Here is a 71,254-nt window from a genome sequence, read left to right as displayed (position 1 = left end):
AGGATGAAGGGTTTTGATCCAGAATGGGGAAGATTAGTGCAACAGTTTGTGCAGGGGGGTAGTGTTGGTGTCAAGGTAAATGATGATATTGGTCATTATTTTCAGACAAAGAAAGGTCTAAGGCAAGGGGACCCTTTATCCCCAATGCTTTTTAATATTGTAGTGGATATGCTTGTCATCTTAAATGAAAGAGCAAAAGAGGATGGTCAAGTTGGGGGGTTAATTCCACATTTAGTTGAGGGAGGACTCTCTATATTACAATATGCTGATGACACTATCCTTTTCCTGGAACATGATCTTGATAAAGCGGTTAATATGAAATTAATTTTATGTCTCTTCGAAGAGTTATCGGGGCTTAAGATTAATTTTCACAAGAGTGAGATTTTTTGTTTTGGAAAGGCAAAGGAGGAAGAGGCTCAGTATAGGCATACCTTTGGATGTGATGCTGGACAACTCTCCTTTAGATACTTAGGTATTCCAATCCACTACAAAAAACTCAAGAACTCGGATTGGTATCCGGTTGAAACACGGTTTGAGAGTAAATTAGGATGCTGGAAAGGGAAGTTACTATCCTATGGTGATAGGTTAGTTCTTATTAATTCAGTATTAACTAGCTTACCGATGTTTATGTTGTCTTTCCTACGAATACCTGTTGGGGTGAGGAAACGTTTGGACTTCTATAGATCCAGATTCTTTTGGCAGTCCAACGAAAACAAAAAAAAGTACCGCCTTACAAAATGGAATATTGTGTGCCGACCAAAAGACCAGGGGGGTTTAGGTATCGAGGTACTCGAAATCAAGAACAGATGCTTATTGAGCAAATGGCTCTTTAAACTTCTTAACGAAGACGGGGTGTGGCAAGAATTGCTTCATAATAAATACCTAGCACATAAGACGTTATCACAGGTAGAAGCCAAGCCTACTGATTCTGCTTTTTGGAAAGGATTGATGGAGGTAAAACATGAGTTTTTTCAAGGGGTTCTTTCAAAGTGGGTAATGGTATGGCCATCCGCTTCTGGGAAGATACTTGGTTGGGAACTACTCCTTTGGCTCAACAATATCCTACATTGTATAACATTGTCCATCATAAAAATATTACTGTTGCACAAGTGCTGGCTCAACCACCGTTGAATATTACGTTTCAAAGAGTATTGAATGGTAGTAAATGGAATTCATGGTTACAATTATGTCGGAAACTCATGATGGTTACTTTGAATAACGAGGATGATCGTTTTACTTGGACTTGGGCTTCTAACAAAGTGTTTACTGTCAAGTCCATGTACGAGGATCTCATGTGTGACCATACACCTTTTTTGCGAAAATATTTATGGAAGGTTAAAATACCACTTAAGATTAAGATTTTCATGTGGTTCATGAGTAATAAAGTTATGTTAACTAAAGATAATTTATCTAAATGTCATTGGAATGGGTGTACAAAAAGTGTTTTCTGCGGGGAACAGGAGACCATTCAACATCTTTTTATTGAATGTCCGTTAGCTAAACTCTTATGGCGCACAGTTAATTTCACTTATGATCTTCCACCTCCCACCAATATTACCAATATGTTTGGTAATTGAATAAATGGAGTAGATAGACAATCTAAGGCTTTTATCCGGATTGGGGTTTCTGCTTTATGTTGGTCTATTTGGAGGGTTAGAAATGATATAATTTTTAACAAAAAAGCCTCTTTTCACTTTTTGCAGGTTATTCACATGGTCTCTCATTGGGTCCAGCTTTGGGCTCTACTGTCCCCGGAAGGATTGCGGGATACCATGGCTTCTGGATGCACACGGCTCCTGATGGTCGCTCAGAATATCTTGTGTCAGGCTGGTTGGCGGCATACTAGAAGGCTATGTTGAGTTGTAGTCGTAGTATGTCCTTTTTTTGATGGTTGATTCTTGTATCAATTGTCGGTCATGCGTGAGTTGTAAACAATACTTTTTAGAACCTTTTCTTAATAAATGGCCGTGTGCATCGTCATGATGCAGAAGCCGGGGTATACCCCCATTTCGAAAAAAAATACCACAATCCCCTTCCTCATCAATACTCTCCATTATTTTTCTATTTGGAAGACAGGGATTATTCTGCGCCTACAAATTTAACTTTCACAGCAATGGTAAGGATGATCACAGTAGTTCAAATAAAAATACATTTTTTATGGCGACATTGAGGTTGTTGATGGGAAGTAGCAGCCAGACTCAGGCGGTGGCCTTCCAGGTAGCAAGCGGGACGGCGCATATTACATGTATATGGACTGGTTAGAAACTTGTCAAAACACATCACAAATCGTCCAAATTGTTGCTGCTGCCAAAAGAAGAATAAAATGATAAACACTTTTCACCCTGAAATCTAAGGGTGTGTTTGGTAGCCTGTGTGGGCTATCTGACCACATACAAGCTGAGTCTAGCTAAGCTGACTACATACCACTCTCTTTTAATGCGTTGTGTTTGGTAGGTCGTATCACTTGAGCTGTGCTGGGTTGAGAATCTGTTTGTTGTCTTGTATGATTTGAGCTAGGCCAATAAAAATGAAAAGCAATCAGGTCCCTGAAGACAAAACGGAAAAAAGCAATCAGGTCCCTGGAAGTTGGGCTCGGGTTCTGCCGCCGCCGCCGCCAGCAAGAGGAGCACAGAGAGGAGAGCCACCCGCCGTCGTCGGGTGTCGCCGCCGTCGGGTGTCGCCGCCACGCATCGCCACCATGCTCCGCCGCCACGCGCCGCCTCCAGGAGATCCACACGCCGCTGCCAGGAGTGCCACGCACCACCGCCGGCAAGAGGAGAACACGGAGGAGAACCACCTACCGTCGTCGGGCGCCACGCGCCGCCGCTAGATCCACGGGCGCGGAGGACGAGCCGGGAGAGGTGGTGGACGCGGTGGAGAGCTAAGGGAGGTGGTGCTGCGTGCACAAGGCTGGTGGTGAGCTCGGGGAAGGTGCGGCCACAGTGAACAGCTTGGAAGAGACATGACTGCGGGGGGAAATGAGGTCGCTCGAGGGGTGCGGGTTCGCGACCCCTAGCGGGCTGACTCGCACGCGCGGGATGGACTCAGCTAGGCTCAGTTGCGAAGCTCGATTTCAGCTTCTCAACTGGGCATGGCTGAGAGCCTCTTTTCGCACGAGGTGAGCATAGCTGAAGACAGCCGACCCGACCAAACAAACAACAAATTGTTGGGTGAGGTGGGAATCTCTGGGCTGAGCCGACCTACCAAACACGCCCTAAGTGAATAACATTAGTTGGGCAGTACCATAAACGACCAAAATACTCTGCATCTTCCCAACATTCCAGTTCGAAACTATTGTTTAAAAAAATGAGGAATCAGAGTGCTATGCCCCTCAAATCTCACAGGAGGGATCCACCAAAAAAGATACTGCATAGTCTAGATCCAAGCACCAACAGTTCAGAAAACTAACATCGCTTCCTACAGCAGTACATCATCCCACAAGAAAAGATAAGACAAGATCCAAAGAACTGGCGGCAATCAATGACCGGATCTCACTGGAGTCATCAAAAACCGCTAGGGTCAGTCATCTAGTAGTCAGCATCTAGCACTGGACAGAGAATGGAGAAGCTGAGAGCATCTTCACTCGTTGGCGCTCCCCACACCCAAATCCGGCGAAAGTTTCGTCTGGATTGGAGGAAAATTAGGCCTGAGGAGCGCCGAAGTTCCAGCCGTCTGATACGCGTAAAGCACACGTCCGTTGGGAACCCCAAGTGGAAGGTATGATGCGTATAGAAGCAAGTTTCCCTCAGTAAGAAACCAAGGTTTATCGAACCAGTAGGAGCCAAGAAGCACGTTGAAGGTTGATGGCGGCGAAGTGTAGTGCGGCGCAACACTAGGGATTCCGGCGCCAACGTGGAACCTGCACAACACAATCAAAGTACTTTGCCCCAACGTAACAGTGAGGTTGTCAATCTCACCGGCTTGCTGTAAACAAATGATTAACCGTATAGTGTGGAAGATGATGTTTGTTTACGAAGAACAATTGCGGTAGATTGTATTTCAGATGTAAAGAATGGACCGGGGTCCACAGTTCACTAGTGGTGTCTCTCCCATAAGATAAATAGCATGTTGGGTGAACAAATTACAGTTGGACAATTGACAAATAAAGAAGGCATAACAATGCACATACATATATCATGATGAGTACTATGAGATTTAATCAGGACATTACGACAAAGTACATAGACCGCTATCCAGCATGCATCTATGCCTAAAAAGTCCACTTTCAGGTTATCATCCGAACCCCTTCCGGTATTAAGTTGTAAACAACAGATAATTGCATTAAATATGGTGTGTAATGTAATCAACACAAATATCCTTAGACAAAGCATCGATGTTTTATCCCTAGTGGCAACAGCACATCCACAACCTTAGAACTTTCTGTCACTGTCCCAGATTCAATGGAGGCATGAACCCATTATCGAGCATAAATACTCCCTCTTGGAGTTACAAGTATCAACGCCTCTACTAGCAACGGAGAGCATGCAAGAACATAAACAACATATATGATAGATTGATAATCAACTTGACATAGTATTCAATATTCATCGGATCCCAACAAACACAACATGTAGCATTACAAATAGATGATCTTGATCATGATAGGCAGCTCACAAGATCTAACATGATAGCACAATGAGGAGAAGACGACCATCTAGCTACTGCTATGGACCCATAGTCCAGGGGTGAACTACTCACACATCGATCCGGAGGCGATCATGGCGATGAAGAGCCCTCCGGGAGATGATTCCCCTCTCCGGCAGGGTGCCGGAGGCGATCTCCTGAATCCCCCGAGATGGGATTGGCGGCGGCTGCGTCTCTGGAAGGTTTTCCGTATCGTGGCTCTCGGTACTGGGGGTTTCGCGACGAAGGCTTTAAGTAGGCGAAGAGGTAGGTCAGGGGGCGTCACGAGGGACCCACACAACAGGGCCGCGCGGCCAGGACCTGGGCCGCGCCGCCCTAGTGTGGCGTCGCCTCGCGGCCCCTCTTCGTATCTCCCTCGGTCTTCTGGAAGCTTCGTGGAAAATAAGCCCCTGGGCGTTGATTTCGTCCAATTCCGAGAATATTTCCTTACTAGGATTTCTGAAACCAAAAACAGCAGAAAACAGCAACTGGCTCTTCGGCATCTCGTCAATAGGTTAGTGCCGGAAAATGCATAAATATGACATATAATGTGTATAAAACATGTGAGTATCATCATAAAAGTAGCATGGAACATAAGAAATTATAGATACGTTTGAGACGTATCACCGTCCCCCCGGCAGGACACCCCCAACTTGGGGCATTTGACATATTTCAAACAAATTCGACATAAAATTTAACAAGTTCGGCGAACAAGATTCAGAAAATTGCTGAAACAAATTCGGCGAAAATCAGTACAATGTTTAACAAGTGCTGAAACAAATGAAGCACACAATTTCACAAGTTTTGAAACAAATAAATAAAGACAGACTAGTTGGCGTCGGCGTTGGCGTTGCCTCGGAGCGTCCATATGTGCTCCACCAGATCATCTTGCAGCTGTTGATGCATTGTAGAGTCTCGGATCTCCTGGCGCATAGCAATGAAGGCGGCCCATGATGTCGGCACCTGGTGATTAGGCTGTGCAAGAGGTCCCTCTCTCTCATATGGTGCTTGTTGCTCAGCCAGAGGAACCGGATGTTTTCGCTCATTTTCAATAATCATATTGTGTAGGCACACACATTAGTTCATCACCTCCCACATCTGATCTTTGGACCAAGTCATAGCGGGGAACCGGACGACAGCAAATCTCTGCTGGAGGACACCAAATGCACGCTCGACGTCTTTTCGACAAGCTTCTTGTTTCTTCACAAACTCGCAAAGTTTGGGGGGTGCTAGGTTTCGAGATAGTCTTCACAAATGTTGCCCACTTTGGATAGATACCGTCTGCAAGGTAGTATCCTTTGTTGTAGTGCCGACCATTGATCACATAGTTCACCGGGGGAGCATGACCCTCAACATGCTTGGAAAAGATCGGGGAGCAGTTTAGGACGTTGATGTCATTGTTGAATCCAGACATACCAAAGAAAGAGTGCCAAATCCAGAGATCATGGGTAGCCACCGCTTCAAGTATCACAGTGCAGCAGTTTTTGTGACCCTTGTACATTCCCTGCCACGCAAACGGACAGTTCTTTCATTTTCAATGCATGCAGTCAATGCTTCCAAGCATCCCTGGAAAACCCCTAGCTTCATTTGTTGCAGGGATCCTCTGAGTGTCTTCGACAGTGGGTGATCTCAAGTAAAAGTCCCCGAACACTGCTATGACGGCCCTGCAGAACCGGTAGAAACAATCAAGGGCGGTGGACTCCGCCATCCGAAGATAGTCATCTGCACCATCACTGGGAGCTCCATACGCCAGCATCCTCATAGCCACTGTGCACTTCTGCAGTGACGAAAATCCAACCAAACCAGTGCAATCCGCATTGCATCTGAAGTAGGGGTCAAAGTCTCGGATGGCATACACAATTTGCAGAAATAGCTTTCTGCTCATCCTGAAACGACGCCGGAAAACACTCTCACCGTGCAATGGATTGTCGGCGAAGTTGTCGGCGTACAACATGCAGTAGCCCTCCTTTCGTTGTCTCGGCTTGCACTTCCGGCGACCTGGTGCCGACCCACCACGTCGACCAGTTGCCAGTCCGGCGTACATGCTTGACAAGCAACCGAGGATCATCATGAGCTCCTGGTCTTGGGCGGCGGCTGCCATCTCTTCTCGCATAAGCTCGAAGAACATCTGCTCCTCCTCTTCGTCCGAGTCCATGGCCGGCGAGGCAAATGGACGAACACCTGACGGGCGTGGTCGAGGCAACCCGAGCCGCGAGCGACGAGGAGTAGGCCAAAGTCGGAAAACAGTCCGGCGGAGGAGCAACCAGATAGGCCTTCGTCGAAAGACGGCGGAATATAGGCAGGTGGAGAAGGAGGGACGGCGGAATCTGGGCAACAAGCCGGCGGGGTGGTGCCGGCGGCGAGAGAGATACGAGGGCTGGGGGAGATTTTGAGCGAGGTGGCGGTGGGGTTCGTGTGTCGAGTCACCGACAGATCGGGCCCTTCCCCGCTTTTCACTCGTCCGGAGTCCCCGATAGATCCCCGGGGGACCGGGGATGGCGTGGGCTCGCCGGATGGATGAAGGGCCAAATCCGGACGAAAACGAGGAACCGGGGGCGGGACTGGGCCGAATTTCGCCGTCCGGATGGAAAAAACGTCGTTCGGGGGCCTCGTCGGGGAGACGAGTGGAGATGCTCTGAGGCAGACTTGCGGGAGAACACAAGCGGTGTCAGGTGCCTCGGCGGCGTGGGGTGTGGATGAGTGGCCTCGCCTAGAATATGAGAAGGAACCACTGGCTTCGTCGCCGCGAGGAGAGATCGGGGCGTCGCTGGGGGTCGCTGCGAGGGCCTGCACCGCCAGCGCCCAAAACGCGAGGGGGGAGGAGTGTTTTGATTACACCTCAACCCGACGGGTATCGCCGGGTTTTCCGCGGGCGAGCCCGGCCAAAACCGGCCTGCCAAACGGCCCACACGAGTTTTCTGGTGTTTTTAGATTGGACCGGGATTATACTCAGAAAAACACTTCAAACCCCTCCTGCCAAGGCCTCACTGGTTTCAACTGGTTTCGACCCAGCCAAACCCGCACCGCACCGTATTCCGCATCGCACCGAACAGAGGCGCCACGCTGCCGCATCTGCATCTCACAAATCCGGCGCGACGGCCGACGGAGGCGACGGCACTGCGTTCGGTGGAGGCTCAGGGCGCCGGGGCTGCGACGGAAGCAGGAGCCACCGGCAGAGCGGCCTCGACGCCGGCGACGGAGCGGAGGTGAGCGGCCTCGGCGCCGGAAGAGGCGAGGCGGCGATCGCATCTGACACGACGGAGGCGAAAAGCGCCAGAACCGAGGCTACGGCGAAGATGGAGGAGGCTGCCGCAGGGTTTGATCGAGGCTGGCAGCGACGATACCTTCTCCTTCCGCCGGGTGTTGCTTCTCCGATGTCAGCTAGTGGCCGTGGGTGGGAGCGGCGGTGTGAGGAAGATGCAAGGTTTCTGTGGCCGGTATGGCGGCTGTCGAGCGCCTGAGCGGATGGTAAGCACTTGCTGCACGGACGCGACAGAGAAGTCCACCGGCTTCTCAGTTCTCATCATTGCACAGCGATGTTCCTGGCGCAGCTCGCCATTGGTGCCGGCGTGGGGCTGCCATGAAGGTGCACGGATTGGGAGATCGGACGCGTATAGCTGGCCACGTGACGCCGCAGAGCGGCTTGCTCCGCCAGCGGCGGCTCGCGCAGCACGCAAACGATGTCGCGGGTGGCATCGTAGCTGACGACAACTCTTCGCGAGAAAGGCGCTGCGCATAAACTGGTGCCAAACGGTGTACACCGTATAACCAGCCCGCACCAACCCGTGGTATCACGTCGTCTTTAAACGGTGTAAACCGAACCAACCCAAATAAAACTGGCAGAGACGGTGCGGGCAGCCGAAACTGTTTTAAACCGGGATTGCCCAGGCTGATTGAGCCCCTGATCGCTGCTCTTCCCTTGAATTATGTTGATCTAGCAAGCTATGTACTGTTGGATCATCCTATGTACATTTGTTTTGTTTTCTGAATTTATGTTGTTGGTGTGATTTGCTCTAGTTTCGCTGCTCTAGATTTGCTATTAGATTGGGCAAAAACAAGAGCCAAAAGGAACGAGTGAGTGAGTAAACAAAGATACAATGAGAAGGTGATCTAGATTTGCTACTAATTTGGATTAAAAAAAGAATGAAAGTTGTTTGCGAGAGAGAGAAGGCGCTCTAAAAACAGCTAATTTAGACGAGATAGACAGAACCCACTTATGCGCTACCAAACACGGTCCTATCCTACCGGCCCCACATGGCTCCACACGACAAAGCCCCACACATAAGCAAATGGTCAACCTGACGCCAACTACCGTTCGAGCATTTTATGAAAGCTTCAGACGAGCGCGAGGGCAAAAGTAAAAAAAAAAAAAAAATAGAGCCTCGAGAAAACTGAGCGGATCAAGGGCTGAAAAATAGAAATCTCTATCTTCAATACCTAGACCGCCTACGGTGCCACAAAACCCCCCCATTTGACAAGTCTATATTTGCACTTATGATTAACACTTTGCATGATTTATAATCAGAACACTTAGAGCATCTCCACCGGCGGCCCCTAAATAGGCGCCGGCAGAGCATCTCTATTTGGGGATGCTGCTCCCACATCGGCGCCTCCAGACCGGCAGCCCCGATAGATTTAGAAAGTTAAATTCAAATTTTGAAAATGAAATTCATACGAAGTTCGAACGAAATTTGTACAAATTGAATTCAAACTAAAAAAACATCTAGCGGCGCTGGGAGTCGAAGACGCTGAAGTCCGGCGGGGGCAGCGGCCCGACCCCGTCGTCTGACGGGCCGGAGCAGAGGATGCGCGCCTCGCCTCGTCGCGGATGACGACACCTCCGGAAGGAGGCGCGGGTGCGGCCGAGCGCGCGATGGCAGACGACGATCTGGTGCGCGAGCTTCCGGACGTTGTGATCCTTTCCGGCGCCCTCTGCAGTTTCGGCACCGGCGCCATGCACACCGCCTGCGGGAAGTACACCGGGTCCCGTTGGCTGTTGCCACGGACGCGCTGGCGGAAGCCGTACTGGCGAAGCACGTTGTCGACGTCGCAACCGTACCACCAGGCACGGCGGCCGACGGTGTTGAAGCGTCCGCTCGAGCGGTTGGCCGTCCGCGCGAGCTCGACGGCACGCTCGTCTTCGAAACGCAGTGCCCAGGACGGGCTGTCGAGAGCATTGTCCGGCAAGCTCCTCTCCTCCGGCATCAACAGGCTCCGCCGTTCCCTGGCGAGGGCCCACGTCTGTGTTCCTGGCGGTGGCGGTGGCGGCACGGCGAAGCCGCCGTTGGAGACGTGCCAGCCGTGCGGCAATTTGTACTATACTGGCACGGGGATGCGGTGCTAGTACAGTACGCCGGCCTCGTCGAGGGTAAGCTGCAACGAGCGCAGCATGCCGCCGCTACCGCCGGCCTGGTCGTTGTGCACCATCGTCGCCGGGGTGCCTAGGAGGTCTGCGCGGTGGTTGGACGGCAGTGGCTAGGGTTGGATGGCGGGAAACAGAGAGAAGTGTGCACCGCTGGAGTTTTTAAGGGAGGCGGTGGACGCGCATTCAAGGCGCGTGGGTAAGGTAGGTGGACGCCGCGTGGCCAGTCGCCGCCCTCGCCATTTAGGTTTTCGCGCGGGAGGCCATTAACGTCGATGACCAACCTGCTCGCGTCGTTTCCGATACGAACCGCCGCGTCCTCTCGCTGATAAGGCGCCCCCACCCGCGAAAACCGTCGTTCCGCGAGGCGCCGGCGCGCCCGATTCACACCCTTGGCCCAGGGGCCGACACGAGGTTGCCGGCGCTTCTATTAGGCTCAGAAAGCGCCGACGCTGTTTGGGACGCGCCGGTGTGAGCCCATTTTCGTTCCCGGCCCCCAAATCGCCTATCGGGACCGCTATGAGGAGCGCTGGTGGAGATGCTCTTACCCACCCACCTTGGAATCACCGATAGGGAATGAAGCATATCATCACCATAGGCTTACTTATGAGCATCAAATGGACTAATTATCAGTGGTTGAATAGACAATACAATATTGAATCCATCCTTTCCAATAACAACTTAGCATCTTTTTAAATGTTTTTCACGTAATGCAAAGTAAGGGACTAATTTATTAAGAAGAGTATCATGTTAACAACGGAAGGAGCACTATTTTCAGTGCTGAATTAGGTCAAGAAAAGGTACTAGCAATTGTGCATGCAATTTTTTTTCTTTAGAAATGCGCACAATTGTGTGCAGGGTCTAATTGTGTTGTTGGTACACTAGCTTTTGTTTTGAGATAATTGGTACACTAGCTAGCGCGCTATAGTGGCGCACCAGTGGCAATGGATATCCGTATCCCAATGCTAGCAAGCAAGCTGAACTGGTTATAAATACCGGTATCGTCTATGCATCAATACATCCAGCCAACGTTCTTCCTTTTACTAGTATCAAATCAAGATTCGCTAGGTGCTTAGTCAGCCGAACTTCATACGTACGGAAGTAGTAAAGCATGGGTATCTGCAGCAAGAAGTTCCTCCGGCCTGCTCCTCCTCGTGGTTGCCGCCGCCATGACCATTGCAGCTTCTGCTCGAGCTGCTTCTACTCAGGGCATCGGCAGTGGACTGGCGAAAGGCGCGGAGGGCGCCGGAAGCGGAGCTGCGACAGCCGCGGAGGGCGCCGGTAGCGGCGCTTCGAAAGCCGCGGAGGGCATGGGTAGCGGCGCTTCGGAAACCGCCGAGGGCGTGGGTAACGGAGCTTCGAGTGCCGCGGAGGGCGCCGGCAGCGGAGCTGGAAAAGCTGCCGATGGCCTTGGTAGCGGAGCTGGAAAAGCTGCGGAGGGCGTGGGTAGCGGCGCCGCAAAAGCTGCGGAGGGCGCGGGCAGCAGCGCTTCGAGTGCCGCGGAGGGCGCGGGTAATGGAGCTGCATCAGCCAGCGAGGGCGCCGGCAGCGGAGCTGGAGAAGCCTCGGAGGCATTTCACAATTAGCGCTCATGTGTTGGAGCCTTGGAGAGGACAAACATTTCGCCATCTTCTTTAATCATCCACATAAGTAACAGTCCACGTATCATATGTGTACGATCAATAAACCAGCGAGTACGCCGTATCGTGTGTGCATGCACCAATAATACCAATAAATAAATAAAGCTTGTATGTTTGTACCAAATAATACTTCCTTCATTCAACAAAAGATGTCTTATTTTTTAAAAAAAATTAAATGCATATATATTAAATCACTTCTTGATGCATCCAAAATTTGATAAAGTTGAGATATATTCTTTATGAGATAGAGGGAGTAAAGGATTTGTGTTAGTGTTGGCGTTTGGCATGTTATATGGTTCCTGGACACTATGAGAGATTCGTGTGTATTTTGTGTGGAAAATGCACGTGTCAAAGCAAGTGACGAATCCGTTTGTTTGTGCTGTAAATTTTAAGAAGCAGTTGTAGCTGTGGGCAGCCAAAAAGGATATGTGAAGCAGTTGTTGGAATCCGAGATTTAGTGTTTGGTAGGAGTGCTTTTATGGCATGTTGTTGGTTATAGAACTAAAATGTCTAGAATACCCTTGAGTACCGAAGATGTTTCTCATTGTTTTAATTAAGTTATTTAAAACAAATTAGTTGTTTTCTTACATAATTATCATGTCTAATAACCAACTTACCTCAATTTACCCGTTTTTTGCTAAAATAATTTAAAACATGCTTTGCATTGGGTTTTTTTGAGTGTTTAGTTAGAATTTATTTATGCAAAGAAAATTAAAATATCACGTCTGTCCATGTTCATCAACTCACATCACTTAAATAAGATTATTAACATTTTACGATTTCAGCAAACCAAAATAATACTATATTTCCATGTATTTTACTATGCAAATAAATAAACCAGCGAGTACGACGTATCATGTGTGCATGCACCAATAATACCAATAAATAAATACAGCTTTTATTTTTGTAGCAAACAATACTCCCTTCGTTCAACAAAAGATGTCTCAATTTTTTCTAAATTTAAATGAATCTATATTAAATCGCTTCTTGATGCATCGAGAATTAGATAAAGTTGAGATATATTCTTTATGAGATAGAGGGAGTAACGGATTTGTGTTAGTGTTGGCGTTTGGCATGTTATATGGTTCCTGGGCACTAGGAGAGATTCGTGTGTATTTTGTGTGGAAAATGCACATATCAAAGCAAGCGATGAATACGTTTGTTTGTGCTGCAGATTTTAAGAAGCAGTTGTAACCGGTGGGCTCTAAAAAAGAAGATCTGAGAAGCAGTTGTTGGAATGACAGATTTCGTGTTTGGCATGAGTGTTTTTTATGGCATGTTGTTGGTTATAGAACTAAAATGTCTAGAATACCCTTGAGTACCACCGAAGATGTTTCTCATTGTTTTATTTAAGTGATTTGAAAAAAAATTAGTTGTTTTATTACATAATTATCATGTCTAACAACCAACTTACCTCAATTTACCCGTTTTTTGCTAAAATAATTTAAAACATGCTTTGCATTGGATTTTTTTGGAGTGTTTAGTTAGAATTTATTTATGCAAAGAAAATTAACATATCACGTATGTCCATGTTCATCAACTCACATCACTTAAATAAGCTTACTCACATCACTTAAATAATACTAGATGTCCATGTATTTTACTATGCAAATAAATAAACCAGCGAGTATGCCGTATCGTGTGTGCATGCACCAATAATACCAATAAATAAATAAAGCTTGTATGTTTGTAGAAAATAATACTTCCTTCGTTCAACAAAAAGATGTCTCAATTTTTTCTAAATTTAAATGCATCTATATTATATCACTTCTTGATGATTGAAATTTAGATAAAGTTGAGATATATTCTATATGAGATAGAGGGGGTAACGGATTTGTGTTAGTGTTTACGTTTGTCATGTTATATTGTTATTGAACACCATAGGAGATTCGTGTGTATTTTGTGTGGAAAATGCACATGTAAAAGCAAGCGACGAATCCGTTTGTTTGGGTTGCAGATTTTAAGAAGCAGTTGTAGCTGGTGGGTTGCAAGAAGGGAGATATGATAATTATGTACATTTATAGATGAAGTTTTACATGTTTTTACACACCAAATGATTTGCACAATTAAGAAAGTGAGCTTTAAAATGTGTCTAATAACTAAAATATGATATATCTGAATAAACAAATAGTAGCATGCGAACTGCCACCGAAGTAGAATAGCATACATGAAACCGATAAAAAAAATCATCCGACAACTAAATAGCCAATAATTTGGAAACCATGTGACAACAAACAGGGAGAGACTTGTATATGATCTCTCCATTACCTAGAATCATAGGATCAACCCAGGAAAAACATACTTTGAACATGCGAAAAAAATCTGAAAATAATAATAAAAAATATATGCATATAGGTTGTATATCTACAACTTCAAGATAATCTGCACTTGGAGAAACAAAAAAAGACAAATTCTATCGTGAATAGTGTCAAATCTGGTTGAATAGTATTTCACACTATTCACACTCAGATTTATCTTTTTTTTATCTCTCTAAATGTATGTCGAATCCGAAGTTGCAAATTTTTGGCGTTGCATATATAACATAGATGTGTGCTGTGAATTTTTTTTCAGAATTTTTGAAGATGTTTTGTCTTTGCAAAAAAGTTGTTCTCATAGATCCTATCTACCGATCCTACCTAAGTCTTCCCCAAACAAACAAGTTGTTTTGATTCGACAATTAAGTAGTGCATAATGGCAAATATCTGGCAAATAACGACAAGGAAAAAGGTTGTCAAAACATACTGATATGAGATTTAGTTTCGAAGATATTGCTGCCGGAAGTTAATGGTGAAAGCATATTTTCAATCGAATTAACGATTTAAGAGATAAATTTTAAAAAAAATTCGAAATCAAGGAAATCCGTTGATCACCTAACGTCTACTATGATGCATGCAAATGAGAGTTGGCCGCCGCCGCACGGTTTTGCGTACATGGGGCGCCGCTGCCTAGCACAGTGCTAGTTTCTTTTTTCGCGCGTAGTGCAACACCTGAAAATTCGAAACATTGAGAAAGAAGACGAATGAAAGGCCGGCCCAAAAAGCTCTGGCTTTGCTGCTTCCCGACGCGGCACTGGCGACTTACCCTATCCAAAATTACCCCTGCAAACTTCAATCTCCTCCAGTCCAAATTCCTCACGAGCAGAGCCGCCGCACAGAGCAGCCATGGCGGCGGGACGAACCACTCCACGCCCGCGCCTCCCTGCCACTCCCCTCTCCCTCTAGCTTTCCTCCGCCCGACCCCCTCCACCACCGCGCGCCGCCCCTCCGCCCTCCGCCCGTCGTGCGCGGCCCTCCGCTGGACGCCCGTCGCGCGCCGCCCTCTGCCCGCCGTGAGCCGTGGCCGTGTGGCAAAGCTCCGGCACACCTCCACAAGAACCCTCCCTTGGTGAGCCGGCCCTTGCCCCCCTGTTTGTTCATAGTACATTCACTACAACCAGTGGCATCAAATTTAGAATTTGCTTTGTTTATGTGTTTCAGAGTCGATCCGATGGACGATTTCAAAGTAGAAATAGACGTTCAATGTTTATTTGAAAAACTTGTGTTGAAATGCTGTTAAAGTGAGCTGAGATAGTGTTGTACGGAGTATTGTTTTCTGTTCATCTGTTGTTGACTGACGTTGTGAAGAGATAAGGGCATATATGTCTTTCTTCAATGATGTTAGTCTCAGTTAGCCACTAGTGGTATTTTGGCTACAAAAAACTGAAGTGAGAGTTATTTTGGCATGTATGGTTTTCACTAGTGGTATTTTGGCTATTCTCTCGTTGTTCAACTTCTCAGTTTTTTTATTTTCCCCCAATTTGAGAATAGATGATCCTTCATTCGTGCCTACTGATTAATTTCAACATAGCATTCAATCCGTATTTAAGCAACAATTTATCGATGTGCATTGTTGATTTCTAGGTGTGAAACTAAATCTGAAATCTTAAGAGTTAAATTTTAGGTTTCTCCATGTTCTTGCAATTATTGGACATGTTGTCTCTGCTATATGAACAATTTGTAGTTTTGTTATTGTGAACTTTCGTATTTTATATTGTTGTGCTGCAAAAAGAAAGTGTGATTTAGAATACCCATCATGAAATTTCTGGCTCCGCCACTGGCTTTTGCGTAATCAGCGTTCCATTTCCCACTCCAGGTTTACTCACGTGCATCTGTGACTGAGATGGCTGTGGTAGCGACAGCAGCACCAGAGTGGGCCACCAAAGAGCCTTGCCTCATGGGCATCGACGAGGCTGGACGAGGCCCTGTGCTTGGTAACCGCATCTTCTCTATGTCCCTGTTGATTTTAGCTTACCCTTCTTCTCTTCTTGATGTGCTCCTACTGCTCATCTCTTGTTGTATAGTTCGGCAAATAAAACAATGTACTGTGAATTAGAGTCCGTAGTGCCTCGTTTTGAGGGAAAGATGGAGCCTTGCTTGAAATTTTAGTTGGTTTGGGTGCATTTTGAAATGTCCGGAGCATAAATTGGATATGCACATGCATTGAGCAGAAATATTAGATGTAATCTTTCTGGAAACAATCATAACTTCTTCGTGTTTATTGCTCCCACAGGTCCCATGGTGTATGGCTGCATGTACTGTGCGCGTTCCTACCAGAACACTCTTGCCACCCTCAGTTTTGCAGGTCTCTAATGCCTTGTTCTTGTCCTCTATAAATTTAGTAGTTCAGATGAAGCCTGGTGATCAAATTTAGTAGTTTGCTTTACTTTTGTGCTTGTTGGTATGCATGTTCTTCTTAACTTCTGTAATGGTTGCTGAGACCGGAAATGGTGCATTGTACTTGCATGGCATCCTTCACCAAAAGGGAAAAGGGGTACCTTCAGAAGCTTGTCCTTTAAAGATAAACTTATATCTGTCTCATATTAAGTTATCACCTAATGTTGATTTGGTCACTAGCCCTCCGTAATCTTGTTATACGGAGGACAGAAAAAATGGCACGTAGGGTACAGACATCTCACTTGTCCAGTCTCCATAGTTCATCTTTTGTGAAAAAATTCCCTCATCCCTTTTTGTCGCCATTCTTGTAGTTTGTAGCTACTTCCGTGTACCTCTTTTCTGTGTAAATACCAAGTACTCCCTCCAATCCATAATAAGTGTCGTAGTTTTTAGTTCAAGCCATTCTTGTAGTTTGTAGCTACTTCCATGTACCTCTTATCTGTGTAAATATCAAGTACTCCCTCCAATCCATAATAAGTGTCATGATTTTTAGTTCAAATTTGAACTAAAACCATGACACTTATTATGGATCAGATGGAGTATTAGTTTTTCATTTTTAAAAGTCAGCTTTTGACCCATTTGAGATCTCCCATATAACTTTAGTGTTGCCAAAGTTTTGATTTACTTACGTAGTTTTACCATGTAAATATTATTCCACAGTTGTCAAGTCCTGGTAACGTGGATTTAAGATTAAGTGGACCAATTAAAGTAGTAGCTCACTGTTCTATCCTTGAACAGATTCGAAGACCTTGAAAGAGGAACAAAGGGAGGAGCTGTTTGAAAGTCTGAAGACGAATAGCTCCATTGGGTGGGAGGTTGATGTCATATGCCCAAAAGTGCTATCTGCCAAAATGTTGAAAAGGTACGTCTGGTTTTAGTAAGCAGTGAACTTCAAATCTCAACCTTTTATCCCAGATTAATAGTTTCCTTGGTTTCAGGACAAAAATTAATCTGAATGAAATATCTCATAACTCTGCAATGGGTCTTGTTAAAAAAGCTCTTGACATGGGAGTTCTGCTGGCGGAGGTAAGATCTTTTGTTCTGGAAATGGTATTCGTTTATGCAGCTTACCTTTCTAATTGGAAATATTCACAAAATGGTTTGGATATTATTGTACCTCGATGTGAAGGTCTATGTCGACACAGTTGGAGATCCTGAAAAGTATAGGGTGAAACTTGCTGAAAAGTTTCCAGGCATCAAATTTGTGGTTGCCAAGAAAGCTGATAGTCTTTACCCTGTTGTTAGCGGAGCAAGTATAGTCGCAAAGGTAATTCTTTGTGGATGTTTTCATATGTGACTACTTTGATGCACAAAAAGGCAAACACCATAGTCAAGAGTCAAGACTCGCATATATAGGCTTTATATGTCAGTTGTTATGAAATGTTTCAACCAAGTCTGAAATATGTCTTAGTCCATCTGTCCCATAATATAAGATGTGATTACAACGAATATCTGAGTACATTGGTTGTAATAACATCTTATAATATGGGATGAAGAGCGTACTAGTTACCTACTATTATTATGCAATTGTAGGTCACAAGGGATAGAGCTGTGCGGAACTGGGCATTTGATGAAACAGCTCAGAATATGCACATGAACACTGGATCAGGTTATCCAGGAGGTAACTGATCGCTCATATAAATAATGGTGTCAATGTTTAGTCATATATGATTTCTTTTTAATGGTCTTCCAAACTGACTGAGCAGACCCTAATACTATACAATGGTTAAAAGACCATAAGCATCCAGTGTTTGGTTTCCCAACTTTGGTGCGTTTTAGCTGGGGAACTTGCACGCCATACTTCAAGAATGGAGTTGAAGTGACGTGGTAAGTTATAGTTTGAACCCTTATACGTTTGTGCTTCAGTGATAGCAAAATGTGAATGACAACAACTGTGATCTGTGCAATGATTGATCACTTGTAGGGAGTCTGACGAACTTGATGAAGACGAAGCCAGCGGTGGAAGCGCCAAGCGGCAGGTAAAATTGTCGAGTTTAGGCTTCACTGGGTTTAAAAGGAAGTCCGAGGAGATCGAATCGAGTGGAAAAGCCCGTTGTAAGTTCTTCCAGGCTCGTAAGCTCGAGCTGGTCAGGAAGTTTCAGTGATGTGTACTAGCTGGGTAGCACTTTTAGATCAAAATTTATTACTTGTTCAGGCTTGGGTATGTTTATTCTGCATGGATGATTTCCAAGTCCAGTGAATCGGGTGCTGCAGATATAAGCTGTACTGAGCCTGTGTGTCCTAGGACTGAATCAGATAGTTCATGTGTCACGAATTGAAGTGTTTGGTTAGGCTGTGACAGTGGATCTTGAAAAATCAGTACTGTCAGGCCTTGGCAATCGAGTTTTATTCAAAACTGTGATCGTAGCATTGTGTCACCGCTTTTTTTTTTGAGGAAACAACGGGGGGCGATCGCCCACCTGAACTCAATTTTCATTAATGCGGGGGCGGGTTTGGGGGGGGGGGGGGGGGGGGGTAAAGCCTACAACATAGGTCTGGGGCGGCATACCGCGCCCAAACAGAGCGATAGTGAGAGATGGGGGAGCTGGATACAGGGGGGAGTAAGGGCGAGGTAAAAGCCAAAGTCTAAGAGATAGCCTGGCACCAGGCCAGCAGAGCGCTCGTGTCGACCCTAGAGGGGGCGCGGATGACCCATAGGCGGAGATGGTCCACTAACATGGCTAGAATGCGCGGAGTAGACATGAAATCTGCATCAAACACCATTCTGTTGCGGGATTTCCAGACAGTCCACAAGAGGGCTAGGATGACTGTGTTGTGGGCTTCCGGGTGCATGGAAGGTAAGTCTTCGGAGAGAGCATCGAGGAGGGTCGAAACGTCGGCGTCCACATGGGGGCGACCTGAGGGGGAGACGACACTCCAAAGGGGGCGGAGGCGGGGGCAGCCGACAAACAAATGCGAGTTATCTTCCGGTTGATTCGGGCAGAATGGGCAGTCCGGGGAGGGCACACATCCGATGGTGTAGCAGCGCCCGCGTCCTGGTCTTGTGGAGGCGCAGTACCCAAAAGAACACCCGCACCTTGAGAGGCGCAAAGCAGACCCAGTTGACGTCTTGCCCGGGGACGATACAACCCGAGGAGTGGAGGGACCGGTAGACGCTTCCTGTGGAGAAGTCGGTCAATGGGCTGAGCGAGACGGAGCGAATGTCCGGCGATGAAGTGAGGGAGATCCGGAAGAGGCAAGCATGGATGAACTCCATCTCGCCGGCGGCTGCTGCAGAAACTCGGTGAACAAGCGGAACCTCAACCGCACCACTCCTGAGGGTATCGGCAACAGTGGCGAGGGGGTGGAGGCAGTGGGAGAAGGCCGCGGGGAGGGCTGCCGATAGGGGGGCCAACGGAGTCCAAGCATCGTGCCAGAGCGAAATTAAGCGCCCGTCGCGGGGTTCAACTCTCGTAATGGAGCGGTATAGTGGAACGAGCGATTGGAAGCACTTCCAAGCGGGGGTGGCCACATGCGGGTGGGCACCGAGGTAACTGCGCTTCACCCACCTGGTCCACGGGGAGTCCCGTCCGGTGAACAAAGAAACTATGCACGCCGTGTGAAATACTTAACGAACACATAATGTCACGCCATAAGCCACAGAAATTCAACTCCCCCGTGCATGTTTAATTAGTTGGGAACTTAGGATAGAAACCAATTTTATTTTTGAACTTGGGGATAGAAACCAACCACGTTTGCCTAACGTAGATAAACAGACTAGATTAGATCGCAAAGATCGAACCCAAACCAGTTGTACCCTTGTACATTACGTGGGTACCTTACGGTTGAATCAACCAACTAATGGGCGCCTGGTCAAGCAAAGCTATCGCTCCCGCGAAGCCGCCGCTGCCGGAAGCTAGGCCGTGGTCAGACCTCCCGCCGGAGCTCGCGGGCCTCGTCCTATGCCGTCTGCCCTTCCTCGCCGACCGTGTGCGCTTCGGCTCGGTCTGCCGCCATTGGCGCCACGCCGTGCGGCAGCAGGCGCCGGCACTGCCTCCGGCGTTCCCGTGGATCATCAGCTTCAACGGCCTCACCTACCGAAGCATCCAAGACGGCCAAGTTAGCCGCTTATCACGCCCCAGCAAATCCACGGCGTGCTGGGGTTCCTCCGAGAACTGGTTGCTACTCGCGAGGCCGTGGCACGGCCATGGCCCGAAGAACTACAACTTCTTGGAGAACCCTCTCTCCGGAGCCGTCATACCGCTGCCGGGCCAACTAGATCCCGACATGTCCGTCAATGGCTTTGCTGAATTAGCGTGCATCCACAAGTTCATCGTATGCTCCAACAATGTTATCGTCGCCACAACCATCAGCTGTCCACTCGTCGCGTGTTGCCGGCCTGGTATGTCCTCATGGTCGACAAGCTTGCACGCCGGCAGTGAGTCCTACTACGAAGACATCGCCTTTTACAACGGAGAGATATGCGCTATCACCACAAGAGGAGACCTTTTCGCGCACGAGGTTAGCGTGGATAATGGCAACGGGGAGGCAACGGTATCGTCCGCCAAGCAAGTGATCAAGGGCAGCGACACCGGTTATGAAGGTGGCATAACTCGATTCCTCGTGGTTTCTCCGTGCGGTAATAAGTTGCTCATGGTCAACCACGAGAAATGTCACGGTCTCCTAGACGACGGCTACGTGTTCAAGGTGTTTGAAGCGGATGTAGAGATGTCCCGGTGGTCGCAGCTAGCAAGCCTTGGTGATCAAGTGCTATTTCTGAGTAGAAAGTGCTCCAAGGCCATCCCTGCATCTACCCATGACGATGAGTATTTCCGTGGGGACAAAATATATTTCCTGGACCGTGCACTTCAGGGTCCCAAAAAATGTCGATCTCCGACTGGGCTTACAAGCAGCGGTATGTACGACTTGAGGAATAACGCGTACCATCCCATCTTGTCTGATAATCTCCGCGTCGGTGATGTGATGTCATGGTTCTTTCCACATAAGTGAAAATACGACAATCTATGCATGCATGTACATATACGAAATCTTACATATAGGCACACCGGCTAGTATATTTGTGTACCTGGCTGGTCTTTGTATCCTGTAGACTAACTAAGATTAGCTTTATTGTGGAGAATGCATTTCTACCATGTGTGTGCGCATTGTATTCAAGAAAATCCTTGTGTGCGCGCATTGATCAGCCCTCTTGAAGGACTTGTAGGATAATGTGAATTCGTGCTAGGCTGCCCTGGAGAGCTAGAGATTCGGGGACTAAAAGCCCATGTTTTTGCCCTTGTATGAAGGTGGACAAGAAACTCAAGCTAAGGGTGAACAACTCCCTTGAAGTGGCGCAAATGAAAATCTAGGTTAATGGAGCATTCCCTAACTTGTTTAAAATTTCTGAGGATCTATGGAGACATTGTATCTTTCCAATTGTCATATTTATGTTCATTTTCAACCTCATAGACTTTAAGAGACTTGCCCCTTCAATTCAACTTCAAACCTTTCATTAGTAGGAGAAGATTTACATACGATGATGAAGGTGATGTTATTATGAATGCATGTGTTTCACCTTATGATCTTTGATTAATCTTGAACTTGGTAATTTTCATATTTTTCGATAAGGGACGCTTTATTACTCAAAAAAAATTAAGCACTTACACCCAGCCTCTGCATAATTAGGATGCACACAGCCGTTTAAGAGTCTAGTATCAAGCAAAAAGAGATACAAAGAACGATATAAAAAGCTAACTACTATAAAACTCCGTTGGCTTCAATCCTTCGATTATGCAGCCACCATCAGAGGCCAGGAGCTGGATCGAACGCTCCATGGGAGAAACCACCAGAAACCCCGAGTAGATGTGATCTACCTTCGTGAGAAGCCGAGTAGAATAACGAGGCATCAACCTCCAGCAGGTGGGACTCGAGAGATCTCCGAGAGACATGACTGGAGAGAATGAGGAGGAAGGCCAGCATGCGCCGGCATGGCGCCGATGACTGGGGCTTGGATACCCTAGATCGCCATGCAGTCGCCAGAGCCTCCTAAACCCTAGTCCCAGCCACAAAAATTGATGAAAATAGGTGATCGATGCTGACTTGTGGTCATTTAGATCGTTGGATACCTTGTATAGTAAATTGTCACTACAAACAGTAGAAGGTACCAAGCATTTCAAAACACCGACAAGAAAAACTCTAGACTGTTGGATTTTTTGGATAGTAAATTATCACTTCCAAACTGCTATTAATTCTCCTGTAGGAGATATAAGAATCATTAGCGCGAACTTAAGAAGCGTGGTCATGTTGCCAATCCTCTATGCGTAAGAAGCACATATTTGATGTATCTATATATATGGAGCACCGAATCTCTGTAGCAAAGTGTATGGTTGACACATATAATTTGATATTTTGAAACAATAATAAACTAGAATGGAATCATAGACTTACATGCACAAACAAATGGGTTTTGCAATCTTGCATGCCAGTAAGGGTGTAAGGAAGCATGGAAGCACAAAGTAACATGAACCAAGAAGCATGGTCATAGTACCACACTCTAGTTGTACATGAGAAGCACATAAGAAAGCGTACAAAGCATGGACGCTGAAGCCTAAGTTCATGCTATCACAGTATAACTGGGGCGTATTGGAATTTGGAAGCATTCAATTATTAAACAGCAAAAATAGCATGTTTGCATCCAAAATCTGGGTACAGAAATTTTCAATCTACAAGCTAATTGCTGCCCTTCAGGCTTACTCTTCAAAATTGCAGAAGGATCTTATCCTAGCAACAATTTGCATGATGTTTCATAAACAAATGGTACAATGGGATGGAAACTTAGAGATTTGTAAATATGTGGGCACCTTAGAGGAGAAGATCATCAGCTGCGGCAGGAGAAGGATGCAGTCTGCCGCCCCGGCCAACCGCAGTACGAGAAAGAAGCCCTTCCCTACCTCGAACCAACTGAACGGCCACGAACCCTCACGGAAGCCCCGATGATGCTTCCACGCAGCAGAACGGCATCGCCTGCTGATGCAATGTCTCGATCAAGGTCGAGGTGGCGCAGAGGAAGGGATGGCAGGGCACGGCACAGTGAGTGGAGTCTGCATAAGCGGCGAGTTCGGGATGCCGCGCAGGAGACACGATTTGGGGAAGAAGCCGAGTGATCTGTACTTAGCAGCATAATTTTTGGTTAACCTGGTTGGCATCGAGCGGGAATAAGGGGTCACTTGTTTTTAAGAGGGAATCAAGCTGTCCATCCACGCCGTCCGATGAAATGAAGACGTGCGGCGAGGAATCAGTCCGACGGTTTGCTCCCATCGGACTACGATAGGTAGTGTTTTACCTTATAAAAACGCCAGAAAAAATCACACAATAGAAAATGTAGTTTTTGACACCTTTTCTCATCACCTTACTAAGGCGATTTTCAAAGACACCAGCAGAAAACGACTCCAAACTTGCCACACTTCACGACGAGTAATCCAAGAACCAAGGAAGTCCACGATCAAACTGTGATTGCCCCTAAAAGAATGTCCATAACCAAGGACGCGGATTCTGATAGGTTTGCACTTCATAAAAAGTCTACTACTTTACATGCACGACAGAATTCCTTTTGTTGCGTGCAATGGCTAATGGCAGAAGAGTTCATCCTGTGGGTGCTGGCCAGGGAATTCTAACAAGACCATTCCATTGCTCAACAGTTGCACTACACCACCGGTATCATTCATCCAGGCTACGGTGTCACCAAAAACACTTGGATAAACGAGAAACGAATAACATAGACCCGACGAGCAATACCATGTAAGCTATTACAATGGCCTCATGCTCTTACAAGCCAGAGCATAAATATCAATACATCGATCGACTTACCATCTATTTTACTATAGGGATGGATTATGGATATAAGTTGGAGGTGAAAAGGTTAATAAGTCAGACCCCAAGATAGCTCGAATTGGTGGTACCACGATACAATCTTCTAATGACGAAAGACAGGTCATTTTTCTACATATAACTACAAATGCAGACCCAATACACAACTCCTGTTTATATAACGGGGATAGCGCAACTAGCCAACTACACTTCATTCAATCATCGGTTAGCAATCCTCAAGACCAAGAGGTGAGAAAGTACCTCAAAGCACATACAAAAAAAAAATTTAAAAAAAAATCATAAATACCATAGCATACATGAAACATCGCAAGGCAAGCAACAATGCAATATATGCAATCTATCAACATACACCATGCAAACAACCACATAATCATACTAGACAAGTATGTTGCATGCATAACCATTAGGTGTGTAGCCAGATTAGGTGTGTAGCCAGAGGCTGATCTGAGAGGTCTTATGACCACACAGCCATGGCGCAAAATAACCAGTTAAGGGCGTCAATAAAATTTGGCAAAACTCCACAGAAAGGGAAGAATGAATATCGAAGGAAAAAAAAATCTCAGCTCCATCACTGCCATAAGTTGTAGAGGATATTTAGTTTTGTACCAAGTACTTTTATGAATCTACACTACACATACCAACAAGTTGGACTATCAAACGATGTAAGTAATTCAATGTGTACAAAGTAACACACAACATCCATAGAGATATTCACCATGAGCAAACGAATACAGGCAGAGCAACTACTAATGTCCAGCATTAAAGTCTTGTAAGGGTTGTCATTGTCACGAGAAGAAGTACCAACACCAGAACGTAAAATTTACAGCTACACTATAAGTGGGTGTTTCCAGTTTTCGGGCATCGCTATGAGAAACATATTTTGCTAACACAGCCCATTTTATTCGGAAGATCTTGGATCTGTTCACAAAAAAAGCAAATGTAATTAAATTAGATATATCAAATAGGACTTAAGAGAAACTTAAAATGAGTAGTTGTCACAAATATCAATTATTCAAGTTAGACTTGTTCGTCTTCCCAAGAAAATACACTTGTATACATTGCTCTAACTGGACCAATATCAGATTACATGATTGATAAGTTTCTTTAACAAAGCAACTTATGCTGCCATCCGAAGTACCTCTAGATTTCTATGTAACACTTGCAACTGCAAATAACGAGAATATGACATTCCTTGGGTTTGCATGCAAATTTTTGATAATTACTAGTAATGGACATTTTTATTGATTAGAAGTATTAGATAATACATTTTGAAAATCCTTACAAGAATACTAAAAAGAATATTTGCATGCAGATAACTTGAACTATAATTGTATGTCTATTACAGGATTTATTCACAAGTTTATTCTCCTAAATTTTTTTGCACTCATCCAAAGTACTTCTGGACTTCTACCTAGCACTTACAACATGCAAAATTCCCATGAGACTAGACAGATGACCTCTTGACACGACAACAGACAGCTTTTGGTCCTCTAAAAAGCCATGATTCAAGACAGTTTTATTGACTAGTATAGTTGTACTACACAATACCTTACAGAAATATTTACGCTACAGCACGGGAGTATTGACATGAAGATATCATATCAATGGATCATGAAGATGCAATCCATGAGAAGATATTCATGAAGATGCTATATCCAAAATTATAAGCACATACCTATGAGCTCCCTGCAAAAATCCTAAGGATTAGGTGTCCGACCTTTGGAAGGTCCCTGCGTATTAAATTAGTTCAGTTAACTTACAAATTATAATGCTTTTCGAGTTTTGATGATTCAGCAAAAACAAAAGAGTCCTTACAATGGGCATCCAAACAGAGTCACTGTAAACCACTCTGGTTTATTTGACTTTTGCAAATTCACCCTGATCTAGATACCTAGCTTTCGCCGAGCGCATTGTCCTTGAGGAGAACATGACACCCACTGTTTATTGGCATGTTTCGGTTCTATTTACAGTTGATTTAATTAGTCACATCTCAAAGCAGATCCCAAAGTTATAGCATGAAATGGTTTTAGTTAGCCACAGCTTGCAAGCTAAAGTGTCATCATGACTTAATAACAGTACAAACCCCTACGATGGTTTACTCCTTGACTCAACCAAATACTACTTTCTTAACACAAAATACGAGGCCAGCGATCCCAGAGGCGATAACAGAGGCCCCTACGAACGCTTCCTTCCGTTGTTGAGCATACCTGTAAATTAAAAGAACCATAATCAGGATAACCAATGCACTTACATATTGTACAGAGCAAATAAGTTATAACTATAAGTACTTACATTTCCTCACGTTTTTTCATCTCTTGCATCCCAGCTTCTATTTGGTCTAGCTTATGGACATCCCGAAGCATGGATTCTATTACTCTATCCAGTTTCAAATGAGTGCATTGAGACATCTTCCCCTCCTGGATATGGTTCTTATATCCTGAAGCGTCAGCTGCTGCAACCTGATCTGATGAAGAATGCTGGAAAACATGAAAGGCAAAATTAAAGCAATCAGCACAAATTATTGTACTACATAGTATGGTTTTCTTTCTTCGGCTTGGATGGTAACTAAGAATCCTAGAATGTTTCTAGGAACACTTAACAATTATTGTACATATCATATTATTTATTAAATTGTGGATGTATCTAGACAAAACTGGGTCACTTATTTTGGGACGGAGAGAGTGTAACATTTAGTACTAAGAGATCTTTCTACATTGACAAAAAGAAATATTCCCTGATATAGGAAAGGGTGTAGTAAACTGATAGCATAATTTCCACACCAAACCTGGCTACCAATCCATTTTAAGGAACCCATATCCGATACTAAAGAATCGGACTGATAAGGATGTCTGATTCCAAAGTTTTACACCCGATACGGTGTAGAATACAGTATGGAAAATAGCATATATATATATATGAATTATCTGAAAATTAGTTAGAATAATCTGAATGTTTCAAACCAGATTATCCGATTTTCGAGTCAAAAGATAAAGTCAATCTGGCACGGTTAGTTATTGTTGATTTACCAAGTTCATTCCATAAGCAAGTAAGAAAAAAAGCACTTCCAAATTGATCTCATCCTTTATAATATAAGATTTTTTTTCTTTGTTCAGTAATAACTTAATCTTGGAATAAAACAATTGTTATAGTAATTAAATTAATAAATGAAAAGATTTAGGCATTAGTTAATGAAAAGATTTAGCATTAGTTTATGAGGAATTCTCTATGGATATGTATTATAGGAAGGAATAATTCCAATTTTTTTTGGATTGCACTCCATATCTTTTGCCCTACTCTTCTTTCCCTGTGTAGGGGGTATTTAAAAAAGGATAAAGGGTTAATTCGTTCTTTCTAGCCACTAAGAGATCTTTCTACATCGACAAAAAAAATTATTCCCTTATCTTTACTACTAGTATTAGTTTCCTAGCGGTGGTGTCCGTACGTTAAAAACCAATCGTACGTCAAAAAGCCCGGTGACGACCGTATGTCCCGCGTGAGGAAAAATCAGCCGCGCACAAAAAAAACGGTTCGCAAAAATCGATAGTGCAAGAGAGAATCGTTCCATCCCCTCGGGATTTTCTCTAGCCACCGGTGGCACGGATAGGAGTGCCGCTTTGGGCAGCTGCTTCCAAGTCGCAAGGCGCCGCCACGCCAGGAGGTCTCCCGTAGGAGGGCTTCGGCTGCTGCGTGTGACGGCGTGAGGGGGGCGCCGGAGAGGTTTGTCGATGGGCGTAGCGTCTGCTGCGGACGAGGCCATCTCCACCACGCCGCGTGGGAGCGTGTCTAGGTGTGTCCTGCTCCAAATTGAGCTGCTCCTTCGTCTCGTTCAAGCTGCGCCATATCCTGGTGGCAAATTTCTCCTCATGCGCTCTGCTCCGACCTGCTGTGGCGTGATGTGTTTCTCACTTTCTCGAGTAGTTCGGTACTCCACCGCACAGAATCTGCTCGGCATAATGCCGCACATGAGCCATGGCACATCCCAGTGGCGGAGCCAGAACTGCAAACTTGTGTAGTCAGTTTAAAATTGTGTTGTCAAATACATGTATTTTTATAAAAAAATTAGTATTTTTCGTTCTATTTCTGCTTGTATACCTCAAATACTGTGTAGTCAGCTGACTACACAGCTTATACATGGCTCCGCCACTGGCACATCCGCTACTGAAGTCCACCTATGTGCTCGCCTGCTCCTCCTAGCTGTGTATTCCTCTCCTTCCCGAGTACTCCTCCTCTCCAACTGGTGGTCATCCACTGCTGGCTTCTTGATCCTCTATGCTGATACTACCTCCGTTTCAAGGAATAAGACATCCTCGTTTTACGAGCTTTTTGTTTGACCAAAATTACTTCAAACAGATAAAGATTGTTTGTATGAAATTAGTACCATTAAACAGTTCTCTTCAATACGAATTCAACTGTACTAATTCCATATAATATAATTAAGATTTTGTTGCTCAATTTTTATGGTCAGAATTCGTCTTGGAATACGTGTGCGCCTTATTCCTTGAAACGGAGGTAGTATAAGTGAAGATACCGATACATATGGTAGGCAACTATCGACTATGCATATGCATAGTGAGCGCTGGTCTCTTACTGATATCGTAGATACAATGTTCAGTAAGAAAAGAACAAGAAAATATAATTCTCCTACAGCACGCTCAAAAGCAGCAGTAGCAGTCAAAACTTTCAGGCCACATGTGTTCTCTAAAGTGTGAAACGATGGTTTCAGTAGCAGCCAACATTCAGCTATATGCTCCTATGCGCTATTTTTTCCAGGCGATGGTTTCTCTGAAGCTTTTGGCAGCCGGAGACTATGATTGTGCTCAAGATGAACAGCAGTTTGCTACCATAACGATGACGGGAACACATGGTAATGAGATGCTCGATCTTACGCCGCACACCATACCCACCATCGACCATCGCGTCATGCGCAACATCGAGGGGTGGCTCTCCGATGTGGTGGAACTGGGTATGCATTCGGTTGGAGAAACGACGGTCCGTTGAGGCGAAAGGGAGACATGAAAAAAAGAACTGGGGATGCATTCTGTAGAAAATGTAATCCGTGGAGGCAGAGGCAAGACATGAGGGAAGAAATAGAGCGAGGTGTTTCATAGCAAGAGCAAACTAGATATTTATGTGCATTTTCTGTTTACACGTAAGATCTGCATGGCGAGAATTTTTTAATGACTCGTGGCAACGCACAAACATTCAGCTAATATAGGTAAGGGTGTAAACTGATAGGATAATTTCCGCACCAAACCCGGCTACCAATCCACTTTAAAGAATCCATATCCAATACTAAAGAATCAGACTGATAAGGATGTCTGATTCCAAAGTTTTACCCCAGATACGGTGTAGGATACGGTATGGCAAATAGCATATAGATATGAATTATCTGAAAATTAGTTAGAATTTTATCCGATTTTCGAGTCAAAAGACAATGTCAATCTGGCACGGTTAGTTATTGTTGATTTACCAAGTTCATTGGTAAGCAAGTCTAGCTCAGAATTCAACAACGGGAAGACTAATAGTTCAACTATTCAATTTAATATTCATGTCTCTCTTTTCTTAACCAATTGACCCTTGCAAGACTGAAAGTTTGAATCGCACTTAAGGTTTGCTAGCCACATGAGTGTTTATCCAACTATTTTTTTTTACGGTCTGAGCCTAACCATTTCTGATTCAAATCTGAGATCCAATATTACCCACATGAGTGCTATCAGGAAGACCGCTTCAAACATGATTTCTTGTGCTCGAGATTTACTCATCCCAATCCCAATCAAAGATGCTGTTCATTTTTTTTAGGGTAAAAGATGGTGCTCACCAAATAAAAATTTCAAAAGAATATGGTCATCAAGTGTAATGAACAAAATTAGCAATTCTTATGCTGCAGTTATCTAAAAACGTTAAGTTAAGAAGACGAGGAGGACACCAGTGCCCTGCCCATCCCTAATTTTTTTAACAGAAGCTGGCATCAAACTATGAAGTTAAGATCCCTCCCATGACAGTTTGATATTCATGGAAATAACACGAATTTATAACTTGCCTAAATCTCGTAGCATTTTCTAATCTATTTGATGGTCGCCAATTAAAAGGAGACATTTTCGTAATTTTTGTGATAGTGCTTGTGGGTGCTGAGGCCGCTATTGGAGAATCCATTCTTTCTTCCATTCATGAAATAGGAAATCAACTCGTATCAATCAATCTAATTTATTGAATAATAAGACTACGGAGTAATTTGACTTGTTAGTAATTAGACATGCTTACAGCTTTGGGTTTGGATTGACGAGGGAATGGATGGGATTAGACACATCAAAACAAACAAACAAAAACATGACTTTTATCTCTTGTACCTCTCCCGAAAATCTCGAAGGTAGGTCACTGCACACATGCATACTTATCTTTAATTAAAACCAGCGTTGATTAATTGTGTCCAGTGTGCCGTTCCACCGACCTCTTACGAGATGGTTTTGGCACGAAGGCCCAGGGAGGGCTTCAATTTCGGCAAAGGAGAAGCCGCAGAGGGGGATTTTGAAGTGCAAAACAAGGCAGCGAGGCAAGGAAGATATCGGCGATATTCAGATTTAGTGAGCAGGGACGGAGAGGGATATGTCTCTCCTCGATGCGAAGAATCTAGTGTTGCGAGGAGACAGAGATCGAGAAGATACAGAGAATGATTACCTCGATCGGTGTAGCCCTCCCGAAGCTATCGGAGCTGAAGAAGCGGGGAGTCCGCCCCAGCGACCGGGGCAAGAACCCCGGCCGCTCCTCAAGTACCCGCGAAATCGACCGGCCGAACGAGCGGCCGGCGGATCGGAGTACCGTCGACGACATGGTTCACAGTTGGGGATCTTTTTGGGCGTGGAGGGGGGGATTGGAGACAGATCTGACTGCGGGGCCTAATAAGGGGCCAGCAAGCCAGAACCCAATGCAAATCGTATTCCGACCCTACGTCAACCTTCTCGGGCCTGGCCCAATAGCCACAGCCTCCCGAAACTTAACTGTTTCGGATATTCCGGTTTCAGGAACTTTCTACAACTTTCTGGTTAGCCTGACTCAGCATCCGGGTGCTAGATTGCCAAATCCAACATCCGAGTGCTTCTTGGTTCGGCCCAGCATCCGAGTGCTGCATTGTTCGGTCCAACATCTTAGTGTTCTTTTTGTCCGACCCAGCATTCGATCGGCAGACTGGTTCACACAGCTCACGTGCATACAAGAAAAAAAAAGTCAAAAAAATGGATAAAGAAACCGGACGTGAGTTGTACCAACCCCGACGGCAGGACCGCACCAAAACCACCCTCTCTCACACCATCCCTCTTGCCCCCAGATTATTCTTCTACAAGAAGCACCCCATCTCTTCTTCCTCCTCCAGACCTCCTTCCTCATCCAGATCTCCATGGATCCCGGTAGTTTACAGAAACTGCAACTCCAAGACAATCTCTCCTGCATAAAAAGGAACCCCCACAAGGTAATCATTGTGCTCCTCCTATCTATTTCACCAGCAGAACACGTCACAAAAACCCTCCACCCCTCCAGCTCTCCAGAGAAAAGAACATGCTTTGATAAACACCTGCAGAGATATGGCTAGGAAAATCAACATACAAACTTGGTTCTGTTCTACCTAGAACTTGTGGGTATTTCTTCTGTAAATAGTACTGCCCCTGATCCCAACAAATCTCCAGATCAACATAAGCAAGTTGATGGATAGGAAAGTAGTTGGGGGAATATGGACAATGTAAATGACATGACTTAGAGAGGTGACCACCTATTTTACTTTTCCATGTTATGTAGAGGCTGGTTTAAAACTAGAAGCAACATGCACTACAACCAGCTGGAGCATTAATGGCGGTACAGGGCTGACTTTTTATAGAAATCCGTCAGCAAATGTCTTTTTCTTTGATGGTATCGTGTTTACGCTTCACATGTGGTGCTTTGGGCCGCTTAGCCCAGAAAAATCGTGACGGGCGAGCTCTAAACGTTAACGATTGTCCAGAAATGAGCGTCGCGGGGGGTGGGCGGCCCGAACTACGGACTCGGGGAGGGGGCGTCACAAGATCTAGGCATCGGACCGCTGGACACACCTGACCCATCCTCTGCACGCTTTTGTTCATGTACTTTTCTTTCTGCCTGCACAAGAGTCCAAGGCCTACAACACTGGGACATTGTAAGGGGACACAGCCACTGTCTGCACACATGTACCCGACCTGCAGCACTCGGGCACGCATGCTAGGTACCGACACGACCCTCCTGCGTGGGGCCGCCCATTTCGACAGCCTCCCAACATGCGAAGTGGAAAAGACCTGTCAGTATGACCAACATGGGCTCCACATGTAAGTTGACATGCCAAAAAAAATGCGCACGTGCGATCACAAGTGTCTGTCTGCCGTCAATTCTGGACGCCTGGCCCCGCATGTGATGACGGTCGACGAGGCTTGATGAAGTGTCTTGATTACTTATTGAACACTTCTATTCCTTTCATATCTTTTGAATACATTTCATTCAAATTGTGAACACATTTAGGAATACTACACTTCCATATATATATATATTATATCACCAAAATTAATTTTACTCCATTTCAACTCTTTATTGCAGGATGGATGCGTCAAGGCATCAAAAACCTTCTCCTATTCTTCATTTGCAATCAGAGTCCACTAGAGCACGACACGTCGCAGATTCAAATTCAAACACTTGTCTCGGGAAAAGAAAAGTATTAGAGGGGGGCTTGTGAAAAAGGGTGCCAACCACTCCAGGCAAGAGATCACGTTTCTCAGAGGTCATAAGGAGTGTAGAGGGTGGCGAAAAGGACACACACGCGCGGAGGGACGCCACCACATCCACCCAGTTTTGAGCGGGAAGAGGAGGAAGAGTCCATATCGGATCGAGATTTGGAGCGGTGAAGGGCATCGCCATCAACATCCAGCAACAGAAATCTTCCTCTTGATCCTTGCTTCGCCCGCATCTACATCAACACCTAAAGTAGATCGTTGCAAGTTTGTACTCTTCCCTCTAATCCTTGTTGTTGAACCGTGCGCCACTCGTGTAAAGCAACAGTTGAAGCTCGAACTCGATTTCTCCTCATCCTTTTGCTAAGTGCTTGTTGATCCGTTGTGGACCATGAACCTGAGTTACAAGTGATTGAGTTGTGAGCCTGTTTTCTCTCTTATTCTCCTTGCTTGTGTCACCACCTTGTGAAAAGTGATCCATGTTGTGTTACGATATAGAGAATTTCCCTTCTTAAACAAACCCTAAAACCTTGCTAACTAGGATGTTTGAACATGTTTGAACGGTAGCTTAATCCCTGAGGAGAACCACGACAATACCTAAACCCTACTAAATTGTTGTGATCAATTTTGGCGCCGTTGCCGGGGATTGACTTCTGTTTCAAGCATAAGTAGAGCAGATCTAGTGCTAACCCTTGTTAGTTGTGTTGATTCGTTGTGTTCCATCAGTTCTGTTGGTAATTTCAACTAACCCATAACGAGTTCCTGGATTAGTTTGTGGTTTTGGATGTGATGTGCAGGAACAATGGATGGGTGAGAAAGAAAACAGAGAAGCAGACGATTCGTTGTTGTTTGATCCTGAAATTGAGAGAACTCTCCTAAGAAGAAGAAGAGAACCAAGACTCGCATCGGTAGAATCTATTGCCAAGATGAGAGACCGTGTGTTGTTTAGAGATTTGTGGATTCCTAAGGGACAGTCCATTTCTTCAGGAATTGTTGCCCCTGTGGTCCAGGCCAACAACTTTGAGTTGAAACTTGCACTGATAAATATGGTTCAACATCGTCAGTTTGGGGGCTCCGCAGTAGAAGATCCTCATGAGCATATTATTACCTTCTTGGAATATTGCAATACATCCAAGCAAAATGGAGTGTCTCCTGATGTTATCAAGCTATCTCTGTTTCCATTTTCTCTGAGAGATGGTGCAAGGATATGGTTGCACTCATTGCCTCCTACCTTGATAGATACTTGGGAGCATTTACTGCAGGCATTCTTGGAGAGATATCCCCCCCCCCCCACAAAGGCAGTAGAATATAGGGACAAGATAACTAGATTTGCCCAATTTGATGGAGAAAGTATGTATGATGCCTGCCAGAGATACAACACCATGATTAGAATATGTCCACATCATGGATTGGAGAGCTGGTTAGTCTTGCAGACGTTATACAAAGGATTGAATCATCAGACTAGGGCCTATGTTGACTCAGCAGCCGGAGGTGGGATAATGAACAAAACACGGGATGAAGCTTTTGCACTAATTGAAAGTATGGCATCACATCATTTTCAGTGGTCAAGTGAGAGAGCAGTAGTGCCAAAATCTCTTGGAATTCATGTTATTTCATCAATGGACGTAGTGATAGCCCAGGTTGAAATCATGAATAGGCAGATGGCCAGTATCCTCTCTGAAAGATCTTCAGTATTATTGGCTTCAGTGCAAATGATCAAACCAGCTTGTGATGTGTGTGGTTCACCAGGTCATATGAATGGGGAATGCACATATTATGCAGCAGTGGGACCCTCAGTTTCTGAAGTGAATTATGCTCAAGGGCAAGGTCCATTTTCTCAGTCCTATAATCCCTCATGGAAGCATCATCCAAACCTATCATACAAGCAGTCACCTAGTTCTTATGTTCACCATTTAGGACAGTCAAGTGTTGGGTCCAAAACCAGCTACCAATCACCAACATCCCATACCCAATAACCTGCTATGCATTTTCAGAAGCAAGTTGATGCTTAGTCCTCAACTAGTTCTAGACTCGAAGAAGCAACTATTCAGTTGACAGAAATGCTAGCCAAGATGAACTCAGAGGTGAATGGAATTAAAGATTCAATGAAGAAATTAGATCATAAATTGGATGCTGTAGCAAGCAAGGTTTCAGAAAAATGGTGATGGTAGATTTCCTGCTCAACCTGAGCACCCAAAAGCACAATGTGGAGCTAGCTCCACTTGTGCAGCTACTACCAAAGCTGGCACAAGCACTTCTCCCATCCTACCAACACGTGTTTCTTATGTTCCACCACATGTTAGAGGAAAAAAGAAATATATTACAAAGTAAACAATGGAAGGAATTGATACAGAAAAGGAAAAGGAGGAAGTGGCAAATAAGGGAAGACTACTAGAGAAAATTAGTAATCCAGCAAGAACCATTCACAGAGCGATTGGAAAGGAGTAAGGATGAAAAACAATATGCCAAGTTCTTAGAAGTCATGAAAGAAGTTCAGATTACTATTCCCATCCTGGACGCAGTAATGCATATTCCAATGTATGCCAATTCTTTAAAGAACTTTTAACTAAGAAGAGATCAATAGAGGAACAAAAAAAAATTCATTCTATCAAAAGAATGCACTGCAATTATTCAGAAATCTCTGCCAGCAAAGCTTGATGATCCAGTGTCAATGTGTTGCCCTCATTGGCCAGTAAAGAATTGCAGATGGGGAATTTGCAAGCCACTCCTATCACTTTACAGCTGGCTGACAGATCCTTGAGGAAGCCTGAGGGAATTCTAATGGATGTGCCTGTTATGGTAGGAAACTTTACTTATCCAGTTGATTTTATAATTCTGGACATGAGTGACAAGAGTGAAGCAATAATATTGGGGAGGCCATTCCTAGCAACAGCTGGTGCATTAATTGATGTGCAAGGTGCCAAGCTAACTCTGAAATTTGGGAAGCACGAAGTGGTATTTGACATGAAACATGCAACCCATATTCCCCCTGTGGTTACTGACTGCATGAAAATTGATTCCATTTCTTCCTGTGTAAGTGACTGCTGGCGTGTAGTTGACGTGGGAGTTAGAAATCTTTGTGGTGTAACTTTTCTTCGTTCCCCAGCAACGGCGCCAGAAAACAGTCTTGATGCGCGTGAGACACACGTCCGTTGGGAACCCCAAGAGGAAGGTGTGATGTGCACAGCAGTAAGTTTTCCCTCAGAAAGAAACCAAGGTTTATCAAACCAGTAGGAGCCAAAGAAGCACGTTGAAGGTTGTTGGTGACGGAGTGTAGTGCGGCGCAACACCAGGGATTCCGGCGCCAACGTGGAACCTGCACAACACAACCAAAGTACTTTGCCCCAACGTAACAGTGAGGTTGTCAATCTCACCGGCTTGCTGTGAACAAAGGATTAACCGTATTATGTGGAAGATGATTGTTTGCAAAGAACAGTAAAGAACAAGTATTGCAGTAGATTGTATTTCAGATGTAAAGAATAGACCGGGGTCCACAGTTCACTAGTGGTGTCTCTCCCATAAGATAAATAGCATGTTGGGTGAACGAATTACAGTTGGGAAATTGACAAATAAAGAAGGCATAACAATGCACATACATATATCATGATGAGTACTATGAGATTTAATCAGGGCATTACGACAAAGTACATAGACCGCCATCTAGCATGCATCTATGCCTAAAAAGTCCACTTTCAGGTTATCATCCGAACCCCTTCCGGTATTAAGTTGCAAGCAACAGACAATTGCATTAAGTATGATGCGTAATGTAATCAACACAAATATCCTTAGACATAGCATCAATGTTTTATCCCTAGTGGCAACAGCACATCCACAACCTTAGAACTTTCATCACGTCCCGATTTAATGGAGGCATGAACCCACTATCGAGCATAAATACTCCCTCTTGGAGTCACAAGTATCAACTTGGCCAGAGCCTCTACTAGCAACGGAGAGCATGCAAGAACATAAACAACTCATATATGATAGATTGATAATCAACTTGACATAGTATTCAATATCCATCGGATCCCAACAAACACAACATGTAGGATTACAAATAAACGATCTTGATCATGATAGGCAGCTCACAAGATCGAACATGATAGCACAATGAGGAGAAGACGACCATCTAGCTACTGCTATGGACCCATGGTCCAGGGGTGAACTACTCACACATCGATCCGGAGGCGATCATGGCGATGAAGAGACCTCCGGGAGATGATTCCCCTCTCCGGCAGGGTGCCGGAGGCGATCTCCTGAATCCCCCGAGATGGGATAGGCGGCGGCTGCGTCTCTAGAAGGTTTTCCGTATCGTGGCTCTCGGTACTGGGGGTTTCGCGACGAAGACTATATGTATGCGAAAGGGTAGGTCAGGGGGCGTCACGAGGGACCCACACAACAGGCCGGCGCGGCCAGGGCTTGGGCCGCGCCGCCCTAGCGTGTGGCCACCTCGTGGCCCCACTTCGTATCTCCTCCGGACTTCTGGAAGCTTCGTGGAAAAATAGGCCCCTGGGCGTTGATTCCGTCCAATTCCGAGAATATTTCCTTACTAGGATTTCTGAAACCAAAAACAGCAGAAAACAACAACTGGCTCTTCGGCATCTCGTCAATAGGTTAGTGCCGGAAAATGCATAATAACGACATATAATGTGTATAAAACATGTGAGTATCATCATAAAAGTAGCATGGAACATAAGAAATTATAGATACGTTTGAGACGTAGGAGTGACTTGCATCCAAATGTTAATGTTGAACCAGTCATGAATCATTCAGAGAGCATTTACCTGATGAGTATCATTTTGATGTGTATCAAATTGCTGATAATAATAAATACTTGGAGAAGTTAACACCAGCTACTAGGAATACAATGGAACTAAAATAGTCTAAAGCTTCATCTTTAGTTCGCAACAAATAAACATAGCAAAATCTAGTTGCATCATCAATCAACGTCATGAAATATCTCTTTCCATCTTTTGTCAACACACCATTCATCTCGCATAGATCAGAATGTATGAGTTCTAGAGGTGCCAAGTTTCTCTCCTCGGACGCCTTGTGAGGCTTCCGAGGTTGCTTTGATTGCACACAACTATGGTACTTAGAACCTTTGGCAATGGTGAAATTCGAAATTAAACTCAAACTGGATAGCCGAGACAATAAACCAAAATTAATGTGACATAAACGAGAATGCCAAACACTGGTATCATCACTAACATTACCACAAATATGGTTCATAGACTTATTACTGAAATCAGAAAGCGAAAAGCAGAACAAGCCTCGGCACTCATAGCCTTTACCAATAAATTATCCAAACTTGGAAACAACTACTTTATTCGACTCTAAAACAAGCTTAAACCCATATCTGCATAGAAGGGAGCCGCTAACGAGATTCTTGTTCATAGTAGGGACATATTGCACGTTCCTCAGCTGCACGATCTTCCCCGAAGTGAACTTCAGATCTACCGTGCCAACACCACGAACAGAAGCATGTGACCCATTCCCCATCAAGACGGAAGAATCCCGGGCGATCTGGTAAGAAGTAACATGGATATGTCAGCACACACATGAACATTTGCACCCGTATCAATCCACCAACATGGATATTGAAATACCGAAAGAACAGTAGCCTCTGCACAAGTAAAGTAGCTCAGATCTGCCTTGTTTATCATCTTCTTCTTCTTGAAGGTTGTAGTCTTCATAGGCTTATTGAAGGAGGGCTTGTTATTCCCTTTGTTCTTGCTGTAGGGTTTCTTCTGCAGCATGTTGGCTAGACTAACCCTCTCCTTTCTCAGTAGTATCCTTAGCCCGAGCTTTCTCTTTGAACATCAAGAGATGCTATCATATTTTCAACTGATATCTCCCGTCTCTTGTGTTTGAGAGTTGTGGCAAAGTTCCTCCATGAAGGGCGCAACTTAGCGATAATGCATCCAGCCACAAACTTGTCAGGTAAGTCAAAGTTAAGGAGTTCAAGCTCTTTCGCAATGCACTGTATCTCATGAGCTTGATCGACTACAGAACGGTTGTTCACCATCCTGATGTCATGGAAGCTCTCCATGATGTACAGTTCACTGCATGCATCGGTTGCACCAAATTTAGCATTCAGTGCATCCCAGAGCTCTTTACTGTCTGTTATGTGCATATACACATCACACAGACGATCAACAAGAATACTCAGAACACATCCGACGAAGAAAGTATTGTGTACCTTGAACTTTTTCTGATCTTGGTCAGATATAGTTCCTTCAGGTAAGCCATTACTAACTTCGAACACTTTCAGATGAGTAAACCAGAGCGTGGCCTTATTCTGCCACCTCTTTAAGTGCACACCGGTAAACTTATCCAGCCTCAGTGCATCAGCAAAACCAGCCATTGTTAACTCAGGAAATTTCCTACAATTAGGTTTTTGGATTGTTGGATAATTAGACACAATTTCCATGATTAATTCCAGAATATTAAGCATGACGACAGTAACTACTAACATGTGAAACTCGAACATACTAGATGCATTAATCAACATGAATAGTAGCAGGGCAAACGGCACAACATCCATCGCTAAACAGACCGAGATATGTCACACGTATCGATCTGGTGGAGGTGACGGTGTTGATGTAGCAGATGACATCGCAGTAGTAACGTTGTTGATGACAACCGGAACGACGGGTCGAAGTAGACGTCATTGAAGATGACGGTAGGCAGCACCGCCCGACTTGGATGGAAGGCGACCCGTGATGAAGAACTTGAGCAGTCGCGCAGAGCGCTTCCCAAAAACCTAATTCTCCCTCTCCCGTACAGGATCGCAAGGGCGGGCGGTTCCGGAGACCTGCTCTCCCGTTCGCCGATGCACGCCGACGGGTGGGATGGAGTAGGCTACGATGGAGGCGCAAGTAGAGAGAGGTGGAAACCCTAACTCGTGTATTGGATGTGTTTCTACTGTAGCTGGGAAAGAGATTATATAGGCTCAGGAAACCCTAGGCAATGTGGGCCACGCCTGTTGTGGGTATACTTCATGGGTGTACCATCGACAGTGCCTAGATCCGGCAAGCCCGGGTGGCCCACAGACGGTGATGAGGCATGTGGCCCATCGGGCGGCCCAGTTGCTGTTGATCATGAAGGAAGAAGTCCAGCCCAGGATCAGCAGGCCGGATCCGTACCGACATAGGAGTAACCCGGATCCATGGAGGTCCACGAGGAACCCGGATCCAGTACGACGTGTATGGGAGGCGGATCCGTGGCGTGCACGGCAAGATATTGTACCGTAGCTAGGCTATCTGTAATCCGGCTAGGACTCTCCATGTAAACCCTAGATCCGTGCGCCTTTATAAGCCGGATCCCGGGAGCCCTAGAGGCACAACCACAACTCATTGTAACAACGCGAAAGCGCCCCGGATAATTCCGGACAAGCAGCGGTAGGCCCTGTCATCGTGCGGGTGTTCGAAGCTGGGTAACTCGCGTACCACCGTCCCGTGTGCACTCCGCCCTATGGCCCCTACTTCTTCTCCCCCTCGTGAGGATCCCTCCTCCGAGGTACCGTCGATTAGGCAACGACAGTTGGCCCCCACCGTGGGGCCTGTGGCGTCTGGAGGCCGGAACCGGGAGGGTTCCGCCATGGGAAGCTACGACGACACCATCGCTGTGGGGCGCGTCCTTTACGCCGGGAATCTGCCGATCGTCCCTCCGGATGAGTGCTGGATTCCGGCTAGGACAAACCCCGTCAAGCTCTCCATCGTCCCTATAGGCGGCATACACATCTTCATCGGGGAAACCGTCGATTCCGACGGAAACCCACTGGTAAGTAACGCAGACGCGACCGCCGCAGAGCTGGACGCTGTCGCGAAGATCCGATCTGAGATGCAGGAGCTCCCCAAGGAAGATTCCGCCTTAGATCTGGAAATTTCAAAGCCCACCCAATCCGCCCCTGAGCAGGAAACAACGGTGGAAGACCAATGCAGATCCGCCTGGGTCTCCCAGGTGTTAGAAACGAGGTGCCACTTCGTACACTTCTTGGCCCATACCGCCGGAACCGCCCCTCAAGAAGCCGGAGCTGGTCCTGAGCAGGTAGAGGCACCGGAAAACGGCGCAGATCCGGATCAGGCTCAGCCTGTCGGAAAAAGCGAAGCTCCGGTTGAAGAGTCGATTTTGGGCAATCTGAGCCCAATTTCCGGAGATACCTCCTCCATGGAGTCTGATGACTTCGTTCGCAAGATAAGGGAATACGGATACAGTGATCAGCCCGAAGTCGACTCCGCCCAGCCTAAGCAAGTTCTCGCAACGATAGCGGCGCAGGGACAAAGCTGGATACGAAGAGCCAACCAGCCAATCTGACCCTCAACCATCCCAACAAGGATCTCCAATGTCTCGGGTGCGACCCCACGGGGATCCTTCCTCGGAGGAAATCACGTCAGCGAGAGGAGGTGGCCGCGCGTGCAGTTCTTAACACACCTATAACCCCGGGCGACGCCGCAGATCTGGAGGCTCTAGAGACCGCCAGAAAGGAAATGCTGGCTATAGCCAAGAGATTCGCCCATACCGAAGCTGCGTTAAAGGTAGGAAGGGCAGATCATGCAGCCTGGCTGGAGAACTTCGACAGACAGGACCGCGAGATCACTGCCACACTCGAGCAGGTCAAGAACATGAGGGCTGAGTGGGAAGGAAAGATGACCTATGCGCAGGCGGAGGCCGATCGTATTGTTAGAGAAGCAATTCCGCCTCGCAGGATACCCTTCAATACGCCCGCAGATCACCGGCAATGGAAACTCCAAAGGACAACATGCGAAAGCAGCGGAATGGCTGCAGAAGAAGGACGAAGAAGTTGACATCAACTATCTCCGCACACTTGTCGCTTCAGCAATGCGAGCGTGAGCAAAGGCGAATACTTCGCGCGTAGGTTGGAATCCAATCCGGATAACTGTGTATCTACCGCGCAGAAGGACGATGAATCGCACACCGGATCCTCGGAGCGCAGAAAAAGGGCCAGGGAGCACCCAAATCCGATCCCCGTTCCGTCACAGACGCCTCCGTCGGATCCAAGAAAGGGAAAGGATGCGATGTACTCCGGAAGAGACAAATACCGCAACCCCTCTCCTCCGCCCAACGGTTACCCGCGACCCCCTCGCCGCCGTAGTCCAGCCGGAAACACCAGGCCCATAGGGCATGGTGCGCTTGTTATCCGCGACAACGTGCTGCCAAGAAACAGAAACAGGGAGCGCTCGCCGGAACCTCGCCGGAATCAGAACAATGTTCATGAGCCCGAGCCCAGGAGGAGTCGGAATGAAGACCGCGGTCCAGAGCCTCGCCGGAACCGTGATCCAGAACCTCGTCGGAGCCGCGACCCAGAACCTCGCCCGAGCCGGGACCCAGAGCCTCGTCGGAGCCGTGACCCGGAGCCTCGCCGGAACGACCAGGGCAGCCAGCGCCAAGGCGAAGGCAGCCACAGGAGCCGGAGTCGGCACCGGGGAAGGCCGAGGAGATTCAGATGGTGGAAGCAAGAAGTCAGACCGCCCACCTCGCAGGTCTCCCTCACCACCACCTAGCGGTGGCGGCGGAGGTGGAGGCGGAGGCAATGGCCGGAGATCTCGCTCTCGCTCAAAGTCTCCTCGCCACGGCTCGCGCGACGCGCGGGACCGCCTTAACTAGTACGTAACCGACTACATTGGCCCGAAGTGCTTTGGCAGGATGATTCGAGAGGAACCAAAGCCAAGGATGAACCTCAAGCTACCCGGAAATCTGAAGCATTATGATGGCACCGAAAGGCCGGATACCTGGATCGAGGATTACTACAATGCTGTAACCTTCGCTGGAGGAACCCCTAACATCGCCTGCCGCATGCTCCAGTTGTACCTTGTAGGTCCAGCCCGGATCTGGCTCAGCGACCTCGAGAAGAACTCCATCTTTTGCTGGTTCGACCTGAAGAACGCTTTTGAGAAACACTTCAGGGGTACCTACAAGAGACCTGCCACAACAAGCGACCTACAGGCTTGCATCCAGAAGAAGGGCGAAACATCGAGGAATTTCCTCACCCGATGGTTGGCATGCAGAAACGAGTGCGAGAACGTTGACAACCGCACAGCAATGCACGCCTTCATTGGGGGCTTGCAGCGAGGAGGATTGCTGCGACACAAGCTAACCTGCTTGGTCAATGCAAATAAACTGACGTTGGATGACATGATCACCATCGCTAGCGATCACACTGCCGCCGATGACGACGCAGGCGGTGATCTCGCAGCTTCTGGCCTCCCCTGCATCAACAAAAGAAGAACCGTGACAACGGCGGCAGCAGCAGCCATAAGCGCAAGAACCCAGATGACCAGAAGAGTGGCGGATCCGAGATGGTCGCCATGGCGTTTCAACGCGGAGGTCCAGGAGGCGGAAGAGAACGCGGACGCGGAGGCGGAGCCGGCAGGGGTCAGCAGCATACCTCCGAGGTCACTGCTGCCGGATCCCGCGCCCCGCAAACCTATGAGGAATACAGAGACATGCCCTGCCTGGCCCATACGGATCCGGTTACAGGGAAGTCCACTCATACCAACCGCAACTGCAAGTGGGTCAATGATCTAAAGAACGACCCGGAGGCCGGATACAAGCGCGCCCGGAAGCACCGCCCTCGCGGAAAAGGTGGCAAGGGCAAGAACAAAGACAAGGAGGACGATAGTTCCGAGGCGATGGATGAAGATGATAACTCGCCGGATCCCAAGGCAGGAGCCGCAGGTAAATCCAACCCATTCGACAAAAAGAGCGTGGGGGCTTACCACACTTTCCTCGGAAACCCAACAGTACGCGCCTCCAAGTCAGCTACCCGGATCCTGAACGCCATAGTTCCGGCTGTGCCGCAGTACGTCAGGTGGTCGGAAATCCCGTGCACATTTGACAGGAAGGATCACCCCGCAATTGTGCCAAAAGAATGCTACGCCTTGGTGGTAAGTCCCCGCATAGACGGGTATGACTTCTCCAAGTGCCTCATGGATGGCGGAGCCAGCTTGAACATCATGTACCTGGAGACTCTAGAGCGGATGAACCTCACCAAGGAACAGCTCAAACACAGCAACACTGAGTTTCATGGCGTGGTTCCGGGTAAGAAGGCGAACTCCCTCGGCAGCATCACACTTCCCGTGGCTTTTGGCGATGTTCATAATTTCCGCGAAGAGAAGATCACGTTCGAAGTTGTGCCCTTCAAGAGCTCCTATCACGTCATCTTCGGCAGGCCCACCTACCACAAGTTCCACGCAAGAGCGTGCTACATCTACAACAAGCTCAAGATTCCGGGTCCTAAAGGTATGATTACCGTATCCGGAGACTACAAAAAGGCTCATGAGTGCGAGTTAGGTGAAGCCGCCTTCGCAGAGTCTGTGATATCCGGAGAAGAGCTGAAAGGCTACAGAGCCGCGGTGGATCCGGCGAGATGCGAGACCACCAAGAAGCAAATCTCCGAGCGAGAAAACCTCCTTCAAGCCCGCGATAGAAACCAAGAAGCATGACCTCATCCCAGGTGACTCTTCCAAGCAGGTTTCGGTCGGAGCCAACATGGACCCCAAATAGGAAAAACGCGCTCGTCGAGTTCCTCCGCGCTAACATGGATATCTTCGCATGGCAACCTTCGACATGTCCAGGAGTACCTAGGGAACTCGCCGAGCACTACCTCAACATAAATCCGGGGGCCCAACCAGTGAAGCAAGCTATGCGACGCTTTGGAGATAAGAAGCGCCGCGCCATAGGAATGGAACTAGCAAAGTTACTAGAAGCAGGTTTTGTAATAGAAGTTATCCATACCGATTGGGTCGCGAATCCCGTCCTTGTACCCAAAAAGAACACTGAAATACTAAGAATGTGCATCGATTACTCTGGCTTGAACAAACATTGCCCGAAGGATCCGTTCCCCTTGCCGCGCATTGACCAAGTCATTGATTCGACGGCGGGGGCGGAACTTCTGTGTTTTCTTGATGCGTATTCCGGGTATCATCAGATCCGGATGAAGGAATCCGACCAAAAGGAGACTTCATTCATTACCCCGTTCGGTACTTACTGCTATGTTACTATGCCCTTTGGTTTGAAAAATGCAGGTGCTACCTACCAACGTACGATGCGGCGGTGCTGAAGGACCAAATTGGCCGGAACGTGCACGCTTACGTCGACGACATCGCGGTCATGACCCGGAAAGGATCCGACTTGATCAGCGATCTCACGGAAACCTTCGACAACCTCCGCAGGTACAAGATGATGTTGAATCCGCTGAAGTGCGTCTTTGGCGTGCCGGAGGAAAACTCCTTGGCTTCATAGTCTCTCACAGGGGCATTGAGGTTAACCCGGAAAAGATCAAGGCAATTACGTGTATCAAAAGGCCAACTTGTCTCAAAGATGTGCAACGACTAGCTGGTTGTGTCGCAGCAATCGATGGGTTTGTTAGCCGTCTTGGCGAGAAGGCATTACCTGCAGTACAAGCTGCTGAAGAAAGCAGACAAATTTATGCAGGGATGACGCAGCCGACGCAGCTCTTCGAGGGTTGAAGGAAATACTTACCTCCCCTCCTATCTTGGCAGCTCCGGTAGAGTCGAGCCAATGCTCCTTTATCCGGCAGCTACCAACAAAGTCGTCGACCTCGTCATCGTGGTGGAGCGAAAGGAAGAAGGTCATGAATATGACGTCCGAGAGACCTGTCTACTACATTAGCGAGGTGTCGACGGAATCAAAACAGAGATATCCTCACTTTCGAAACTAGCTTATGGCGTGTTCCTAGGCAGCCGGAAGCTGAGGCATTATTTCGAAGAGCATCGATGTGATCGTGAGCAAGGCTCCGCTGTCAACAATTCTCAACAACGCTGACGCAACAGGACGTACGGCTAAATGGGGCATCGAATTATCCGCCTTCGACATCGCTTACAAGCCAAGGACTGCGGTAAAATCGAGGTTACGGCAGATTTCGTTGCAGATTGGACGAAGCTCCGGATGCAAGTGCGGAGCCGGAACCGAGAGACATGGGTCATGCACTTCGACGGATCCAAGCAGCATCAAGGCTCGGGAGCCGGAGTCACCACTGAAGTCCCCTACCGGAGAAGAACTGCAGTATGTTCTGCAGATCCACTTCGAAGCTACTAACAACATGGCGGAATATGAGGCTCTATTACACGGTCTGCGCATCGCTAAGGAACTTGGGATCAAGCACATCATATGCTGTGGAGATTCCGACCTGGTGGCACAACAAGTAGCCGGAACCTGGAACGCCAGAAATTCCGTCATGGCGGCCTACAGAGACGAAGTTGACGAGATCGCAAAGAGCTTCCTCGGATACGAAGTCAAGTACGTCAGGAGAGACGATAACACAGCGGCAGACATGCTATCCAAGCTCGGATCCGGCAGGAAACCAATTCCGCCTGGCATTTTCCTGGAGCATCTCCGGATACCCTCGATTAAGGCGCTAACCGGAAAACCCAGAGGTGGCAGTATCTCCGGCTAGGGAAGTGATGGCTATCATTCCGGCTTGGACACAGCCTTTCCTGGACTACCTCATCGATCAGAAGTTGCCAGAGGACGAGGTCCTCGCACGACAGATCGTCAGACGAGCAAGAACCTACACAATAGTTGATGGACAGCTCTACAAACGAAGTGCAGCAGGGGTATTTCTTAAATGCGTCTCCAATCAAGATGGCATTGAAATCCTCAGAGAGATCCACGCAGGGGATTGCGGGCATCACGCCGCTCCCAGATCACTCGTTGCAAAAGCTTTTCGGTTAGGTTTCTATTGGCTTACAGCTAAAGAAGACGCTGATAAAATAGTCAAGACCTGCCGAGGTTGTCAGTACTACGCTACTCAACCAAACGCTCCAGCCCAAGAGCTGAAGACCATACCTATCACCTGGCCATTTGCGGTCTGGGGGCTCGATATGGTTGGTAAGTTAAAAAGATCATCTCTGGCGGTTTTGAGTACATCTGGTCGCTGTTGACAAGTTCAGCAAATGGATCGAGGCTAAGCCGGTGAGAAAAGCCGATGGTGCTACGGCACTAAAATTCGTCTGCAGCCTCGTGATGAGATTCGGCATCCCACACAAAGCATAATCACAGATAATGGCACGAACTTCGCTCAAGGAGAATTGAGGGATTATTGTGAAACAATGGGGATACGGCGGACCTCGCATATGTGGCTCACCCACAGTCCAATGGTCAGGTTGAAAGGGCTAACGGCCTAATATTATCAGGAATTAAACCACGCCTTGAAGGACCGCTGCGACGAGCAGCTGGAGCTTGGGCTGATGAGTTGGAAGCTGTTCTGTGGAGTTTACGAACTACCCCTAACAGATCGACAGGGTTTACCCCTTTTTTCCTGGTATACGGATCCGAAGCCGTGCTTCCCTCCGACATCATCCACGATTCACCGCGAGTTTCCGCCTACAATGAAGAAACAGCTGACGAGGCCAGACAGCTATCTGTGGACCTGATCGAGGAAGCTCGGAACTTAGCAGACCAGAGATCCACCATCTACCAGCAAAAGCTCCGACGTTATCACAGTCGTCGAGTTCGGAAACGCTCCTTCATGGCAGGAGACCTGGTCCTCCGCCTTCGACAGGTGAAAGACCATAAGCTGCAATCTCCATGGGAAGGACCCTTCGTCGTTAGCAAAGTGCTCCATAACGGGTCGTACTACCTTGTTGATTTCCGTGAGCTAAGGGATAGACCTGCTAACTGGCACCGGAAACGCAAGCGCGAGGATCCGGATGACATCTACGATGAAACAGATCGCCCTTGGAACATTGCACAGCTACGTCCTTTCTACACTTAGCATATATTTTCTGAGTTCTAAACTCTGTAATAGTTATACATGATCAATGAAATAAAGCTTATGGTTCACTCTTTGAGTCTTTTACCTCCTTTACTTGTTCATTTTAGATCGTGTATGTTTTTTCCGACTAAAACCGCAGAGCTGGATATTTCCGCCTAGGCGTGTATGAAAGTTGTGATTTTCAAAATCGTCCTTTAGGACGTAAGCTTAAGTTTTCTGATTAAGTTGTTATCTGTTGCGAACTCGTGGATTCCTAGTAGCGATTTCCGGCACCTATGCACAGGGGCTTGTTTCCGCGGTTATGGACGGACTGCCATTGGGCTTCGTCGCCGCTGGCGAGCGTTTCCGGCTAAGGTTTTCCGGCTCGTGGAAGGTCAAGCGGGCAAGCCAGAAAATAACGAAGTCAGCACTTGCTTCCCGACATAAAACGAAACATGCACATAATATTTAACGGATAGCAGGATAAGTGTTTCCGCCCCATGCATAATCGTTTCGTTCCTAGCTACTTAAGAATTTAAAGTCTTATTACAAACCCTCGCTGGGGCCAAAATGATGCAACTTGTTTCATTGTTTTAAACAGGAACTCTACTCGGAGTCCTCCTCTTCAGATTGCTGGTAGCTGGAGCCGTTGTCGCTGCCACCAGATCCGGCTTCAGAGTCGTCTCCAGAATTTTCTCCGGAGTGCTCGCTGCTGGACCCGGATCCTTCCCCATAATACTCTGGCTCGCCTGCTTCCTCCTCTGCATTGGAAAAACCTTCGGGCAGATTGTGCTTGTTATACCAGAACGAGTGATCCACTCGCCTGACAAACAGCTCTTCATAGCCTTCAGTTTCCGCGAGGAGGGCGCTCATGTCGGAACTCTCGGGGGCTCCGCGTGCAACTTGCGCCAGGTTGAGTGAGGGGAAGAAAGCCTTGCAGGTGGCCAGGACTAAGGAGGCGGCTCCGCGCGCTGAAGACTTCTGCCAGTCCTTGATGAACTCCGGCACCTGTCGCATAAGTTTGGTCATCGTATCGATGACTGTGGTTTTGGCCTTCTTTAGCGATAGAGCCGTGGCGATTCCGCGACAGGCTTCAAACAGCGCATCAATTGACATCCGCGCTTCATCGTACGCCTCCGTCCTCGTCAGGTTTGAATCTTTTTTCCACTCAAAGCCAAGGCTTGCTGTGAAAGAAAGAGGTTCAGTTCCGTCAGAGAAAACATGCAAGGTGGTCGGAGCAACGACGCGGAAAAATGCTTACGGAAGATAAGCTTGTCAATGGCTTCCGCCTCCGCTTCCAGGGCTTTGTTCTTGGCAATTGTGGAGATCACGCGGCCCTGGCTTTTCTCCAGCTTGTCAATCAGCTCCGCCTGCTCACGGGCATGCTTCTCGGAGAGCTCCTTCCTCGCCTCAGTCTCTTTGCTTGAGGATTCTTTCATGAAGTTTCTGAGGGACTCGTTCTCCGCCTCAAGCACCTTGACCTTGGCAGATAGTTCATCAAGCGAGGAATGCTTGGCAGTTTCTTCTGAAAGCAGAGTTGAACATATTATGCACCCTGAACAACTGTCAGTACAAAAAAGTGAAGATCCGGATCTCGTACCTTGAAGTCGGGTCTCAAGCAGCTGGATAGCCTTTCGGCTATTTTCCGCGTGTTGGCGCAGCCCCTCGATCTCCGTGATTTGCTCCAGCACGTGTATGCGCAAATCTTCGTGCAGTTTCCACGTGGACTGAGAAGCAGCAGAGAGTTAGTCGGATATTAAAATCTGGGGGGCTGGCGAAGACTTCAAAGACTTGGATAAAAATTTCAAATTTCCGCCTAACAGTACATTTTGAGAAAGCATTGGCTAATACATGTTACACGGAACTATATCACCCAATGCTTGGGGGCTAGTATTACTTGCCGCACTTCCTTGTGCTTGGCGAAAAATTCCTTCAGGCTGTCTTCTAGCTCGGCGAGATAACCCACCTCCTCCTCCGGCTTCCCCCATACCTTGTTCAGCATGGCGGAAACTTCCGCGTGACGCTCTGCGAGGGTCCCGCGAAAGCGGAACTTGGTTGATCTGGTGGTGAGGAAGTCCCCTGGGCGGAGTCGCCATGGTGAGCAGGGTCTTCAGGAAGGTCTTCAAGGTCAATGATGTCCTTCGGATCCGGCTTGCTGGCAGAAGAAGCCTTGGGCGGAACTTCCACCTCAGGAGTGATAGGGAAAGAAGCCGGAGATGGTTTGGCCTTCTTCTTGATGACCCTTGGGGCCTTGGGAGGCTGGCTTCCGAAACTTCAGGAAAAACATACAAATATAAGAGCGAGTGTTAAACCAGAACTTGGGTCTCGGAAGAAGACGCTTACCCGGAAGGCTTGAAAAAGTGCTGGATGGCAGGCTGCCCTTTGTTGCTGGTATTAATCAGCGCGAGGCGCTTCTTTTCCGCCTCAGCTTTCCGGGTAGCCGCGATGCTGAGCGTTTCGCGGGGGCGTTTCGCGTAAGGGCTGGGAGGGGCTGGCTTCTTCCTCTTCGCGGGACGTGGAGCTTCAGGAGCTTCCGCCTCTGACGTGGCTTCCGGATCCGCGTGACCGGTGGATGGGACTCGGAGGAGAGTTCCGAGCTCATTTTCCCCAAGCGCCTCGAGCTAGTTCAAAGTTACACTTAGCCAAAAGTTTGAAGAAAAACGATAAACCAAAGTCAAGACGACGTACCGCAGTTCCGGATCCCTCCGTGTGGATGTCTTTGTTGCATACGTGAACGTGGAGTTCACGTGGGATTTTGATGAGGACCCGGATCCTCTTGTCGATGGCGTCGGCGGAGAGATTATCCTTGGTGGCGCGCATCGGATCGTCGCGCCCTGTGTATTCAAACATCAGGCGGTCTCTATGTTGCAGCGGCTGGATCCGCTTCGTGAACCAGGAGAGGGTTAGGTCTTTCCCCGTCAGCCCCTCCTCCGTGAGCTTGCAGATCCGCCTGACAGCGCGGGTCAGCTGAGGCGAGTCGGAGAAGTGGGGGCAGTGTGTCCATGACGGAAGCTCGGTGGCGGGGCAGTTCTTGAAAGGTGGTAGCTTCTTGTCGCTCGCGGGGTCGGAGACGTCCTTCAGATAGAAGAAACCCCCAGACCAGTATCTCGCGGATTCGTGGCGGTCGGTGGGGGGGTAGACGCGGCCCGGGCGAATGATGAAGGTGACAGATCCGCAAGTCGCCAACTCGGAAGTTTGGCGGATCTTCTCCTTCTTGACAGAGAAATAGTATTGGAAGAGGGAAAGCTCGGAGTTACCGGAGGTGGCCTTCGCAGAGAGCGACGTGGTTGCTGATGGCGAGCACGCTGTTCGGAGATATGTTGTGGGGTTGGAGTCCATACGTCTTCAGAATCTCCCGGAAGAAATCCGAAGGCGGAAATGAAAATCCGCGCTCCACCAGTGCCTTCGTCAGCACCATCTCGTCGTCCCTTGGAGCCGGAGCAGGTTCATTTGGAACTGACCTCCAGCTTCCGGGTTGCGAAGCCCTCCGACTCGAGATTCTTCAATTCCATCTCGGTGGTGGTCCTGGGCCACCATTTTGGCTTTGCTTCGGAGTCGCGCTTCCGAGCTTTCGATTTCTTGGCAGCTTCTTCGTTTGCTGCTCCGGTGGCCCGCCCGGAGGTTTTCTCCGGGTGAGCGGAGGTCCCCTCAGTCTCCTTGCCGGAATCCTTTGAAGGATCCAGCCTGATTGGGACAAAGGGAGGAGGGGCGGAGGAGATTGGCGTCGCCATGATTGGCTCCGAGCTCGGAGGCGGAGTCGTTGAAGACATCTGAAGAAAAAGGTTGGCGGAAACTTTTCTTAGTCGGATCCCACGTTGTCTTCCCCAAGTTCATCCCTACCAACTACGGCGCGAAAGTAAAGCTCGAAGGTTACCGTAATGGTGCGTGCGGTGGACGGAGCTGATCGGCGGCGAGTTTTCCGTGCGGTGGCTCGCCGGAGTTAAGAACACGAAGAACACTGCGGCGGAGGGCTCGTTCCGGCGATGCTCCGGTGACTTTCCGGCAGGTTCCGGCGCGACGGAGGAAGGGCTCACGGGCGGCGCTCGGCAGAGAGATGAATAGGGGGGTGAATGGGGTAAAGGGGTCGACGGCTGATATTTATAGGCTGAGGGGATAAGATTCGTGTTCCGCATCCTGTGGTCGGAACGCAAGCGTCGCGCCGTTGGATGCGTGACACGTGTCCCAAACCCTAGCGGTAAAAATGGCTAGAGATAAGTTACCGCACGAATCGCGCAAAAATGGCGCCAGAATTGGCGGAACCGTTTGAGTCTTTTAAGATTCCGGGAAAGTGCGTGAAGATAAGTTGGCTCTCGTTCGCGCGCAGGGAGTAACCCGGAAATGTTCTTTGAAACGTCGATGGGTGAAGTCCCGCAGGGTGAGAGCATTTTCCGGCTGTAAGTTGGAAAAAGAAGAAAATGCAAAGTTGGAGCTCTACAAGTTTCTCCGCGTTGCCGACGATGCCGGAAACTTAAGGAACAAGCATGGCGGAAACTGCAGGTGAAACTCGGAGAACTCTGGGGGCTACTGTTGTGGGTATACTTCATGGGTGTACCATCGACAGTGCCTAGATCCGGCAAGCCCGGGTGGCCCACAGACGGTGATGAGGCATGTGGCCCATCGGGCGGCCCAGTTGCTGTTGATCATGAAGGAAGAAGTCCAGCCCAGGATCAGCAGGCCAGATCCGTACCGACATAGGAGTAACCCGGATCCATGGAGGTCCACGAGGAACCCGGATCCAGTACGACGTGTATGGGAGGCGGATCCGTGGCGTGCACGGCAAGATATTGTACCGTAGCTAGGCTATCTGTAATCCGGCTAGGACTCTCCATGTAAACCCTAGATCCGTGCGCCTTTATAAGCCGGATCCCGGGAGCCCTAGAGGCACAACCACAACTCATTGTAACAACGCGAAAGCGCCCAGATAATTCCAGACAAGCAGCAGTAGGCCCTGTCATCGTGCAGGTGTTCCGAAGCTGGGTAACTCACGTACCACCGTCCCGTGTGCACTCCGCCCTATGGCCCCTACTTCTTCTCCCCCTCGTGAGGATCCCTCCTCCGAGGTACCGTCGATTAGGCAACGACAACGCCCACGTCGCACAAACTTTTCGAGTCGGTTACAGATAGCCCACGATCCGGGAGCGACCCGGACCGACTATCTGCAACACGTCCGTCTAGGACTCTGTTTGTTTTCCTGAACTGCAAAAAGAAAGGAAAGTCTCGGATCGAGGCTCAATCCACTCACCACGATCCTGACGCGCGTCGTGACGTGTCGTGTCCTGTCTAGTCGAGTTGAGACGAGCGAGGAGGAGGAGGAGCGCACGTGTACCACTCCTATTCTCACTCACTTACTAGTGGTGGAACAACCCACCTTATAAGTGTAGGGATTCGTTGCATAGAAAATAAAAATTTTCCTACCGCGAGAACGCAATCCAAGCCAAGATGCAATCTAGAAGATGGGAGCAACGAGGGGATGAACGAGACTCACCCTTGAAGATTTCCAAAGCCTACGAGATGAGGCTCTTGTTGCTGCGGTAGACGATCACTTGCCGCTTTCAAAAGCGCGTAGAAGATCTTGACGGTGCCACAATCTGGCAGCACCTCCGTACTCGGTCACACGTTCGGTGTTGATGAAGACGACGTCCTTCTCCCCGTTCCAGCGGGCAGCGGAAGTAGTAGCTCCTCCTTGAATCCGGCAGCACGACGGCGTGGTGGCGGTGGCGATGGAGATCTCCGGCGGAGCTTCGCTAAGCGTTGCGGGAGAGGTGGAGGAGGTGGGGCGGCTAGGGTTTGGGAGAGGGGGTGGCCGGCCACTATGGGGCGCGGCCAAGGTGGTTGTGTTGTGGTGGCCGGCCCCCTCCCCTTGGCCCCTCTTTATATAGGTGGAACCCCCCAAGTGTTGGACTATAAGTCTTCGAATAAGACCCCAACCCAAAACCTTCCATGTGTAGGGAAACCTACCCAAGGTGGGATTCCCACCTCAAGTGGGACTCCCACCTTTCCATGAGGGGGTGTGGCCGGCCTCCTTGGTGGAGTCCACTTGGGACTCCACCCCTCTAGGATTGGCCGGCCATGGGTGCTGGAGTCCCTCCGAGACTCCGCCTTCCAAAGTGATTTCTTCCGGACTTTTCTAGAACCTTCTAGAACCTTCCATAAATGCACCAGATCATTTTCAAACTTATAAAATGACTTCCTATATATGAATCTTATTCTCCGGACCATTCCGGAACTCCTCGTGATGTCCGGGATCCGATCCGAGACTTCGAACAAAACTTCGAACTCCATTCCATATTCAAGTTCTACTAATACGACATCAAACCTTAAGTGTGTCACCCTACGGTTCACGAACTATGCAGACATGGTTGAGAACTCTCTCCGACCAATAACCAATAGCGGGATCTGGAGATCCATAATGGCTCCCACATATTCAACGATGACTTAGTGTTGGGGGGATGACCCCCGGTATGCCAAAGGCATGCCAAACCGGATGGTTTAAGCCATCAAGATACCGGTTTAATGTTCATACCGGAGCACAAAGATAAGAGTTTGGCTAAGTAAAGCTAAGCCGGTATCCCCAAGAGGGGTATACCGGAACCGGGTAAAGAAGACACCGGGATACCGGAAAGAAGAGCATGTCGGCAGGATTGGTCAAAGATTCTCTCCAGAGCTAGAGGACAAAGATGAGCTAAGCAAAGTAGCTTTAAACGAAGGCCTGACGATAAAGAGGAGGATGACGATGAAAGAAGCCGGAGAACGTCAGCCTCCCTGATTAAAGAAGACCCCGGTGTCATCTATGATTAAAGTAACTTTGTAAAGTAGTTTGTCTAGTCAAAGATGCCATTAGGGTTTCTTCTCCTGTAAGCCACCCTCTCCCCTATATAAGGAGAGGGGGCACACCCGTATTCGGGAGCGATGAGTGATACGTCCAATTTGCATCACTATTTTATATCATAATTTGCTGTTATTCATCGATATATTTCATATTGGGACACAATACTTATATTATTTCATCTATTTTGCATGTTTCACCATTATTGGAGGATCAAGCACCGGAGCCAGGATTCTGCTGGAAAAAGCACCGTCAGAACGCAATATTTCGGAAGATCAACTGTGGAAGGAAATTATACCAAAAATCCTATTTTTCAAGATGACGAAGGAAGCCAGAAGGAGGAGCCAGCTGGACCCAGGATGGGCCCACACCATAGGGCGGCGCGGCCCATGGCCTGGCCGCGCCACCATGTGGTGTGGGGGCCCCACAGCCCCTTTCGCCTCCTTTTCTTCGCGAAACCCTTCGTCCCGAAAACCTAAGCCACAGAGGGTACCTCGCGAGGAGTTACAGCCGCCTCTGCGGGGCGGAGAACACCAGAGAGAAAAGAGCTCTCCGGCGGGCAGGAATCCGCCGGGGAAATTCCCTCCGGGAGGGGGAAATCGACGCCATCGTCACCGTCATCGAGCTGGACATCATCTCCATCACCATCATCATCATCTCCACCATCATCACCGCCGTCTCCTCCGCAGCACCTCGTCACCGCCGTAGCAATTTGGGTTTGATCTTGATTGTTTGATAGGGGAAGCTCTCCCGGTATCGATCTCTACTTGTTGTTGATGCTATTGAGTGAAACCATTGAACCAAGTTTATGTTCAGATTGTTATTCATCATCATATCACCTCTGATCATGTTCCATATGATGTCTTGTGAGTAGTTCGTTTAGTTCTTGAGGACATGGGTGAAGTCTAAATGTTAGTAGTGAACTATGGATGAGTAATATTCAATGGTATGATATTTAAGTTGTGGTGTTATTCTTCTAGTGGTGTCATGTGAACGTCGACTACATGACACTTCACCATTTATGGGCCTAGGGGGATGCATCTTGTACTCGTTTGCCAATTGCGGGGTTGCCGGAGTGACAGAAACCTAAACCCCCTTTGGTATATCGATGCAGGAGGGATCGCAGGATCTCAGAGTTTAAGGATGTGGTTAGATTTATTCTTAATTACTTTCTTGTAGTTGCGGATGCTTGCAAGGGGTATAATCACAAGTATGTATTAGTCCTAGGAAGGGCGGTACATTAGCATAGGTTCACCCACACAACACTTATCATAACAATGAAGATTATTTAGCCGTATGTAGCGAAAGCACTAGACTGAAATCCCGTGTGTCCTCGAGAACGCTTGGTCATTATAAGTAAACAAACCGGCTTGTCCTTTGTGCTAAAAAGGATTGGGCCACTCGCTGCAATTGTTACTCTCGCACTTTACTTACTCGTACTTTATTCAACTGTTACATCAAAACCCCACAGTACTTGTCTCGTGAGCATTTACGGTGAAGCCTTCATCGACACTCCTTGTCAACACCTTCTGCTCCTCGTTGGGATCGACATTCTTACTTATCGAAAATACTACGATACACCCCCTATACTTGTGGGTCATCAAGACTATTTTCTGGCGCCGTTGCCGGGGAGTGAAGCGCTATTGGTAAGTGGAATTGGTAAGGAAAACCCTTACTGTTTGTGCTGATTTTATTTCTACCTGCTGCTATAAGTCATTATGGAGAGATCTTCTCTTCAATTTCTATTTGGGAAATCTACTACTACTGCAACGGTAGTGGATGAGGCGCCAGGTGAGGAAGTGATACCATATAAAATACCTATGAAAATTATTGAACGTGTTATGGATAACCGCTATGAAGGGGATGGAACTGTCCACCCTGGAGATCATTTATTGTTCTTACATGAATTATGCGGTTTATTCAAGTGTGCAGGTATTGCTATGGATGAAGTGAGGAAGAAACTATTCTCCTTATCGCTGTCTGGTAAAGCGGCGCATTGGTATAAATTACTGGATAATGGGGATTCTCTTGAATGGAATGATATTGTGCCCCGGTTTTATTCTAAGTTCTATCCTCCAAGTGAAATTCACAAGGATCGGAATCGCATATATAATTTTTGGCCTCATGATGGAGAGAGTATTGCCCAAGCTTGGGGGAGATTGAAGTCTTTAATGCTCAAATGCCCCATTCATGAGCTTCATGGTAATGTTATTATTGATAATTTCTATGCAAGACTTTCTTTTCAAGACAAGACCTTGCTGGATACTTCTTGTTCTGGATCATTTACACGCAACAAAGAAGAGTTTAAAAGGGACCTTCTTGATCGGATCCAAGAAAATACTGAAGGTTGGGAGAACGACAAGGATAGAGAATCAGGTATAATTTATGATTATAAATGCATTGAAGCTTTTATGGATACTGATAAATTTCGTAATATGAGTGCTACATATGGTCTTGATTCTCAAGTTGTTGCAAATCTTTATAAAGCTTTTGCCTCTCATTATGAATTGCCTAAGAAGAATTTTGATAAGTATCATGAACCGTATAAAGATAAAATTGATTCATCTATTAATAAATGTGTTGTAGTTGAAACTGCTGATCATGTTATTCCTGAAGCTTATATTGAAAAAACTCCTTTCCCTGCTAAAATGAAGGAGTACTCTGTTATAAATAGTGCGGTTCATAAAAGTGAAAAGAAACCTGTAGAACCTGAAGAACAAATAAAAGTTGAACCTGCTGTTGCAATAGTTAAAGATCTTGTGACTCAAAATGTGGAGGATGGTCATATTATTTTCTGTGAAGATGCTTCTAATATTGTTTCACATCCTAATAAACCCAAACAAGCTAGTGTTCCTATGCTATCTGTTAGAATTGGTGATCATTGCTATTATGGCTTATGTGATATTGGTGCAAGTGTTAGTGCTATTCCTTATGAGCTTTACACGGAGATTATGCACGAAATTGATTCTTGTGAACTTGAGGATATTGATGTGGTTATTCAGCTGGCTAATAGAGAAACTATTTCTCCAATTGGTATTGTTCGAGATGTGGAAGTTTTATGCGGTAAGATTAAATATCCTGCTGACTTTTTGGTACTTGGTTCTGCTGCTAGTGATTATTGTCCTATCATTTTTGGTAGACCTTTTCTAAATACTTGTGGAGCTATTATAGATTGCAAGAAAGAGAAAATTTTGACTAAATTTGCTGGTGAATCTTATGAGTTTAACTTCTCTAAATTTACCAAAACTCCTTATAAAGCTGATTTGCCTAGTGATGATTTTAAAATGGAGCAATGTGCATCTATTGTTCTTGTTCCTAATAATCCTTTGCAGCAACATTTGGAGAATAGCGAGAGTGAAGCTTTTAGGAAAGAAAGAGATGAGCTTGAGGAAATTTTTCTTCGTCAACCTATTCTCAAGCATGATTTACCGGTGGAAGATTTGGGTACAACACCGCCACCAAAGGAAGATCCTGTTTTTGATTTAAAGCCTTTACCTGATAATCTTAAATATGCTCATATTGATGATAAGAAAATATATCCTGTTATTATTAGTTCTAAGCTTACAGAGTATGAAGAAGAAAGGTTATTGGAAATATTGAAGAAACACCGAGGAGCTATTGGCTACACTCTTGATGATTTGAAGGGGATTTCTCCTTCTATTTGCCAACATGCTATTAATATGGAAGATGATGCAAAGCCTGTTGTTGAACCTCAGCGTCGTCTAATTCCGAAGATGAAGGAAGTGGTAAGGAATGAGGTATTAAGACTTCTTGAAGCTGGTATTATATATCCTATTGCTGATAGTAGATGGGTTAGTCCTGTGCATTGCGTTCCCAAGAAAGGAGGAATGACTGTTGTGCCTAATGATAATGATGAGCTCATCCCTCAAAGAGTAGTTGTAGGGTATAGAATGTGCATTGATTTTCGAAAAGTTAATAAAGTTACTAAGAAAGATCATTATCCTTTACCATTTATTGATCAAATGCTAGAAAGATTGTCTAAAAATACTCATTTTTGTTTTCTTGATGGTTATTCTGGGTTTTCACAAATTGCTGTTAAAGCTAAAGATCAAGAGAAAACTACTTTTACTTGTCCCTATGGAACTTATGCTTATAGGCGTATGCCCTTTGGTTTATGTAATGCTCCTGCTACTTTTCAAAGATGCATGTCTGCTATTTTTCATGGTTTTTGTGAAAGTATTGTAGAGGTATTCATGGATGATTTTTCCGTCTATGGGAATTCTTTTGATAGTTGCTTGCGAAACCTTGATAAAGTTTTGCAGAGATGTGAAGAAACTAACCTTGTTCTTAATTGGGAGAAATGCCACTTTATGGTTAATGAAGGAATTGTATTGGGACATAAAATTTCTGAGAGAGGTATTGAAGTTGATAGAGCTAAAGTTGAAGCAATTGAGAAGATGCCCTATCCGAGGGATGTTAAAGGTATTCGTAGTGTTCTTGGTCATGCTAGATTTTATAGGAGGTTTATTAAAGATTTCTCCAAGATTTCAAAACCTCTTACTAATCTTCTTCAAAAAGATGTACCATTTGTTTTTGATGATGATTGTAAGGAAGCTTTTGAAACTCTTAAGAAAGCCTTAACAACTGCTCCTATAGTTGAACCTCCTGATTGGAACTTACCCTTTGAAATTATGTGTGATGCTAGTGATTTTGCTGTAGGCTCTGTTCTTGGACAGCGAGTAGATAAAAAACTGAATGTTATTCATTATGCTAGTAAAACTCTTGATGCTGCTCAAAGAAATTATGCTACAACTGAAAAAGAATTATTAGCTGTAGTCTTTGCTTGTGATAAATTTAGATCTTATATTGTTGATTCAAAAGTTACTATTCATACTGATCATGCTGCAATTAGATACCTTATGACAAAGAAAGATGCTAAGCCGAGACTTATTAGATGGGTACTTCTGTTGCAAGAATTTGATTTACATATTGTAGATAGGAAAGGTGCTGATAATCCTGTTGCTGATAATTTGTCTAGATTGGAAAATATTGCTTATGATCCTGTTCCTGTTAATGATAGTTTTCCAAATGAACAATTGGCTGTAATAAAGGTGAGCTCGCGAGACAGTCCTTGGTATGTTGATTATGCTAACTTTATTGTTTCCAAGTACTTGCCTCCAACCTTTTCAGCTCAGCAAAGGAGGAAATTCTTTTATAACTTGAGGCATTATTTCTGGGATGACCCACACTTATATAAAGAAGGAGTGGATGGTATTATGCGAAGATGTGTTCCCGAATATGAACAACAAGAGATATTGAGTAAATGTCATGGTAGTGCTTATGGAGGACATCACGCCGGAGAAAGAACCGCGCAAAAGGTTTTACAATCAGGTTTCTATTGGCCAACTCTCTTCAAGGATGCGAGAAAGTTTATTTTATCTTGTGATGAATGCCAAAGGGTTGGTAATATCTCCAGACGTAATGAAATGCCTATGAATTATACTCTTGTTATTGAACCATTTGATTGTTGGGGATTTGACTTCATGGGACCTTTTCCGTCTTCAGAAGGTAACACTCATATACTTGTTGCTGTTGATTATGTTACTAAATGGGTGGAAGCCATACCTACAAAAAGTGCTGATGGTGAGACCTCTTTAAGAATGCTTTTGGATATTATTTTTCCTAGATTTGGAGTGCCTAGATATATTATGACTGATGGAGGTTCTCATTTTATTCATGGAGGTTTTAGAAAAACTCTTGCTAGGTATGGTATTAATCATAGAATTGCTTCCGCTTATCATCCTCAAACTAGTGGTCAAGTAGAATTATCAAATAGAGAGATTAAATCTATTTTGGGAAAGACCGTTAATAAAACTAGAAAGAATTGGGCTAGTAAATTGAAGGATGCATTATGGGCTTATAGAACTGCTTATAAAAATCCCATGGGAATGTCACCTTATAAAATGGTTTATGGGAAAGCTTGTCATTTACCTTTAGAACTAGAGCACAAAGCTTATTGGGCTGTTAGAGAATTAAATAAAGATCCTAAACTTGCCGGTAATAAGAGGTTGTTGCAATTGAGTTCTCTAGATGAATGGAGAAGTGAAGCTTATGAAAATGCTAAACTCTTTAAAGAGAAAGTTAAAAAATGGCATGATAGGAGGATCATCAAAAGAGAGTTTAATGTTGGGGATAAAGTCCTATTGTATCGGTCTCGTCTCAGACTCTTTGCAGGGAAATTACTCTCGAAATGGGAAGGACCATATGTTGTCGAGGAGGTGTATCGTTCAGGAGCAATCAAAATTAGCTCTCTCCAAGGCAATGCTACGCAAGTGGTGAATGGACAAAGACTCAAGCATTATATCTCGGGAGATTCTTATAATGTTGATGTTGATATTATTCAAGTGGAAACACCGGAGGCTTTCATTAAAGGACAAATTGACAGTCCGCCAGAACTCGACTTTGAATAGGTAACAGTACTGGTAATGAAAAGTTCGCAATTTACTTTCCGAACAATATTTTCGCTGTTTTTTGAAAATATGAAAAATTACGAGTTCGAAACGGAGTGGAAAGGACGCACGAGGGCTTGCCACCATAGGCCGGCGCGGCCTGACCTGGGCCCGCGCCGACCTATGGTCTGGCCGCCTCGTCGCCCCTTTCCGACTCTAGTTCGATCTGGTACTTTCCGTTTGTCGTGGAAATTTTTGCTATATAATCCCCCGGACCCCTGGAGGTCAGTATATCGTTTTTTCGACGTGTTTTGTTTCGAGCTGTTTCTGCCAGGATCTGTTTTCGGTCTAGAAGCACCATGGCCTCCAACAACAAGGGCAAGGGGCCTTCGGGGGAAGAAGTGAAGAGGGTGCCATCAAGACAAGAGCATCAAGCCATTGGGAGCAAGCAAATCTTGGTGGGATCTGTTGACACTCGACGTTCTTTTTCTCATAACTTGCAGGGACCTTTACCGCCCGCTCTTAACCTCGATTCCTTCCCTGTGTTGGAAGAAGCTCTACGGACTACCGATGAGTTTTGTGATCAATATCGGGCTCTAAGAAGAGAAGTGGAGATACTCCAGGAGGAGAATTGCCGTCTCCGAAGAATACTGGAATACCATTCGATTCACATCACAAGGTCATCATCGCCAACTTCAGATAACAATGAATATCTTTGAGTCTTAGTGCAGAATTGCCAAGCTGAGAAACTGAAGTTGAAGGAGATCTGTAAGAAGCTTGTCAGGAATTCATCACCACCATCGCCAAAGGAGTAATTCATCATCGGTATTGGCATCCCCTTGGTTTGTTCCAAGCTTGGGGGAGTGCCGCGGTATCACATTATCACTACCTTTTACTTTTTATTGTCAAGTAGTGTCATATCATGAGTAGGGAAGTTATTATATAAGATGGGTTGTAGTGTGGAAGTATCTCTCCTTTAGTTGGTTATCTATGTATCCCTTGGTGTGAGTTATCGTTATGAAATATTAATGAGAAGTCTTATCATTTACATATTGCACATCTTATTTTAGTTTGCAATCTCTACTATATGATTTACCTTGTTGTTAGTATTGGTATCACTTTGGGAGCATTGAATAAATCTATTTGGTTTTGGCAAACTTAGCATTGGTCAATAGCAACAACACTTTGAGGTTTAAGTAGAAAAGAGAAATACATGTAGTTGTTTCATTGTCTTTCTTTCCTGTTAGCTCATAGCTTATTATTCTGAAGTTAAAACTGTTTGTGCTTACAAGGAAGATGCATGGTTGTTTCTATCACATGTATATTTGTTTGTTTCCCTCGACTCTTATGCTTGCTAATTAACCTTGCTAGCCAAAGACCTGTACTGAGAGGGAATACTTCTCGTGCATCCAAACCTTAGCCCAAACCTATGTCATTTGTGTCCACCATACCTACCTACTACATGGTATTTTCTGCCATTCCAAGTAAATACTTCATGTGCTACCTTTAAACAATTCAAAACTTAGTATCTCTTATTTGTGTCAATGTTTCATAGCTCATGAGGAAGTATGTGGTGTTTTATCTTTCAATCTTGTTGGGCAACTTTCACCAATGGACTAGTGGCTTCATCCGCTTATCCAATAATTTTGCAAAAAGAGCTGGCAATGGGATTCCCAGTCCCAAATTAATTAAACTGAATAGACACTCCTCCATGGTATGTGATTGATGGACGGCACCCGAAGGATTCGGTTAGCCATGGCTTGTGTAAGCAAAGGTTGGGGGGAGTGTTGTAACACCCCACTTTTTGCAACCTTGATTATTTGTCCTTATTGCCAAAAATTAGGGGGAACAAAAACTTTTTCTATAGGTTTAGTAGATGAATTGCCTTGATTTGTTTGTTATGATGAATTGCCTTGATTTGTTGGTAGATGAATTGTCTTGATTTGGTTGTTGAGTTTTGTCTTGAGCTACCTCATAGAACAACACCCCTAGTGGTTAAACAAGCAACTCACCAAATAAAACACATGTGTGGCTTAGGAAGAATTGTTTTCCTTCTTACTACATCAAACCTCTCTCCTGATGACAACATGAGTGTGCCATCTTGATTTTTCTCTTTGTGGTACAAGATAGCTCGACCATCCTTAATTCACAACTTGGTGACCTCAATGCATGGATCTCATCTGTGCATCTCCCTCTACAATTTCCACATCCTGCATGTCTCATTCTACCCTTGCATTGCATATATTCAACTTGATCTTATACCCTATCCAATGATTCAACTCTAGATCACTTCCTTCACTTTTACCTCTTGTTTTTATTCAAGTTTAATCTTCACAAAACCAAGAGTGGGAATGATGGGTACATTTTGTAGCCACCATCTACCCTTGAGAACACTCCTCCCTAAATTAGTTTCCCTCCTCAAAAATCCTACTGTTTTCCTTCTCTAGTTTTGATCACAAAACTACTTCTAGTTTTATTAAAACTTTCCAAGATTTCTCTTCAAAGAAAACAAGGAACTGAAATGGGTTTTGTTCCCATTTCTACCAAGTATTGATTTATAAAACATTATTTCTATTTTGCTTTGCTTTAACAAAAAGCTTGTTTATGGTACCTATACCATTTCTTGTTTTCCTCTTGATTATTTTACATTTGAGAAAAACTCTACCTAACCTGAGAAAGTAAGTAGAATATTTTGAGCTCCTATGTTCCAACTAGTTTTCTCTCAACATTTTCAAATGCCATTCCACTTGAGATCATTCCCAATTGTCCCTAGACAATTGAGGTGTTTCAAGTACTTTTCAAATAAATTCTATTTCGAATGACAACTCTTGCACATCTTGTGTACATCTCTGTTCTACCCCATAATGTTCCTTCATCCTCCAATTCTTGATCAAGTAGATGAACTCTTGATACTTTCTATTGGACTTCCTTCAACTAAACCCTAGACTCAGAGAGTATTTCAAACCACTCCAAATTGACCTCTTATTTGTAGAGCAACTATATTCCATCATACCCATCTCAATCCTCTATTATTTTCCATCATCACCTTGACCTCTTGAATTGATGACTTATGTCACCATATTCATCATTAGAATTGCATCATTATTCCCTTCACTATCTCCCTAAAACTTGGACTCTATATCCCTGGAAGAAAACCTAGTTTCCTTGCATAACACAAGTGGTGTCGTGTGTCTTGCATAGGCACTTGAGCACCATGTGTCTCATCTTGTTTGGAGTAGTCAAGTCTCAAATCTTGTGGAGGCCATCTCCAAGATGGCATGCACATGAAACCTTGTACATCACCATCATCTTCTTGGCACAAAGCCATCATGCAACAAATACCATCATGGTATATTTTACCATCACAATCTTCCCCCATCTCTATATCTCTCACATTGTTCATTTTTATTGGCATGAATGAAGCCGGCCAAATGGTGTATGCATGGCAATTTCGGCCAGCCATGCCTCTTCATTTCCTTCCTCCACAAGTCTTGCCTCCCACCTAAACCAATCAATAAATGGGCAGTCACCATCCTTGGCCAATCAAAAAAGGAGGCAGCCACCCCTCTCCCTCTATAAAAACTCCCTAGCCGGCCACCTCCACTCCTCTTGCTCTCATTTTTCTTCTCTCCACTCACTCCTCCACCTTATCTACTCCCTCACACTCTTCTCCTACTCTCCCCCACGAAAATGCTGCTCCACCTAGCTCCCATGGCCGGCCATGGCCATGGAAAGAACTCCAAGATGAAGCTCCCTCCTCCCTCAAGCTCCTCCTCACCATGAGAGCCTCCCTCTCCTTCTTCTCCCCAACCCTAGATGGTTTTCTCTCCTCTTCCTCTTCCTCCATTGCTAAGATTGGATCTTGATGCAGGTGCATGTTGGTCCAAGCATGGAGAAGCTTGAGCAATCCTCAGATCTGAAGTTCTTGAGCAAAGTTCGTCCAAATCCCTGCAGTAATTTCTGCTATCTTGCTGTTTCAGATTCTGGTACGAACTTGTAAAATCCACCAAATCTCGTGTGCAGATCCAAATCGAGTGATTCAAAGTTCTGCGGATAGGTATTCAAAAGATCTACAACTTGGCGTTGGTCTCATCCTCAAATTCGCTACAGATTCTCCCTGGTAAATAAAGTTCTGGAAACATGCAGATTCACTGTTTGTTAGATTAGTTCCGTTTTACAAAACCTTTTTGAGCAAACTCAACTGCGGGCGAAATCCCTCTTCAATACCTTCATTTTGGCGGTGGTTTCACTTCGATTGAGCTCCTGAAACTGAAATGGTTCACAGATCAAGATCTGGACAGATCTGGCTTTGTCGAATTAAACCAGGAGCTTGGGAACGAATTTTTGAATGAAACAAATTGGGTAGGAACCAGCTTTTCAATAACTATCCGATGCAGCTGACCACATATTTTTATGAGCCGTGTACGATTTGTGGTGAATTAAAATTGTTCTGTGTGTTCTGCAGACATGGCTGTTAGCTTTTAAATCACCAAAAATCCATTTTTGAACCTAATTGAGTGATTCTAGTTCTGTAGGACTACGGAATGTTTTCTTAATCATCTCAAACAAGTTTCAAACCTTTATCTGTTCTGTAACTCTAGAGGTAAAGCAAATGGTATAGACATGCAGTAATTTTGTCAATCCATTTGTGAGAGTTTCAGAAATAATTTTAACCCAAATCCAATTGTGTATGCCTCTCTGTTTAAATACCTTTCAAATGCCAGTGGTCCCATATTTTTAGGATTTTTCTACGATTTATGGCTTATAGATCTTGTTTTCTGTACAGTCAGATTCAAACAAATTCCTAAATTTGTAGGTTTAATATTTTTGAGTGAATCCAATTGGGTTAGTCTTGTATTAGTACTGGCCATCTAGGAAAAATAGTGTTAGTCTCTGTTCATGCATTTTCGTTACTGTTAGTAAGGTATATGTGTGACATGCATTGTTGGACCAAAACTTGTTGGGTTTATTTAAAACCCTTGACCAACTCTTTTATTTAGAACTGGGCAACCTTTGTTTTATGCTTGCAAAACAAAACCTCTGCAACTCAACTTTAGCCCTATTGTTTTGCTTAAGTTTTCAAATGATGTGGAATGTGGTTTGCTTCCTATTTTGGATGTTGTGTTATGTGAGCAAACTAAGTTAGGAAAACTGTTTTCTACTTTTCCAAAAATGTTTGAAAATGTTTTGTGAATGTATTTGATGTCAAACTAATGCTCTTGTCCTCTTTATGATGTTATCTACCAGGGGATACTTAGTTGTGCCATGGTGATACCTAGAGAGGTAATTGCTAAGTCGTGGCACTCTCATACCTTTACTAGGTAAATAAATGGGGTTTTCTTTTAGTTGCTTTGTAGTATCTATAAGTCTTTTGTATGTTAGCCCTTAGTAAAGTGGTTAGCTATTGATTGTTGAATGTTGCATGCTTGTTATGTTTGGAGCAATGTGATTGATTGTGTTCCTTTTATATTTTCCGGCGATAGATGCGAACAATTTCGGAGGAGAAGAAGAAGAAGTGGAATCGGACAAGGATTTTATTTGTACTGTGGGAATTCTTATTTGATGGAGTTGAAGAAGTCCAGGGACAAATAAGCCAAGGCAAGCCATCTTTTGATCTCTGATATGATGTCTCTTTGGATGTCATCTTGTGCTATCAATAGCATCTTGGTTCTATGTGTGATGATCTCCATATTGTTGTCATCTATGCTTGGATGCAAGCATGGTACCTCTAGTAGTTTTATCTTGTCAAGGTCTTGGTAATTGGTTGGGTGTATGGTATCATGGCCATTGCTATCCAACTTGCTTTCTATATTTAGCTTGAATATGTTCCACCTCGGGACAAGATTCATACTACACCCCCTTCTAGTGTAGTTGTATCAATACCATGTTTTTGGTGTATTCTCAAATTGTGATGAGTATGCCTGTTTTCCCTTAATGGTGTTGGTGTTGGTCAATTCTCATCCCTATCTATCTATTGATTGGGTTAGATAGCACCACAAATCTGAAAGTATATTTCCTCTTGTGTTGTCATAATACATGCTTAGCTCAAGCAAGTATGATCCACTCCAATACCTCTTTTTCATACCCTCAATGGCGTGATGACCCTCATCTCGGCCATAGTGTTGTATTAGTTCAACTCATGAAACTTTAGATTGGGAAACCCTCAAGGTTTACCTTGTTGTAAATGTTTATGAAAACCTTGGGTGAGGCAATCTTACCCAAGCGTATGGTTTATGAAAGGAAAGGATCTTGACAAAGATGGTTGGAAAGAGGAAGGTGTGTGTGACTTGGGTTTTTGAGAAAAACGACACATGGTTCTTTGTATTCGCCCGGAACAACTAAACAGCGCAACCATAGCTACTCCAACGTGGGCATGGGGCTTAACTTGACGTTTGTTCTTCTTAGCATGAGGCATCGCACAACTATACAAGGGTACGGTTACCCCCGAGTCCGGGTTGTCATGGTTGGGACAATAGTATAACGGGAGGCCTTCGGGGCTGACCCGTCCGGAAGACACTATGGGTCTCCTGGCTTGGCGGTGGAGCCACGCTCTAGAGGAGGTGAGCTGCCACGGTGCCGGGGAGGTACATACTCCATAGGGTAGGACCTCGTGTTAAGTCGAATGGGCGAAAGGTTATGTCCGGGTATCCGTCGTGGCATATGTCGTTATGCGGGGATGATGCCCACACGATAGGTATCCGGATAGTTGTGGTGAAAGTGTGCAAACTCTGCAGAGTCAAAACTATTCGAATAGCCGCGTCTGCGGTCATGGACGGTTGGGATGGCCGTTACAGAGCTGTGTCGAGTTTTGGTTTAGAAAATGATTTCCAAAGGAAATGTGTGTGTTGGATGTACCGGAAGGGTACGGAAAGGCTGGTGCCGACCATATGGAGATGGTCGAGGAAAATGAAACAAAATTGGGTGACCCTTCCTAGTGTTTCATGTAGAGGGACTCTTCTTCAATAAAGATATAGAGATGTCGTAGTTTATCTTTTGAAGTATCTTCTTCAACAAAGATATAGAGATGTCATAGGACTTCCCTAGTATCCCCATCAATTGAGATGGCGGTATGCTACCTCTTCTTTAACAAAGGTATAGAGATGTCATAGGACTCCCTTAGTGTCCCCATCACTCGAGATACCGGGATGCTATATCCACAAGAGAAACTATTTCTCTTCCACATACTATATCCACAAGAGAAACTATTTCTCTTCCACATGCTACATCCACGAGAGAAACTATTTTTCCTCTCTTGTCTTCTCTAGTTAGAATTTTTATCACCTTCTTGATGGTTTGCGAGTACAATTCCAAATGTACTCACGGCTTTGTCCCTGGCTATTTACTTGGCCAGACTTGAAGGAGTTTGACAGATGAAGAAGGAGTTGATGACGTCTATGCGAGCTAGGAACGTCTTCCCGCCCGATTGTTCGTAGGGTTATGGCAGAGGACTTGGGCAACTGCGCTGCTGAAGTGATGATGCTACTCTGATGTTTAGTTAGGCCCTTCGAGGCTATTATGTAAGTATTGGTCATGTGACCATGTTGTAATTTTCTTATTCCGCTTTGTAATGGATGGTGTAATTTGATATCAGTTCGGTTATGTGTTCACGGCGCACTGATCATGGGATCGTGAACTGTATACATAACAGGGAATTTCGGACAGCTAGTCCGGGGTCCCCACAGAGCTGGTATCAGAGCTATCCTGACTGTAGGAGACCTTAGTTAGCATGGACGTTAGTTAGGAAACAAGTACTTGGGAAAAACTATTTACAAAACAAATTCTTTATTTAGTCGGAAGCATAGCTTCTACTCCTCTTATTTATTCAAAGCTTCTAAATTCTTATCTCTCCGCTTTATAAAAGGGTTTGAAAATTCTTACTCTATTGTCTCATCCAATTCAAACCTACATATTGGACGATGTCCCCAACCCAGACCGGAGACTCGAACTCGAAGATGGATCAACCTTTTATGAAGTCTCACATATCTCCAACAGCAGCTATTGAAGATTTGATGCCGACTTAGCCGTGCTCATGTAGGGATGATAACATCACATCTTTGGTTGTCACCAAAGTCTGTCGATGAGCTGACCTTGTTCCTCCATGGACTTGCACTTTTTGCAGTCGTCTGGGATCAAGTCCTCAGTTCTTGACTAGTACTTTTTAGGCCAGCCACCAGAAGTTGCCGCCTTCGGGAGCACCTCAACAGCTACCTCTTCGAAGACCTCATATTTCCGGGATGTCGAGACTAGAAGTTCTACACAGTTTTCTCCTCCGCCTCATCATCAATGACTCAACACCCGACCCCTTCACTACCAACTGCTACAAGGATCCAAGTTGAAGCTGATGTTGACGATATGAAGACGTCAACATATGCGACCAGCCCCAAACCTATAGGATGGATAGGACAAAACTCAATCGCTTTGATTGGGCTACCCCTACGTATTAGGCATCCTTGGGTACTTAGAGTACCATGTCTGGTGTGATGATTGCTTGTAGTTCCTCGTGTGTTGCCTTGAGTGTTTTTATCTGTTTGTTGTGTGCATGATTGTCTTGATCCTTCGGTTTGAAAAACACCCTCGGTGTGATAACCTAGCTTAGACAGCCTCCCTAAGATGTTTTTACCCTCATCAACCACGCCGTTAGAATACTAACTGCTAGTTACTGGATAAGTTAACTCTGTTAACCATCGATTCTCAACCGTCAGAGAAACTAACCCAGACCCCTATCCACGCCGACTACTTTCAAGATCAGCTGGAGCATCTCTACTACGCCAAGAAAGCAGAAGCCCCTACCTTCAAGAGTGACTGCACCTCTGCGAGAAGACATACTAATTTGGACTAACCTTGGAGCATAACCGCACTAACCTCGAGCATATCTTCTTGAAACCACCCTCTAACACGTCGTCTAACAAGCTGAGGGAACAATAGCATCAAAGCCAAGCTGCATCACCTGGTTCATCCGCTCCTCATCAAGTGAAGCTCCTGAAGATACCTCAAGACTCAAGATTAGGTGTAGTTTAACCGCACACTTCTCAACTGGTACAAGTCAGCACCAACTCTCAAGCTCAAGATTGTCTCCGACGACCTTCGTTGCTACTTCATATGGACACAACCAGGCGCTTCATCGACTTACTAACTTACCGCATGTTATAAGGTTTAGTAAACACCGTGAGTGCCTTTTTAAAGCCGTGGTCTACATTTCTCCCCCGAAGATTCTTCAACTAAATACGAAAGATCGACAACTTCTTCAGAAGCCCCAGACAGAACTACAAGGCAGAAGCTCTGAGTTTTTCCGAGAACCCGGTGAAAAATATTAAGGGTGGAAGACTTCATCTTCCACTATAAATTGGAGCTAACCCTAACATTTTTTAACCTTTCTAAAAACACCGATGGGAACTTGGGATGCACTAACCCCTCTTGGAGCCGTGGACTACACAACGCCCTCAGAAGATGTTCAACTCAAGACGGGAGATCAATGGCTTCTTCAAAAAAGCGCCCGACAAGACCTATGGCTGAAGCTCTAAGTTTTCAGGAACCCCGCTGAACAAATTTAAGGGTGGAAGACTTCGTCTTCCACTAAAATATTAAGCTAACTCTAAAAAATAAAAATAAAAAATTCACCCCTGCTAAAGAAACTGCTCCAGTGCATTAACTTTCCCAGAATCTTGAACCCCCGCTAGGATCGCTTAGAAACTACAGATCTAACACCTGCATGGAGTAGTCAACCTCTTCAAGAAGCTCGCCATCGGCAGAAATCTATCATGTCTCCCAGAAGCTGAAGTTGCGACCTTCTCAACAATGGCACATCTACAGAAGGATGGAGTCTAACTTTAGCCAAACTTTACAACCCCTCTAGCCCTACGCTTAGTAATCTCGGGATGAGATTATTTTAAGGGTGGAAGATCTGTAACACCCCACTTTTTGCAACCTTGATTATTTGTCCTTATTGCCAAAAATTAGGGGGAACAAAAACTTTTTCTATAGGTTTAGTAGATGAATTGCCTTGATTTGTTTGTTATGATGAATTGCCTTGATCTGTTGGTAGATGAATTGTCTTGATTTGGTTGTTGAGTTTTGTCTTGAGCTACCTCATAGAACAACACCCCTAGTGGTTAAACAAACAACTCACCAAATAAAACACATGTGTGGCTTAGGAAGAATTGTTTTCCTTCTTACTACATCAAACCTCTCTCCTGATGACAACATGAGTGTGCCATCTTGATTTTTCTCTTTGTGGTACAAGATAGCTCGATCATCCTTAATTCACAACTTGGTGATCTCAATGCATGGATCTCATCTGTGCATCTCCCTCTACAATTTCCACATCCTGCATGTCTCATTCTACCCTTGCATCGCATATATTCAACTTGATCTTATACCCTATCCAATGATTCAAC

At 45.8% G+C, this 71,254-nt stretch overlaps 4 protein-coding genes and 1 long non-coding RNA gene across 5 annotated transcripts; 3 read left to right on the top strand and 2 right to left on the bottom strand.

Moving 5' to 3' along the window:
* Positions 1 to 14,707: 14,707 nt before the first annotated feature.
* Positions 14,708 to 18,694, top strand: LOC127299786 (ribonuclease H2 subunit A). Its single transcript, XM_051329834.2, has 9 exons — positions 14,708 to 15,009; positions 15,757 to 15,874; positions 16,174 to 16,245; positions 17,076 to 17,199; positions 17,276 to 17,363; positions 17,467 to 17,604; positions 17,871 to 17,958; positions 18,044 to 18,164; positions 18,262 to 18,694. Exons 2-9 carry the CDS (start codon positions 15,784 to 15,786, stop codon positions 18,440 to 18,442), a joined length of 903 nt encoding a protein of 300 aa, XP_051185794.1. The 5' UTR covers positions 14,708 to 15,009; positions 15,757 to 15,783; the 3' UTR covers positions 18,443 to 18,694.
* A 1,444-nt stretch (positions 18,695 to 20,138) lies between these two features.
* Positions 20,139 to 21,287, top strand: LOC127303545 (putative F-box protein At5g55150). Its single transcript, XM_051334264.1, has one exon. The coding sequence runs from the start codon at positions 20,139 to 20,141 to the stop codon at positions 21,285 to 21,287; it is 1,149 nt and encodes a 382-aa protein (XP_051190224.1).
* Positions 21,288 to 24,744: 3,457 nt separating this feature from the next.
* LOC127299785 (uncharacterized) lies at positions 24,745 to 30,992 on the bottom strand. The gene is made up of 5 exons (XM_071819951.1): positions 30,840 to 30,992; positions 26,457 to 26,641; positions 25,980 to 26,371; positions 25,840 to 25,894; positions 24,745 to 25,082 (listed from the first exon to the last, which is right to left on the bottom strand). The coding sequence occupies exons 1-3, from the start codon at positions 30,990 to 30,992 to the stop codon at positions 26,272 to 26,274; spliced, it is 438 nt and encodes a 145-aa protein (XP_071676052.1). The 3' UTR covers positions 24,745 to 25,082; positions 25,840 to 25,894; positions 25,980 to 26,271.
* A 17,456-nt stretch (positions 30,993 to 48,448) lies between these two features.
* On the bottom strand, positions 48,449 to 49,720 carry LOC139831583 (uncharacterized). The gene is made up of 3 exons (XM_071820882.1): positions 49,676 to 49,720; positions 49,225 to 49,351; positions 48,449 to 49,149 (listed from the first exon to the last, which is right to left on the bottom strand). The coding sequence occupies exons 1-3, from the start codon at positions 49,718 to 49,720 to the stop codon at positions 48,770 to 48,772; spliced, it is 552 nt and encodes a 183-aa protein (XP_071676983.1). The 3' UTR covers positions 48,449 to 48,769.
* Positions 49,721 to 64,423: 14,703 nt separating this feature from the next.
* Positions 64,424 to 66,547, top strand: LOC127299784 (uncharacterized). The gene is made up of 5 exons (XR_007850654.2): positions 64,424 to 64,794; positions 64,884 to 64,980; positions 65,146 to 65,222; positions 66,108 to 66,181; positions 66,344 to 66,547. It is a non-coding gene; the product is annotated as an uncharacterized lncRNA (long non-coding RNA).
* Positions 66,548 to 71,254: the final 4,707 nt, after the last annotated feature.

This window comes from Lolium perenne, chromosome 5 (genome assembly GCF_019359855.2).
Source record: "Lolium perenne isolate Kyuss_39 chromosome 5, Kyuss_2.0, whole genome shotgun sequence".
NCBI lineage: Eukaryota > Viridiplantae > Streptophyta > Magnoliopsida > Poales > Poaceae > Lolium > Lolium perenne.
This window is presented reverse-complemented; position numbering and strand designations above follow the sequence as displayed.

Coding starts and splice junctions, on each gene's coding strand:
- LOC127299786 (XM_051329834.2), top strand. CDS start 15,784: ATGGCTGTGGTAGCGACAGCAGCACCAGAGTGGGCCACCAAAGAGCCT. Junction 17,959..18,043: donor TGGATCAGGTTATCCAGGAG/GTAACTGATCGC, acceptor CTGACTGAGCAG/ACCCTAATACTATACAATGG. Junction 18,165..18,261: donor AATGGAGTTGAAGTGACGTG/GTAAGTTATAGT, acceptor GATCACTTGTAG/GGAGTCTGACGAACTTGATG.
- LOC127303545 (XM_051334264.1), top strand. CDS start 20,139: ATGGGCGCCTGGTCAAGCAAAGCTATCGCTCCCGCGAAGCCGCCGCTG.
- LOC127299785 (XM_071819951.1), bottom strand. CDS start 30,992: ATGTCGTCGACGGTACTCCGATCCGCCGGCCGCTCGTTCGGCCGGTCG. Junction 26,642..30,839: donor GGAGGGCTACACCGATCGAG/GTAATCATTCTC, acceptor CATGTTTTCCAG/CATTCTTCATCAGATCAGGT. Junction 26,372..26,456: donor ATGAAAAAACGTGAGGAAAT/GTAAGTACTTAT, acceptor TTTAATTTACAG/GTATGCTCAACAACGGAAGG.
- LOC139831583 (XM_071820882.1), bottom strand. CDS start 49,720: ATGGCGACTCCGCCCAGGGGACTTCCTCACCACCAGATCAACCAA. Junction 49,352..49,675: donor CTCACCACCAGATCAACCAA/GTTCCGCTTTCG, acceptor GCTGCTTCTCAG/TCCACGTGGAAACTGCACGA. Junction 49,150..49,224: donor GCTTGAGACCCGACTTCAAG/GTACGAGATCCG, acceptor CTCTGCTTTCAG/AAGAAACTGCCAAGCATTCC.